Source organism: Parasteatoda tepidariorum, chromosome 1 (assembly GCF_043381705.1).
Source record: "Parasteatoda tepidariorum isolate YZ-2023 chromosome 1, CAS_Ptep_4.0, whole genome shotgun sequence".
NCBI classification, from domain to species: domain Eukaryota; kingdom Metazoa; phylum Arthropoda; class Arachnida; order Araneae; family Theridiidae; genus Parasteatoda; species Parasteatoda tepidariorum.
Genome location: NC_092204.1, coordinates 48,736,502 through 48,808,590, shown reverse-complemented (window position 1 = coordinate 48,808,590; position 72,089 = coordinate 48,736,502).

Sequence of the window (72,089 nt, the reverse complement as noted above, 5' to 3'; positions counted from 1 at the left end):
GGGTGGTCTATTTGCCCGATGGCCAGTACGGTGTGTTCCAATAACCCCAGTTCTCCGGAGACGCCATTTAATGTAGTGCCGGGAACACAACGATTGGACAGATGCACAACGGGGCTTTACGGATGAGAGCAGATTTTGTCTGACCAGTGATTCTGAACGCATACACATCTGGAGAGCGAGGAACACGCAATAACCCCTCTAATATCTTCGAAAGAGACCGATTTGGAGAAGACGGAATTCTTATGTGGGGCTGTACCATGCTTGGTATCCGTGCTGATCTATACATCAATCACTGGTGCCCGCTGTTGTACCGAGGGTCTCTTTCCTCATGTGTATCTTTTTTGAGGTGCTGTGGGTTCTGAGCTCATCTTCATAAATGATATTGCTACACTTCATTGTACAGTGGCTGTCACTGAACAATATATTGAAGGTATTGGAATGGTCGGAGAGGTCTCCGGATTTCAAACAGATTGAACACGTGTTGGACACTCTATGGTGACGCTTGACAGCATATTCCCAGCCTCCAGCAACTATTCCGAAGCAGCTGCAATTCCTCAAGAGCTTCTTAGCAACCTGGTCCTCAACATGAACAGACAAAGTCAATCCTGTGTAGTAGTCCGAGGTGATCATATCTGATATTAAAGGCTGGAATTTCCTTGCCAATCAAGTGTAACATTGACGTTTTGGTCATTTGTATAATTGTGTGTTAATGTTCCAATAAAGTTTCTTATTGTTCCTGTGGATTACATTTTTATCAAATTGTTTACTTTCCCATATTCTTACATTTTGAGGTTCGTATGGTATGATTTGTATCGATTGTCAAGCATCACTGGCTGCGGTCAGTGTGCGGGTGAGTGACCCACTTGGATCAGTCTGCGTAGGGACCGAGGGTGTGCGTTATTGGTCCTCGTTAAACTGTGCTACCGTAAAGTGCTCGACTTCGCACTCAGGTCGTTGGGCTACCGAAGCGGGGGTGCCCCCCTCTGCGGAGGATCAAAATTGCGATGGCGTGTCTTCGGATCATCCTCAGGGATGTTTCCCAGACCGTCGCCAATAGCCCATTGTGCAGCTCTAGTGCGACGTAAATGAACAACAATAACAAATTAAGTTTGTGCTGTTTTGGTTCTGAGGAATAAATTATTTAATTTAGTCGTGAAACATTTTTGATACATACATAGGACATTTTGCAATAAGTCAATCTACAATCTTAAAATTTCATGATTCTCTATTTTTGGGAAAAAATAAAATAAAATGCCGCCTATATTAGAGTTGATCAGACGCATGAAATTGATTAAAGACATGATACAACGTGTAATACATTACGTACCACCTGCCACAAAATTTTTGCTTAATCTTAAGATTTAACGAATCCATATTTTGAAAAAAAAAAGGATTTGAAATGCTTTAATAAAAGTAAGAAAGTTAAAAAAAGCAATTACATGACATAGTATGATAAAAAATATAAAATACCTTGTGTATCAGAGTTGATTAAAAGCATGAAATTGATTAAAAGCACATGATACAACGATGTTTTAAATTTTTATCTTAAAATTTTATTCAAGTTTGGGAAGTTGAATTTAAAACACACAAATTTTTGCTGTGTTGGTTTTTAGAGAATAGACTATGTAAGTTATAAGTTGAAATATTTCGAACACTTTAATAAGATATTTTGTGGCAAGTGATTCGGCAATATTAAGATTTAACGAATCTATATTTTTGAAAAAAATTATTTGTAATGCTTTATTAAAAATCAGAGAAGTTAAAAAAAGCGATTGCATGACATAGTATGATAAAAAATTTAAAATACCACATTATCAAAATAAAAACTAAAACTAATGTTGTTTCACACAGTCTAGGGTCCTTCTCCTCAGGTGATGAATATTTCATGAAACGGAAATGACTAACATAAAAGCAATTTTCAACGTTGAGAGTAATTGAGAAAAACACGAAATTTGTTTGCACGTAATGGGTGGGTTTCGTTCCTTCCTACACAATGTATGACATAATTTAACTTTTCTCAAATAATGGCAACCTTGAAAAGTACAGTCAGAATTACTCAAGTGTCGTTTGAAGTTGAGCCAAATATTATAGTTGTAATGGGTCAAATTCTAAAAATTGTAATGGAATAATATTACAACACTTAAGAATCAATGTTTGGTGAAAAGAGAGTGAAAGAAAACCTTGAACAAATTGTAATCAAATACAACGAAAAAAAATATATAATAGTACCACTTTTTCAAGCGTTATTAATTTTTCAATACTTTAGATTATATAAGTAATTAATGTTACGAAACAAAATAATGCAAATTTAGTTTTATCCAGATTAAGATGGGGTACTTTGTGGTAAGCACACTAAAAGAAAGAGTATGGTCAAAACTATGGTAGAATTAAGCGTGTTTCTGACTCTATGGGAATAACAAAAAGTTCGGTGATTTTTACCGAAACGCTTTTGTAAATATTTTGATAAAATTAACCATGAAATATTGTGTTATTACAAGTGATAAAATTTGGTAATTTCATCGTGATACCTTTGAACATGGTATAAAACTATTTATTTGGTTAAATTTTCATTTCAGTTTTGTATTTTTTACTAAATGTTTGGTAACAAGAACTATAATTCTTAAAACTAGAGTTTTCAGTAAGCTGATACTATATGATCGAAAGATTTACCAAATTAATGGCTCATAAATACCTTACATTTTGCTTTATTACTAGAATTATGGTCTTATTTTTACTAGAAAGGTCATTACCATGCAGTACTAGGATTTTACCGGAATTTTCTTCCTTGTGTATTAAAGCAAAGCAATTCGAATCAAGCACAAATAAAAGTGCAGAAAAGTCTATGTCTCTACTTTTATTTTGGTTTTTATCAGAACTTTTAAGAATAAAATCTAGCGTGGCTGGCAAAAGCAAAGAAAATAATGAAATCAGGAAAGCATGCAACGGCAATATCAAAAAACGTTGCGGGTAAATTTTATTTCTATTTTACATTGTCAGGAAATCAGCTGAGTGGGTATAGGTTTAGACTAGTAGAATCATCAATGATTGAATTAAAAATTTGATTTGGTGCAATCGGGGAAATATAGAGACAACTAAAAATCTAATCATGTATTAAACCACATTAAGTACATTTAAAAATAATTTACCTTATTTTCAAAACAAACGCCAATACTGTTCTGTTCTAAAAAAATGAATAAAATTTACACGTGATGTTTTTCGATATTTTCGATGCATGATTTTCTAATTTTATTATTTTCCTTGATTTCGTCAGCCACGCTAGATTTTATTCTAAAAAAAATTGACAACTTAAAATACTTTACTGTTGTTTGCTTGCGTAGCACAAAATACGTCCTAAACTGTAAAAAACTGTAGTGGGATACCCATTTTAATTACCTAATTAAATAAATTTGGTGTTGAAAAACTTCACTAATCGTCTGAACGAATACTTTATTTCAAATTTATATTTAATCAAGCCTTCACACTCACTTTAAAGGGTATAGTTAAGTAAAAGGCCAGTTATTATTTAGAAAAGCTTACGCCAAGCTCAGATGCATTTACTCCATTCATAAATTATTTTCATCAACTTTGGCGTACGTTTGAAACAGCCGGACGTCAGAAAAGTTATAAGTTTAATTCTAACTCACACGATGCTGAACGTTTCACAGAAAAAGAATTAAATTGTTATAAAAAGGTACGTATGCTTATTGTTTTATTATTAAGATAATTACATTCTCGTAATACTAATATAAATCTGTCAATTGTATTATATGATTTTATAATATTTTATTTCTATTCTCTTCGAATTTGTTAAGCCTAGTTTGAATTCATACAAATGTTCGCTCTGCTGAATATATGATTGAAATTCTAATTAATTTTATTTTAAGAAATATTCTTCATATGCATCCTAAATTAATGATTCTTACTGTAAATTGTATTGTAAAAATTACTTTACCGACTCTTATTTACCTCGTATCTTACTGTAATTATAAATTTTAGTGTTACTGAATAACAAAAATGGTGGGGATGTTTTGTACCAAGTAGCGTAAAAGAACATCTTTGGAGTAGTGAAATATCTAGATCCAAGAGTTAATATGGTGGTATGTAGATGATTACATTCTCTTAAGATTTGCATCAATCTGTCAATTGTATTAAATGATTTTATAATATTTGATTTCTATCCGCTTCGAATTTGTTAAGCCTAGTTTGAATTCATACAAATATTCTTTCTGTGCTGAATGTATGATTAAAAACTAATTAATCTTATTTTAAGAAATATTCCTTAAATGTATCCTACATTAATGACTCTTATTATAAATTGCATTGTAAAAATTACTTTACCGATTCTTACGTATCTCGTATCTTACTGTTACTATAAAAATAAATTTTTGTGCTACTGAGTGACAAAAATTATGGCGGATATTTTGTACCAAGTAATGTAAAAGAGCATCCTTGGGGGAGTGAAATATCTAGGTATAAGAGTTGTGTTTGGTGTTTCACGCATTACACCATTTTGGTGAAAAATAGTTGCCACCATTTTTCGTGTTAAGATAAACTAAAATTTTCAACAGTGAATCTTTAACTGTATGTTCTGCTGCAAACGAGCTTTTTTTGATAGGTTAAATTTTCTTATTTTTGCATCATTTTGATTGTTTTTCTTAACTATGCCTCAAAAGCCTTCTATTTCCATTTTGATTTTTTATCACTTTGTTTTGCTTCACTAAATTTAGTTTTAGTTATGACAAATAAGAAATCTATTCGTGAAATGGATAATTTTTATCATGTAAGAAATCTATGTTGATTATTGTTTAAGAGTTATTTAATTGAAAAATTCGAGTAATGTTTTTGAATTATGCATTCAAAATTTTTTGATAAAACCAAAAATATGTTTTTAGAATCCTTATAAAAAAACTTAGACTTCAGGCAACAAAAAAAATATATATAACTCAGGAAGAAAGATAACACTATCGACATTTGAAGATTAACTTTTGAAGGAAACAGTTTTAAAAACATCAAAGTCCCATTTGGTTAATGCATGAAGCTTAAAGGTTTTACTAATATCGTTAAGCTTCTGTTTCAAAGGGCCTTAAGAGCAAGTTTTGAATGTTCTGCGCCCACCTTCCTCAATAATGATCTGTCAGACTTCGATGGCCTATTTATTTTTCCCTGTTTAAAGATAAATTTGAAATTTCTAATGTGCATATTTTTTGACACGCTGTGATTAAGGTGATTAGAACTTTAAGTAATTGTAATTTTGTATATATGCACGTCAAATTTTGTATGAAATTATCAATTGATAATATTAAATAAATTAATTATTTTTAATCTTTTAAAACTTTTAATCAATATAAAAAATGCTTGACAATTTTTTTCAAAGAATAAATGAAAATATGTTCTCAAAGATTCTTGCTAAAATATTATATTATTTTTTAAATTCATTAACTGGATTTTTCTTTTATCTTTTGGATAGAATGGAGTTTATTTTGAAAAAAAAGGATGAATTTAAGAGAAGTTCAATCAACGAAAGTAGAAATATGATAGCTTTGTAAAGTGCATTTCAATGAAACCCTCATACTTATTGCTTTACGAGTTTTCATTTATGTGTTTTTCTTTTTCGGAGTTCAACCATTTGAGTTGTACTTTTTTCATCAAAGCCTTAGAATATTTGTCGCTATTTCTTTTTTCTTTCCCTTTCTTTTACAACTGTCCACACTACTATGTTTTGAAAAAGCCATTGCTGTTGCCAGTGTCTATGAGAAACCTTTCGAGTTTTTAGTTTTGAAGTCCGACAGCGCGCTAGAAGAGAAGCCCCAAGAGAATTCTTTGAATCGAGTTGGACGATTTTTTTCTCTTATTTTACGAGAAGGAGCTTTCTACTTTAAAAACTTGAATTTTTTTTTCTATTTCTTTCTTGCTTGTCAAAGAGTTTTTTTCTTCCTTCATTCGTTTTCAAAGCCCAGTCGTAAATTCACGAACTTTATACAATTGTTTTACTTTTTCTTTTATTTGTTTAATCTGCAAAGAAAACAGGCGATGAAAATGAATTGAAGTCAATTCCTAGAACTAGTGTAGATTTTATTGTTTTTTCGAATGTTCGTAGAATTTAAATTCAAAATAAATAGCATCTGACAAATAGGTTTGTGTGCAAGGAATACTCTTATTTTTTTTTATTTATTCTTAAAAGTACTTTCATTCTTTTTAAATCTACTGTATTATGTAATCAATTAAAAAATGTTTCGTTTATAATGTCCAACTTACAAAAGTATTAAAAAAGTAAGGATAAATTACTATGAAACATGTTACATATTATTTTACATAAGTCTCGTAGAATTTAAATTCAAAATAAATAGCGTCTGACTTATAAGTTATGTGCGGACTTCAGGTAAGAGTAAAGTAAACACCGGTAACCTTAGGTAAACCTTGATCTAAGACTGCATAATTTTTACGTTAGGTTTGCGCGCAGATTTGAGCACAAAAATTTATGCTTATGTTATGGTATGTTTTCTTTTTTAATAAATTACGCTGAAGAGTATAATTATACCATGCTATTTATTATGTGTGTATATATTATATACAGAGCTATTTTTTACTTAAACCTAATTGATTTTTAAGGCTGCTTTTAGGACAAAGCAGAATATCTCGCAATAAGACCAAATGGGATACGATCCCATATTGCCATAACCTCGTGGAGCCTTTTCTAAGCTTTAAATGTTTTTTTCTCTCCAATGGCAGGCACTGAATTTGAATCTTTGCCTATGAAGATGTCGGAATTGTTACTCATTTAGCGTTACCCAGTAGGCACATGTGAACCAAAGTCACTGAGGCGAGTAGCGTTGCCCACGCCACATTGCCACAAACCCGTTCATAGGATGGGCCACATTCACACACCACACACAACAGAGGACAGCACAAAGAGAGAGAGAAACATCCATGCCCAGAGCGGGATTCGAACCAGCAGCCAATGGCTTCGCAGTCAGGCGTGCCAGCCGCTCGGCCACCTGGACGGCTACGCTTTAAATGTAAATAGTGCAGAAAAAAGGAAATACCAGCTATAAATTAGATAAGCAATGCTTGACGTGTGTGTAAGATGTGAATCAACAGATTGAAAATCACATTTGCTTTGGTCTCACTGACTAAATGACTGAGATTATACAGATATTATAAGCTTGCACAGTAAACATATGAAAGAGAAAAGCAGTTTAATTGGAATGATTGTAACAAATGAACTCATAATTCGTGAGCAGGTGTTGACGTGGAAGATAACACGCGTATATATATATAGTGTGTGTGTGTTTGTTTCCCATTTTCTCATAGCTCATATACAATTGGATAGTTTCAAGCTTTAAAAGTATTCTGATGTAGTCATAAAATACGTAACGCACTTGAAATTCGAAAACTGCACAATAACTGCAAAGTGCAAAAATTTAAATATTTTTTCCTTCAAATTTCTATTTGTAAGGAAAACCTGAGATTCCATTTTAAGTGCCCCACCTCCTTTCTCGATTTAGTATAACTTCTTTAATTTGCTATTCGGATTTTGGAATTTATGGTAAATAGGCTTAAAATTCTGTTCAACTTGGGAATGATTAAGCGAATCAAAATTGAAACAGCATTTCCTTTTATGTGTTTTTTTCTCCAACTGCAATAAATACAAAATCCTCCTCTAGCTATATATATGAAGTAAATCTAAAGAAATAAGAAATAAAAGAAAGGATAGGTTAAATTACAGGATCAATCATTAGGTAAGGTTAAATTACACTGTTGAGATAAAGTAAAAAATGTTTTTAACTTGTTAATAATGAGAGAAATAAAGCTAAGGTAGTGAAACGTGATAAAATATTTTTAACTGTGAAGGTTCGCCTCTCCATGGTACGTGGTACATTTTTCTACACCCTTTTGTGATTTCAAAAACGAGATATAATTATATAGTAACATTATATTATTTACATTTATATTAGAAGTTTACAAAAGACTAAAATATAATATTCAACTTTCTATTTATAGTATTCATGAGAAAAAATTTATTAGAAAAATGTTGATTTAATTCTGAGAAATTTTATGAAAATTAGGAGTCAACATTGTTCAGGACCATAATTGAAACTCCTGCATTAAACGAAAACAAATATTTGCAAATGAAACATTAAATACCCAATTAAGCTAAAGCAGCTTGACTTTATTGCATTTTTAATGAAACAACTTAGCTATCGTAATATTTAACGACTAAGTTGACATAAAAATGAAATAACTTCTAATTAAATTATTAATTATGTTTAATGACAATTAAGATAAAAAAATTTCTTTTTTTTTCCAACTCACTAACTTTAGAATAAATAATGAACCCACTTAACATTTCCAAACTATGTATTAGAAGCGAGGAAAAATTCGGCGGGAAATCACATCAATATCGCAGACGATCACTCATTTAGAACAAAAGCATGCTTTAGGTGTGGCTTTCTAGCTTTGTGTGTTGCCACTTTTAAATTCGAAAAGATTGGAAAAACAATAGCATCAACAATTTCTGAAGGCGATCAAGGAAAAAAAAAGCTGCAGGGGGAAAAAAAAGTCATTTACGATAAGAAGACTCTTTTAATAGAGTTCCCAATAGCCTCGTCCCTAGTAATTAGAAATTCCCACTATGTGCGTGGCATCACATTCTTCATTCGGGTATCTTTCGAAGACAAGTAGCTTAAGTCATTTTCATGTCGTTGCCAGATTCCTGCAAGTTATTGGTCGTTTGGATTCATGAGTACACGCATACCAGGCGCTTTTCATTTTCTTAAAACAAATTTGTTTAATTATGTTTTAACTCTATAGGGAACGAGATGCAGGCTCTTTCTTAAGTAGAAAACTTTTATTGCATTTTACCTGAGAAAGAAAAATAATGCTCTAGAAGTTTATTAAAATTAATGTAAACTCTTTGAAATATGATGAAATGCTTTAATTTTTTTTTATTAAAAAGATTTATGATGTTTTTAGCAACGGTTTGACTAAAGACAGTAAGGGGGATAATTTAAGAGAGCTAAAAGTTAAATAGTATTGTAAAATGAAATGGGTGATATCAAGTTCTTGCTTATTCTGGTTGATCACTCATTTAAATTGTATTCCTATAATTATGTTTGCATTGAACCTTTAGTTAAAGGTTCTTTAACTAAAGGTTTACAATTAATGTCTCTCTTAACTTAAGGTTTACAATTAATGTCTCTTGATGTTATTGATGATGTTACGATTCATGCCTCATGTCTCTCATGTCTTAGTTAAACATGAATATAACTCAAATCTCTGAAAGAAAAGAGGAAACAGTTGATATTTGCAACTTTTGATAATGTGAAAAAAATTACTTTAAATTGATATTTTTTTTTCTTTAACTATCTTTAAAGTCTAAAATGAAGAAAGCACCGAGCAAATTTTAAAATTTTAACAATTTTTGCTCTATTTTGTTCAATTATTGTTACCCCTTATTAGCACTTTAACTGTCTAGTTCTAAAATATTATGAGATTGTATTCTTTCTGTCTTCTTATTAATGAGTGCCTTTCTTTCTTTTTTGGGCTTTTAAATTTTCTAGGGAATTTAAAATTCTACTATATTTTCTAAGATTAGGTACAGTAGAACTCTACTTTGCGAAAAATAGAAAATACCAAAAAACGAGATTTTTTTAATATCCAATAGTATGAAAAATTGATTTTTGAGGAAAAATTAATAAAAATAGACTTAAGTGAGTGCTTTTAGGCCTCATAATTAGCAGGAAAATGTAATTACCATTATATCTTTGAGTTAAACAGCCTAATTTTGTATTAGAAGATTATATTCCTCATATATTCTAATTAAAGAAATATGATGTTATGATGTCTTGTAGTCGTTTTGGAGCGCTCCGTTAAGTTTCGAAAATAATTAGAGGAGTAATTGAAGGGTAAATTTCGATTTTATTTCTATTAGCCATGTTAAAACAAACGATGACCGAGGACTCCTACTCCACATAATCAATTAGTTTACTTAATTATCCACACTATTTCTAAAGATATTAATTTTTTAAATTTGCAATCTATGATTGCTGACACCGAAGCCTAACTAGGATTAGCTGTCAGCCCCAGTACCTACGGGAGAGCAAATTCCAAGATCATAGTCTAATATTTGCGAAATAATTTCAACCTTCTTGTCTGATTCCGTTGACAAACTGATCATGGCTTATTTAATACCAAATTAATTTAATCCTCTTTAATAGTTGATCAAGAATATTGATATTGTCCAATTATTTGCGAAGTAACTTAAACCTTATTGTCGAATTGATTTGCAAACTACTTACTTAAACCGTTATAAAAGGCATGAGTGTTTTAAACTGTATAATAAAGATATTTATGTTCTTAAATAAGATTTACATATATTTGCAAATTGTATTAAATAATTTTGTAATTTTTATTTTCTATTCGCGTCAGTTTTGTTAAGCCTATTTCGAATTCATTGCAATATTCCCTCAGAGCAGAGTATTTATTTAATTAACAAACTAGTTTTACTTTAAGAATTAGCGTATAAGTGCATCCTGAATTAATGATTCTGACTTTATATTCTATCGTAGAAATAAATTTACTGATATTTATGTGTATCATATCTTTGTGTACTTATAAATTTTAGTTATACTGAAGACCAAAAATGCTGTTAGTTACTTTACACCAAGTAATCAGCTTTTTTTATTGCATTTTTCGAATCTTTGTACCCTTCCTAATGTGTGCCTAAAACGATTTCTCGGTACCTAACTTCGTTTGGAAGTTATACAGGAAAATAGAGAGTCGTCGCTAAGCAGGTAGAAAGGCCCGCTCGGCCGGATTAGAAGGGGTGATATTCTTTTTGTGTCTCATCCATTCTGTTGACTGTATATAGAAACTTATTGTAGGCATTTAATTTATCGACCATTATATATATGAAATTAAACGTTTTCCCTTAACATGAGTCAAAACTTTAAACACTTTATTCTCAAAACGCTGTTTTTTGACCTGGCCTAACGTTTTTCTCACGATCAATACAACAAAATAAGCTGTTCTTTATTATGAATTGCGTAGAACTATATTCTTTAGAAAGTAGCATAGGATAATTTTGATATTTTCATATTTCGATTTTAAATTAGTATTTTAATGAATTTTTTTTAATGATTTTTTTTTAATGAAAAACTTAACTTTTTTTTAAGTTGCCGCCATTTTGGTAATTCTGCGAATATCAAAAACCGCTATAATACTTTTTAGATAATATCTTTATGTTTCAGAAAATCTAAGCAAAATCGGTTTCCTATGCTTCAGAACTTCTAAATCCATGAGACCAGTGAGGTGCTACTTTTTGATGACCAGCCACTCACGGAGCTGCCACCAACTTATTTTTTATTATTTTGTAAAAGAAAATTTTTTAAAATAGACTTAAATTGTAGCTAAATAACATAAAAAAAACAAGGAGTCTCTGCATTGTCTCTATTACTTAAAAAAAATTCAAGAAAAACGTTAATATTTTACCATCTCAGGGTGGGGTCCCCCCTTTAATATATCAGTCTGTGTGGTAAGCGAAAATTTTAAATTATCTTAATCTTAATAATCTTAAATCTTAATAATTAAATTATGAATTTGCTTAAGTGATAAGCTTTTAGTCTGAAATGTTATTTTGGAAGAGGATTAAAGAAAATTATTTATGTTTGCTAATAGATCTTAATAGAATCATAGAGGGACGATGAGTCAATTAATCTAATAAGTCTATTAACTACTTAATTTAAAATGTATTATTTCTTTAACAAAGTTAAAAAAAACGTTAAATTTCAGTCTGGACGTAGGAAGCGGAGGCAGAAGTGTAAGCAAACAGAATTCTTCTTGCTACCCATATTTTAAGTGAATGATTAAAAAGAGAAAACTGTTTAATGCCATGAAACAATAATTATTGCAAAACAATCATTGTGGTTGGTAGACAGCAGCAAACCGAGAATTTAACTACCAAATTAAAGTCATTATTTTCACAAAGATTAAATAATTTGGCTCTTGGTGTATGATGAATATTTAATTTTGAAGTATTATTTCTTTAAGAAAGTTCAACAAAAGGCTAAGTTTTAGAAAAACAATGAAGATAACGCTTTCCACTTTCCACTTTTTTCTATGTCTTATTACTTAATGATATTCTATAAAATTTAAAAGTAGAGCTTTGTGTCTAGTGTAAGTCACTTTACCTGTGGCTTTTTTTAATATGACTTGTCGATTTTTTTTAAAAAAAAACACTGTTAATGAACATACATTTATACATACGTAGTAACCAATAGGGCCACATTGTGGGCATCATATTAGGCTTATAATTACTTCCTGTGGTAGGGTACACCAGTACTCGGTAATATAATATGTGGACCAATTTGAATATTTAGTGTCAATATATAGCGCCATGTTGTAATACATAAAGTGTATACCTTAACCACCTTGCTGTTACTCCATTTTTCATCAAGGTTTACATACTTTGTAAAATTGCATCTAAACACAAAAGCGGTTTAGTAAAACACTTGTGTTTCACTAAACCAGTCCTTAGATAGATAGTCCTTGGTGCAGTGAAACAACAATGTTTTTTTATGCTATTTGGGGTAGTAATTTTTCGTATAACTGAAATTAATAATTACAGTAAGATGGGATATATATTTGGGTGGGACAATTAATAAAGTACGATATAATATAAAGTAAAGATTACGCTAGGGAACAATATTTTTCCTCTTGCATGAGATTTCTTAACAAATCTTAGATGCTTTCGTATAGTTGACTTCTGATTTGCAGTCTGTTTCTCTTCCTAAGCTAATTTTTTGTAAAAATAACATTAAGTCTCTGTTTTTTGGTAAAATGAACACGTGCAAAAACGTTATATATAGCAAGGGATCACGTAAATGCTGCGAAAAACTTTTAAAGGAATTAGAGCTCATTATGAGGATTAAAAATGAAGAAGCTCTTCCCTATTATAAAAATGTTCTTCGTATGCATCCGATTTGGTCATAATAAGGAAGCACTACAAGCCGCGTACGATGAAATTTCCGGGAAAGAGTTTCTATGCAATTTTAATTCTGCAATTCTAACTCTTCTTAAGTTTGTCGTAACATTTATACATTATTACATTACTCCTGTTATATGTATCGTATTTAAGCTTATAGATTTTGATAATGTCGTTTAAAAAATTCAAAATAAATGCCATTTAAAAAATTTGTAACTTCAGGAATAAAACTATCCCAAAAGAAGCAAGACTATTTGAAGCCACACATCCGAATGAGGCAAGATAAAGTATTAGTACAAATGCAACAAAACATTTGCTCTCCAGTGTTATTTATTTAGAACGCGCACATACACTAATTGGTTTTTCAATCAAGCACACACACAGGACTGAGAAAGTATTAGGATGAATTCGAACTAGGTTTAGCAAAACATATGCGGTTAGCTACTAGATTGAGAAATTGAAAGTATTGAAATTACTTTATATAATTGATCCATATGTATAATTAAATACCCTTAGAACAACACTATAAAAGTATACATATATTATGTAAAAGAGAACTTTTATTTCTATTGGCGTATAGCAACACATTTACTCCTTCTCGTGCGCGATTGTAAACAATCTAACGTCGAGTGTCTAAGCAAACGCCGAAATTCGTGTTTTCGGAGGCAAAAATCATTCACGAATAGAATGGTATAAATGCATGAGTTAGTGTAAGCATTTCAACTTTGAAAGTTTATTTGGAATATTAGTTTAAGTTTAACTACATCACTTTAAGTATATAAGAACTCCATATTTGGTATTACTTTGAAATAAAGTGCTCGTTTCAAAAAGTTTTTGGGTTGCTCCGAAAGATATTATGCCAAAGTGTAAAATCCCTCTAATGAAAATAATAACGATGCAATTCTTACCGAATACATAACAATACTGAAAATTATAAGTGAAAAATTTCGACATTGTTTTTAGAAACTAAAATGCAATTTATAGCTAGGAAATTTCATTTAATTTTTCGTAAAACTAACTCGTACTGAATTTTTAAAAATTTCCCATTATATCAAAATTTATTTAATAAAACTATACTTAATTGTTAAGTGAATACGCTTTGATACAATCAAGTATAACTGATTTTTAAATTTATCATTCCATAAATGAAACAAATTTTAAAATACTAGAATAATTCAAGCTTATTTATGTTTATTGTGTTAATACGCAACAGCATATTAAGTGGTCACGTATCGTTTTAATAATGTATAATCTCTTTTTAAATTTAGCATTCTCTTGTTCAACTTCTTGTTGATATAGCTGTATAAAAATGACTAACTTTTATTAAAATAAAATTTTACAATTATTCGAAATTTTTATTTAGTGCTGAAATATATATAACTAAAAATTTCTTAACATAAAAATTTACATTTGCATAGCATAAAATCTGAGATATTGGATTGAAATGGGAAATGTATATTTGATTCAAATATAAAACTCACATTTCAGTGGTATTGCTTCAAAGAAGAACTGGTAATATTATATTCATGAGAAAAATCTAAATATAAGCGAAAATATATAATAACGATATTGCAATTTTTTTCAGAATTTGATATTGTTGTTGTCTCTTTGTTAGTTTGGCTTTCTATTGTACGATTCAAAATTTGATATTTTTGATAAAATTAAATTTTTGAATTATTAATCAAATTTTACAGAGCTGAATTATTACATTTATATTTAATTCTATTTTATTTAAAATTTCCAAACTATTGTCGTCTGTACAGCTATAAAATTGATAAGGATTTAAAAAAAAGCTGAATAAGTAGATGAAAATGTGGCCAAAACAATTCACACCATTCACATTTGAGATAATTTTAAATTATTTTCTAAAAATTATTAAAATATTAAGTTACAGAATTAAAATAGCATGCAAATTAAATAAATATTTAAGAAGTATATGATTTTAAACAAGATAGAAAAAAAGAGCTGAAATAACCTGTATTTAGTTGATCAGGGGAAACATGACCAATTAGAAAAAAAAATTGTCTAAAAAACCAGGGTTTAAGAGTGCTTAGCAATGTGTTCGCTTTATGTATATAAGCCAGGAGTATCAAACTCTCAAAGGTAAAGGCTGGAAGCATGATTACTTTAAGGATTTTTAAAATTTTGCTGAGGTAAATTTTTTTTGTAAAATTTTACACTGTAGAGGTAGGTAGGAGCTTTATTTAGGTCGCACTAGAGCTGCTTAATGGGTCATTGGCGACTGTGTGGGAAGCATCCCTGAGGATGATTCGAAGACAGACGATCGCAATTTTGATCCTCATCAAGAGGGGATGGCTCTCTTGCTTTGGCGACCTGAGCGCAAAGTCGAGCACTTTACGGTCGAACAGTTTAACGAAGACCAATGCCGCCCACTCTCGGTCCCTACGCAGGCTGATCAAAGTGCTCCTCCACCCACTTACTGACCACAGTCAGTGATGCTTGACTTCGGTGTTCTACTGGGAACCGTGTCCTTACGATCAGTCTACTGCGGGACTTTTTGCACTATGGAGAATGCTGTTGAATTACAAACTGTTAGCAGTGGTGGCACAGGGGTTAGAGTACTCGGTTCTTAGTGAGGTGACGCAAGTTCCAATTCCAGAGATCCCGTGTCCGATAACAATTCTATTTCCGATTAGAAATGATCATGGTATTGACTCAAAATAACCCCACTTTGACTGATAATGGGTTAGAATATTTTTGCTGCTTGTTACCGTGGATGGTTTTCGTAATTTTCCTTTCCGTGGACGCAAATGGATTTTAGTTCTATCAGAAAAATCTTCCACGATTGCTAGTTTGTCCCAATGCCATATTAAGGAGTTACCTTGCTTTCTTAGTTGGTAACGAAGCTAGAATGCTACGTAATTGAACAATAATAGTTGAAAGCCCAAAACTGAATCAGCAGTGCAACGCCGGTTATAAAATTAAACAAAATATGCAAATTTTAATTTGAAACAAAGATTCAATTATTTTAATATATTAAAGCACTGAATTAAAACAGCCTAAAAAAATAAATTAAGAATTAAGCCAAATTCTATGTGCAGAAAAATTGAGTTTTTTGAAAAAAAATATTAAATGATTTCCATTAAGCAGGTTGTTCCTTAACCTCCACTTTTAATTTAGAATTTGAGTGTCTTTTTGAAAGATGAAATCAAAATCTACACAAATTAATGTTTGAGGAAGCAACAAAACGTCATTAAATGTTGCGAAACACTACTGAGTGTTTAAAATTATAAAAAGCCGCGTGATTGTCCTCCTGGTGCAGGAAGGAGTTAAAAAGTAATTATTCAAAACATTTACTAACTCGCAATTCTAGCGCTTTCGGTTGTGAATTTGTTTCTTCCGAGCTTCATTTAATTTACTACAACAATATAAATGATTTCATCAAGGATTATAAAAATGTATATTTTGGACAGTAATTGCGGAAAATTCTATGCACATGGGATTACACTACAGATACACCTTAGTTAGAATGTAAATGTGTGAAATTGTCCGGTTATATACTCTTTGAAAAATTCAACAAAAATTTACGCGAAGAGCAGGGTAAAAACCGAATTTTTTTTTCGTAATTTACAGGATTGCAGAGGGACAAGCGTAATTTTACTGTAATTGATTCTGTTAAAAATGAAAAGTGAAATTGCGAAATATATTTTTAAAACTGGCTCATATTGTCAACTTATTTACGTTTCTAATTTTGGCACGTGACACGGATACGCATAGCATGTCACATGACATTACTAAACTAAAAAATTTCAAAAATGGTCCACATAAAAACTTAAATGATTTAAAATTTTATTAATGTAAATAATACTAACTCGAGAAAACTTTGAAAACACTAAAGACTTAAAACAAAATTAAAATATTTAAATCTGTAAACGTTTCAAATTAAATAAAAATATTTTATCAAATTGTTTTTTACTATTTGAAAAATAATTTTATAAAATTATCCATACTGCAAAATAATTATGGTCATAAGACTCATTTTATAATATAGTTATTTTAATTTTGAGTGTTAAAAATAGTTGAAAAATATAAAGATTTAAGCCTAAAGATTTAATTCTAAACCTTAATTTCAATATTTTGTCATATTTTGAAGCAAACGAAAAAAAGTATCACGAAAATATATGGTTTTACTCTAACGGATGATAATAGAAACGAAAAGAAATTAAACGTCATTTAAATAAAAGTTAAAAATCATTTGAGACAGTGATATTCAACAGAAAACACTTGAAATTAGAGTAAATATTGCAATACTATAGTGTTTTACTTTGAAGTTTTTGCAGTTTGAAAATGGCCTTATAAAATATTTAATGAATTTAAAATTTAATTTCTTATGATGGATTAATATTAAGTTTGAATTTTACATATTAGTTATTTTGAGCGAATAACACAGTTTTTAGCCTAATTATCAGACAAATGAAACAGCTTCTCAAAAACATTTAAACGATGATACCTACTAATTTATGCTTTAATATATTTTCATATTTTTTAAGAAAATGAAAAAAGAGCTAATTAAAAAATTAGTTCTAGTTAGTTGTAACTGATTACTAATTAAGCAATTATAAGCTAAATCATGATAAAAGGTATAAATAAATTTAAATTAAATTGTTCAAACCTTTCCCTAAAACTCTTTTTAATTATTTGACTACGAATGTTTTTGAATATTTAAAATTCTTCAAGTTTCAATGCTATCCGGAATAGTAATAAAAAAATGAAGGAACGACTAATTAAATTTTTTAACTTAACGAAGTTAAATGTTCTTTTAAAGCTGATAAATTTTAATAAACACAAATAGAACAAGCCAAAAATATGTTTATTTCATCGGAGCTAAAATATGTTTTAAATTTAAGTCCCTAAAATATACAACTGCTTTGTTTACATATTTAATTTTTTTTAGAGTATTTAAAGCTCTTTAGAAACTAATTAATTTCCATTTTTTATTATATCAGTTTCTTAATTTCTTTACGACTTTCAAAATAGAAACAAAGAAGTAATTTTTTAAGTTAAATAGTTGAAAAATTAAATTTAATTTATAATTCTATCAGTTACAATTAGAGTACACGAAGTAGTTAAGTATTTTTATCTTGTCAACATAGAAGATATTAGAAATATTTAAACGGTTATAAATTATTACTTCTTTTACATAACGACACCAAATTTTATAATTAATTTACATCATGATTAAAAAGCATTAATTTATAATTTGAGTTTTTCAATATGTTTAAATGGAAATATGCAAATAATTGTTAACATTTTTGAATAATAAATTATGTTATTAAAAATATACATGTTACTGCTTTGTTGAATTTTATTATATTTATATATTTTAATTTTTATTTAAACTTTATTTATTTGCTATTAAAATATCCACTTCACATAAAAATACTGTCTAGAATGTTTTTTCCCCTTAACTTGAAGAATAAACATTTACTTAAGTCTCCTTTTTAAAGGAATGTTTGCTTTTCATTTAAATGTTTCGCATAAGTTTTTTTTCTTTGAAACGAACCATAATACCCTCTTTTTTGTTTATTTCACGCACACAATTCTTTTTTAAATATTGTATGATTTATTTTTGTTTTTTGGAAAATTTGCTATTTGTTGAATTTTCTTATTTTATGTTAATGTGTATCTTTTCGCGTTAAATTTAATGGTATAGTTAAGCCATTAGCTCAATGTAGGAAGTTTTTGTGTTCAAGATATATAATCGCATGCTTTTTCAAATATAGTATTTGCATGTGTTTATGCTTTTAAATATTTACATTTTAACATGTTTAAACTTCAAATTATTTCAGATTCAAATGCTACCGTGCAGAGAAAAAAAAACAAATGAAAATAGTTCTTAAAGTACAGGATGATATAGTTCTGGCATTTTTATTAGTATCAAGTTATATTCGTGTTATTATCATAATATTATACAAATTATGAAGTGTTTCGTAATCAACACCCTGCAATAAACAAGACGTTTTTTATTTTAAGAATCGTTATTGTAAATGAAGCCAGTAGAGAATACACATTAAGAACCGAATTAATATTTAAGCAAATAAGAAACATAAATGCTATCGGATTCTAAAGAATTTCTAATCACTAAGAGTAAAACTGAGAACATCAAATTTAGTTTAATTGTGTGCTTGCAGCAAATCACATGATTCTGTTTAATCACGTGGTTGTGCATGGCGCATTAACGTTACAGATTTAAGACTTGTGTTTATCATAACGCTGAATTAATTTTCATATCAGATTTAATTGGACACCTACAAGCGACGTCACGCGTGTGTATCGAACCTGATTGGTGCTGAAGAAAACAGACAATTGCAAAAGAAAACAGACATTAAAAGACGATTATTTAAAATAACTCTTCATTTTATCAGGCACTTAAAGTATCTTGGATGCTGGACCAGGTAATTAATTTAGCTTGTAACACTCTTTCCTCAAAAGAAATTCGATAAATTTCACTAGTGTTTCCTTTTCTTTTCCCTTATATATTAATTCGTGATCCCAAATTATTTGTTTGCTGAATTTTTATATTTTTTTGACAAAGATTTTAAGAATATACGAGCATATGAATGACGGATATGAATGAACTATGAATGTTATGCATTAGTATTGCAGCGGCTGCTGCGTTTGAGCCGATTTCAAGCTAAACGCCGAAATGTGGCAAACTTACGTCGCCAGTTGGCGATAAGGACAATCACGATTGCAAACCTAACTGCACCTGTTTTTCTCCTCAGTTCGGTCTGTGACGACGCCTGTGTATGTTACTGGGACAACCTGTCCGCCACGATGTTTAATCTAGAACTTAACTTGTAACCTTAATTGTTATCCTTTTATTAAATTTATTATTATTTAATTATGGCTGGCATTCTGTTAATTGTTTCTATTCTTAATCAACTTAATTATTCATTTTAGATCATCTCTCTATTTGAATATTATGTTTTTATTTTAGGAGTCGCGTTAACTTCCACGTGTCTCCTCAGTATAAATGAATGAACTTTTTTAAACATTTAAATTTTTCAAACTAATACACATATTTCAATACAAATCACAACAATATACTAAATTAAAGAAAAATATACTACTTTTTTTAGTTAGAAATATTAGATGTGTGGTCCTTATGTTAAACGACAGATATCTAATCTTTAATGAAGTTCGGTCCACAAATCTTACAGTTTCACACTCACTGTGAAAATGATAAAATTACGGTAAAAAATACCGACACTCGAAGTGCCGATACTTTTTACCGGAGCCTGTTAGGGAACAAAAATATGATATACCGTAATGTTTACAGAAAAATTACAACAAAATCACTTAATCACTCGAATTAAATAAATATATCTGTAAAAATTACGATATAATATTTTGCAATAAAAATGGCTTTTACGGTAAAATCGATTTTACGGATGATGCACCTAAAGTGTAGGAACCTTATACCGTAATTAGAACCGGAATGTCTTACAGTGCTGTCAATGTCTCCTAATACCACTCTGATACGTTTTTTAAGTTTTTACATTTTTTTCTCTCATTGATTTATAAAATTTGTAGTGTACACTAAAGAGTATAATGGTACACGGGACTTACCTTCAATCACATCCCTGCTAGATTTTACGCCATGTGACTTTTTTCACTAAGTCACATCGAAGACACTGTTTTATGATCTATTTATGTCAAAAACACAGAAAGATCTTAAAAAACGCAAGGATAGCGGGAACTACTAAATGTGGGAAACGAATTCGATGGCATATGAGATATTTTCCATTGTAACAAAATGGCACAATAATCGTTACACATTTGTGACTGGGAAAAATTGTTTGTTGAAGTTTGTTTTATTTTCGCGTGTAATTTATTATAATATGCGCAATAGCTTTGAAAATATAAATGTCTAAGACTCGGTCATTCATTTGTTCTAGCCTTTAATTTTATGGGTGGTCATTATGGAAACCCTTGTATGAGTGACTACAGTTCTGTTGCAGTGGAAATAAATAACTGTCTACCTAACTAAAGAACTCCCTTCTTGGGTTTATCTGGTTTGATAAATGGATACGGGGAAGTGGAATTAGGTTTGCAAAATTAAACTATTTTAATCCCTTCTTTCTCACTCCCGTGATATTGACGGTCTGGAGTATTGAGTAGTAACGCGCCAATAGGAATAAAATTAATTCATTTCTTTTTCCCGGTAAAAATTTTATTTCTAATTTTACACATCTGATGGCAGTACCTGAATATTTTTAAGGTAATTGTAGATAGTTAGTTAATTTTAAACTAGTTGCAACACTAATCAAATACGTAATGCAAACACAAAAGCAATAAAAAATAGGCACCCCATGCAGCAGAGATAAGTATTAATTACGTGAAAATAACGTTAAAATGCCACAAGGTTTAGAGCAAAAAAACGTTTATTTAAAACGTTTTATTTCCGTTTCGAGTGGTAGTCTCGAATTAGGTAAAAAAGCGTTTATATTTGGGCTGTTTTTAACGTAAAAATGACGGATTTTTGCCGTTATTTTGACTAAGGTGAATTTCGAAACCAATTTTTAACGTATTTTTCACCGAACTATTTACGTATATTTTTGGTTCTATAAATTCGTTATTTTCACCATGAATATTTACGTGTTTTTAACGCTTATTTTTATTAAAATAACGTACATTTTACGTTATTTTTACCAAAATACAAACGTATTTTATCCATACTATTTACGTATTATTAACGCTTATTTTGAGCTTTATTTACGCATTATTAACGCTTATATATCAATATTTTTAACGCTTATTTTGAGCTAGGTGAATTGATAAATTTTTCGCGAAAATTTAACTAAATTAATTTCAATTTATCGTAATTTTAACCGAATTGTTAACAATAGCATATTTTAAGTTTTTTTTTTTTNTACAGTTCTGTTGCAGTGGAAATAAATAACTGTCTACCTAACTAAAGAACTCCCTTCTTGGGTTTATCTGGTTTGATAAATGGATACGGGGAAGTGGAATTAGGTTTGCAAAATTAAACTATTTTAATCCCTTCTTTCTCACTCCCGTGATATTGACGGTCTGGAGTATTGAGTAGTAACGCGCCAATAGGAATAAAATTAATTCATTTCTTTTTCCCGGTAAAAATTTTATTTCTAATTTTACACATCTGATGGCAGTACCTGAATATTTTTAAGGTAATTGTAGATAGTTAATTAATTTTAAACTAGTTGCAACACTAATCAAATACGTAATGCAAACACAAAAGCAATAAAAAAATAGGCACTTTTATGACCGTTTTCTTGAAAATTAACCGATCGTTACGGGGTTAAGAAAAGGCGAAAGAGGTAATTAATTAGGACAACTTTTAAATGAGATTGGAAGGGAAATATCGAATGTTCTAATTTTTGAAATGCACTTTTTCCTGTTTCTATTGCAGCACACAGGACTAGGTTCAGTGACAGGAGATCTTTGGTAAAGCAGACGAAAACCTTTTCATATTGTTAAATTAAGAAACAAAATTTGTTGAGCAGGGCGGTAATCAGCTCAGAGAAAGCAAAGAATTCATAGGCTCATAGAAGCATTGTAGGTAATAAATAAATGTGTTCAGGATTCTTAAGTTGTTAATACGTATAATATTTTTCTTGTGAAATGTTGGCTCAGGGGGGAGAGGTGGCTCAGGTTTGAATCCCAGCTGTGACTGGGTTGATACGAGTTTTGCTATCGGCCCTCACCGACCACAAGGCTGATGTAAAATATCCTCAGTGTAAATGAATCATGGGTTAGAGTCCCAGCGCCGTCGGGGTTTTTGTGGTTTTCCTCACCACGTAACGTAAAAGCGGGTTAGTTCCATCAAATTCTTCCTCGAAAGCTGGTTTGCCTCAATGCTTGATTCAGAAGCTTCCTTGTCTTCTGGACTGGGTTAAAAGTTGCAAGGAAGAGGTGTTGAATACAGATAGTCGTAAACTTCAAATTGAATCAGCTATTCAATTCCAGTTATAAAATCAAAATAAGAAATATATATGTTTTTTAGCGAGCCGCGTTGGTTCAGAGGAAAGGGTGTTTTAGGGGTGACCCTGGCTGGCTGTTTCCCAAATGCTGGCTGATACGATTCTGCTCCTGGTTCGTACCAATTATAATGCTGACGTAAATAATCCTAAGTGGGAGATGGATCATGAGTTGGAATCCCCTTGCTGTTGGACTAATCGTGGTAGGATTTTGTGGTTTTCCTTGCCATGTAACGCAAATGCGAGTCAGTTTGATCAAAAAGTCCTCTGGAAAGATTGGTTTTGTCACAATACTTGATTCAATAGTTCAGTTGTCTTCTGGTTTGAGTGCAAAACTACAAGGCTATAGTGAAAAGCAATAAACTCAAAAATGGTAACTGTTCAAACATAAAATAGTAGATAATAAAACGTAATAAAACACATAATAGTAAATAATAAAACGAATTTAAGTATTATTTTACTTAAATAAAATGGGTCATGATTTATTATTAGTAACAACGAATTCAATATTTAAAGATATCCTAGAAATCTATTTTTCATAAATTTCTGAATAAAGTTTAACTTATTAAAGTTCTGAATAAAGTATTTGAACAAGTTATGGAATCAGCCGATAGTTTTTAGGGAAATAATTTCAATGTATATTGTTACACTTCATGAACTATGAAAACTGTAGGAAAATATTTTAATGACTATTTTCGATTTTGACAATCGAAATCCATCGGCAATCATTTCAGAAACTTTGTTGAAGTAGAGTCATTTCGTACTTCGGTAAGCATTTCAATAATTAAAACGAAACATTCTCGGATTCGTGGAGGCGTTATGCATAACAGAGAAATTTAGATTAATTTGAACCGCTACGAATTGCTTTAGTTATTCGAAATTGAAATTGTGATGACCTGGAAGCTAGTCTATGCATTTACCCACTCATTCAGAAATATTTCTGTTGCACGCTTCATAGATATGGGATTTCATCATTAAAAGTTTCACCTTCATTTTAGAGTTGAAAATGAGTAACAAAGCTTCTTATTCTAAGAAAGTTATTCTTTTTTAAAAGCATTTTCGAAAACAAGCATTCATTTTCGAAAATTCTCGCTGAGAATAACAAGTTATTTTGTGCTATTCTAATACCTAATGAGTTTAGTTCAAGAATTAAATTCAAATATATTTGTGAAGAATTAAAGTTAGGATTTGGTTATTAAAATGCGATGTTTCAAGCCTTTAAGCTAGATATTTACTTTAATCATTTTTTCACTGATAATTTTTTTTAAAATAAAAATATCTAAGAAACTATGAAGGTTTATTGCCTTAAATTTTGACTTTGATTTTTATTGTCTTACATATATATATANTATCCATGTTTGACTATTTAATTCGTTACCAATTTATCAAAACTTTTGCAGGAAACGGAACAGTTGTCATCGTTGAATATTTAACTTTTGCTGTACGAGTTAAATCCTAGATTGTAGTTACATTTGATATATTACTTCGAATTTTTGATCAATAGTGGGGGAAACATTTCTTCAAATGAAGAACATTCAATTGAAAATAACTAAAATTTCATTATTACTAGGATATTTTTTTTTTACAAAACTGAGAAAATTGGAATCTCTGCATGAAAGATTTTGTTTCAAATATGAATAATTAGAGATGTAAGTTATAGTGAAAGTTACATTTGAGCATTTAAAGATATTATAAATAAACAAAAATGAATTGAGTTCCTACCACTTCTACATTTTGAACTTATATATATATATATGTATATATATATATTGCATTAATATATCCAAAGCAAAATATATCAATACAATAGTATGAGGGGCCCTCAAAAAATTGAAACGAAGATAGAACACATTAAGTAAAAAATATACGAAATAAAACATATCAAGCGAGAAACAGAAAATAATTACTTAAAAGGTTTACAGGTGTAAAAAAATTCAGCTGAAGTGGAAAATGTGGCTATGCTTTGCACGAAAAATAATGTCTTTAGTATACCTTAATTTCAACCTTATTTACACCTCATAAATAGCTCAGAATAGCTCAGAAATAGTTGAAGCAGAAATCGGGGGATTTTATTGACACATTAAATGTACTTATTTTCTTGAAATATGCAAAAAATTACCTGTTCACCTCAGAAACAACCTCTCTTGTCTGGTTCCTCTAAGGTAGATTTCTATCAAACCCTAAACAACCACAAGTAAAAATAAAGCAACCTCGTATATTTTGATAAAAAATTTTGAAAGGTTTATTTTTCTAGGTAGTTTTTTAGGTCTACGTCAAAATTCTTTAACAAATTAACCTCAACACCCCAAAACAATGTCAAATAAACGTCAAAAACACACATTATATATATAATATAAAGTTCCGAACATTTTAAAAACGTGATGAGAATTAATAATATATTTAGTTAATTTATTCCTTTACATAAAAATATATTTAAAAATTGAAAAAAAAATTATTTATTCGAAATAACATCATATAAATGACTTTTCACAGTCAAATTTGACTAAGGAAGAAATAAAATTCCGAAACTAATTAAGCGAACATATTTTTTATTAATAATATACCATCGAAGTAAAGAGTTGAAAAAAAAACTTTTGAAAAAGTAAGTACTGCTTTATTTTAAGTAGAAGAATGGTTGATAAACAAATATTTCTTAAACTGAAATCTTTTATAAATTATTATAATTGGAATGTGTTTTTCTATTAAAGCGAAATTTATTTCGCTGGAAATGTTTGTTTTGAGACAAACAAAAAGCTATTTGCTTTGAAGTGCTTTTTTCTAGAATTTTTTTATAAGTTAAATTTTGTATTTACAAAGGAAATTATATTTTTTTAAAAAAAAAATAGGCTGTATTGTAAAGAATACATCGTTTTAAATAATTTAAACATTTTTATATTTCTTGAAGACTAAAAAAAAGTAAAAAAAGAAAATTCGTTATCTATTATTTTTGTAATTTGAAATTAAGAACAAAATGAGTAGTTTTTAAAATGAACTATTCAGAAAGGCATTTTTTTAAAATTTATGCAAATATCAGTTTTTTCCATTGTTTGATTTTATATTTTTTTTTGTTTACAATAGACCGCAAAAGTAATCAACACATATAAAATATGCATGTAAACTAAAACACAAAAATTGCTGATTTTGACTTTAACTCTTTTTAAAAATAAGTAATTCGTTACTAAGACTTCAGCTTAAAATTAATTGAATATATCACAAAGATTAAAACACATTGATTTTAGTCAATATGTTTTTAGAAACAGCTAATTACTTTTTGCTACAGTCTCAAAGTAAAAATTATTTATGAGAAAAACAGAGCAAAATCTTTTTAATCCCATTTGAGCTTTTTGTATTATGAGAAAATACGTAGAAATTTATCTTCGTAAAAAAATGCTGAAAGTACAAGAAACTCAAAAATGTAAACAAATTATGAATCTTTTAATATATATATATATATGGAGAGAGAGAGAGAAAGACAGAGAGAGGAGGAAAGAGACCATATTCTGAGGTAGATACCAAATAGCTTATCATTGTGATAATATCGATATCATTATAAAAAGCGATAAATATCGAACACGATAACAATGCGAGTATTAGATACCTATCACGATAATTATCGAATTCGATATAACACGAATGGTTTGACACATTTTATTTGGGTAACAAAATTATTTTCTAATATGATAGACAAAATTATTTAAACTAGGTAATTGTCATGATACATCGAGAAATATTGATATTTCTTGAAAATATATATGAAATTCCTGCCCTGTACTGCAAAGTATATTTTATGCTTTGAAAACTCAATCTTAATTATTTATCTATTATTGTTCACTGAATTGAGCTCCTCACTGAGACGAAGCTCAATAAAGTATGTTGTATGCATAATGTATGTTGACAGTAGTAAAAACTGTTTATACGAGTAATATTTTATTCCTTGAAAATATTTAATTTTATTATATTCATACTAGAAAATTAAGTTCCCTTTTTGTGATTACATGATTTTATCTTGTAGTTTGATTTTTAACCCCTGTATATCCATTAATTTTTGCTACTTATTAGGGGAGAGTGGGGTCAATTGTAACAGGGTACGATTGTAACAGAGCAAATATTTCGAGTGTCGGGTTATAGATTTGGTTCCTAGGTGGTGCACAAGGTGTATTTAACAAATCTACATGTACACCCCTGATGGCAACCATTTTTATGTACTTTTGAAAGAGTTACATCACAAAAGATATTTTCACGCCACGCAAGTACTTTTTTTGGTATTAGAATATTATATTGTAACAAAGTAATTTTGTTTAAACAAATAAAAATTAGTAACCGAATATGTAAGTGGACACCTTAATTAACATTTCAAAAAAAAAAAGATTAGTTTTGCTAATTAACTAGCATTGTTTTTAACAAATGAAGCTGAAATGGCGTCTTGGGGACAATTGTAACAATAAGTAAAGGGACGATTGTAACAGCTGAAAATAAATAATCTTATGTTTACAAACCATTACTTAACTCTTTAAGAACCACCAATAGTTTCCTATATCATTTATATTATGTTGCATGTGCATTATTTTATTTGTCACCTTTCACAGCATAAATTAAAATTTTTAACCCCTTAAAGTTAAAAGTTTAACCCTTTAGGTCTCTGCTCATTATTATTTTTACTCCTAAAATATCACTACTATTTTGATCAATAAAAAAATATATCACAACTATGATAATATGTATAATTAACTATGTTTTAGTTGAATTTATGAACTGTTACAATTGACCCCGTAAGTGGGGACAATTGTAACAAGTGCACGACTGTCAAAAATTGTTAATAACTAATATAATAACATTTAAAATAAGGTATTTTTTTTTCTTGTAGAGGATAGTCTGCTTTACTCGTCTGTCAATTAATGCTAATAATATATTGGATTTTTTGTTAGTTAAAAATAGTTAAGTAAAAAATGTTACAATTGACCCCACTCTCCCCTACTGTCCTGAGTTATCTCCGGCAAATGAAAAAGATTTAAATATTAGTCGTTGTATGATATTTTCTAAAACAAGGGACAACACAAAGTGATGCTTTCCAAACATCAGTGAAGTGATAACCATTTTTTTTTTAATTTCTTTTCTATGTAAATTCCACAACCATGGTACATAAAATCGCACAAAAAACGTATGCAGTCCCATAATCCAACAGCTAAACTTGCAAACAAAACTTGTCAATCTTCTTATCACAGCAAATTTCGACCGAGTAAAAACGTGATAAAACAAAATGTACTGACAAATTCTGCTACGCCCGAATTTTCTCGGGGTCATAAATAATTGCAATGTATAAATACCCGAGTCAACTCGGGATAATCAGGGAATCGGGTTATATCCATAAAGATAGAATATGATTCCTTGTCTATAACCGCAGACAATATTGTTTAAACAAAGGAATACCCGGTAGCGATTTTCTAATCCAGCGACTTTTAACGACCCACTCACCTATATTTTTTTTATATAAACATTTTTTATACGAAAACAACATGATTCTTGTTTTTCCCTGTTACTTGATTATAGTTAATTTTATAGTAATATTGTATAAAATTAAACTTAAATTTAAATAGCATATCGTTTTTATGTATTAGTATCTTTTATTTGCAAATTTTTCTTCTAGTTTGTTAGATTAAGCTGAATTTTTTCAATAATTACTGTCTGACTGCGTTAAGTTCGCAGAAAAATTCGTAGAGTACATCATAATTTAGAGGAGAAGTAGCTTTAAAGTCTTGTTTTTGCAGAGTTTTAGGATTAAAAATACAAAACTGGAATCTCCAGTGTGTCTCTTATAACCGTTTGCCTGCTAGACGTTTAAAATAAAAATATAAATTAAATTAGTGAAGGTTTTAATTCTAAAGTTTAATTCGAATTTTAATAAAATTGAAACAATTATGAGCAAGAGTTTTAGATACATAAATAATCAGTTTTAACATTCAAATCAAATGAGAAATTTACTAGTATTTTAATGATAAGAAATTAATATCTTAAGGGTTTATAATCCCTTTTTGCATTTAATCCAAATTTTAAATTTACTAATACTTAAAGGATTAAGAAGGACAGTATCAAAAGTGTATAATACGATATTCAATTTTTCCAAATCTTGCAAATACTTAAACGATTAGGAAGAAAAGTCTTAATATATAATACGTTATTATACCTTTTACAAATGTTAAATTTACAAATACAAATAGGAAGGAGTATCTATTATTACAAGAATATATAATACAACTGTTAAATTTACCAGTGGTTTAATGATTTGGAAGGAGAGTCTTAAAAATATATAAAACGTTATTATATTTTTTCCAAACGTTAAATTTACCAATAAAAATATGAAAGAGTATCATAATAATATAAAATACGTTTTTATATTTAATCCAAATGTTAAATTTACTTATATTAAATGATTAGGAAGGAAAGTCCTAAAAATATATAATACGTTATAACTTTTATTACAAACACTAAATTTACCAATGCAAATAAGAACGGGTATTCCTAAAAATATATAATACGCTTTTGTATTTAATCCAAATAATAAACTTTTCAATACTTGAAGAGTTTTAGTGTAGAGAGTTTTAAAAGTATATAATGAATTCTTAAGTTTATTTCAAAAATTAACTTTACCTATATGAATAAAAATATATAATTCGTTTTCATATTTAATCCTAGAGTTAAATTTACCAATACAAATGTGAACGAGTGTCTTAGGAATATATAATACTTTTCATATTTAATCCAATTATTAAATTAACTAAAGCTTAAATTATTAAGAAGGAAAGTTTTAAAAATATATATTACATTATTCCAAACGTGAAATTTACTAATGCAAATAGAAAAGCGTATCTTAAGAATATATAATACACCCAAATATTTAATCTAAATGTTAAATTTAACAATAATTAAACGATTAGGAAGGAGATTCTCAAAAATATTATAATATTTTATTACATTTAAACCATTTCTTAAATTTACCAATACTTTAAGGAGAAGGAAGGAGTGTCTAAATAAAATAAAATACGTTTTTATATTCAATTCAAATGTAAAATTTATCAATACTTAAACGATAAGGAAGGAGTGCCTTTAAAATATAGGATATGATTCTAAATTTAATCCGGAAATATTCTAGTATACCCTACCTCGCACTTAGTATCGTTTGGCAAGGAACTTATGCTACTTTGTCTCTAAACAGAGACTTCCCGCAAGAATTCCTAATTGCGACAAAAGCTCAGAAACACATTATTCGCACCGTCCCTTCTCATTAGGACTGTCTCAGTGCCCTGGGGTAAAAGGGCATCGACACGTGGATTAGACTGTGATTAGAAAAAAAAATTACTTCAATAAATTTTTTGTATAGAATAAAAAAAGAAAAAATACAAATCCGTAGTAACCGTTGAACGTATAATGAGTATCACCCGAGCCGCAGGCTAATGTTAATGAATTCGTCGTTACGTCAGATTTATTATACCCTCAACGTGGCGATAAAAAATAAATAAAATTAGTATAAATATGTAGCAGGACACGTTTTCGAATTGCAGTTTCAATCTGAAAAATTTTCAATTAATTTTTTATTCATATTTTAGAATGATTTTCCAAGTAATTATTTCAATCGCCAAATTTTGATTAAAAAAAAGAAGTTTTTTAATAAAAAAATTATTTGGAGCTCGAAGCGATAAAGTAGAAAATATTTTTTAAGACACAGTGAGTAATAGTTGTTTGAATTTTCATAGATACATGTTTAATAATTCATCGAACAAAAATTGGTTTTAAATATTTATTGAAAAAAATATATATTCGAAACTACCAGAATATAGTAAATGTAAAGTCATCTGGTAAGGATTTTTGAAAAATAAACACTCAAATATGGTTTTATAATCTGCGACAGATTTTGATAAATGTGGTAAAATTTGGTTATTTAATTATGATAACTAAGAACATAGCATAAAAACCATTTACTCGGTTAAATTTTACATTTCAGTTTTGTATTTTTTGCTAAATGTGTGGTAGTAAGAACTATAATTTTGAAAACCAGTATTTCTGATGAACCGTTCCCATATGAGAGAAAAAATTATAAAATGAATGGCTTAAATAAGATATATTTTAGTTTTATTAACCAGAATTGTGTTTTTTTTATTAGAAATATCATTGCCATACGGTACTAAAATTTTACCAGAATTTGTTTTTTTGTACATTAATGACACCAATGATGTTTGAGCAATTCTAAGTTATAAGTACTAATTGCAGTAATAAGTTATAGCAATAAGTACTAATTAGTTGTAAGTACTAATTGGATTGAAGTTATAAGTACTAATTGGAAAATATTAAGCAGAATTCTGTTTTTTTCTTCTTTTTTTTACCACAATCTCACTACTATACAGAATTGCAATTTTGACAGAATTTTTTTTCTTGGTGTGGGAAATGTAAGACAAAGAGAGATAGTGCATGTAGTAAAAAGTTTTGTATAATTTAAAATTTTTTGCATTACTTCGTAAAATTCTAAATCTATTTTTGCTAAAAAAAGTCTTAAATATAATTTTAAAGAAACAAACAATTCCACTGAACGTATTCAATGAAGCATTAGGGCAGAGAACACTTTGTATTAATGAGATTTCTATTTATAAAGTAAATAAAAAATATGTTTTTCGCAATTTATATAAAAAAAAAATAGTTCAAACTAGCTTTCAAATTATTTACACTTCGCAATCTTTCGTTACAGTTAATTTCAAGCGTCGTGATGTGCTTTATTTAATTAAAAAGAAAATACTAAATGTTTTCGATAAAGTATTACAGAGGAGCGCATTTCTTGTTTTTTTTTAAAAAAAGAAAGCACTATTTTTTAGTGCAAGAAAAATTTGCCATTACATTTTGCATAGATAATGTGTTAAAATTAGATTTCAAATGATTTGCAACTTACAGCCCATTAAAAAGCATCTTATTGAGTTTTGTATAATTCAAAAATAACTGAATATATTGGATAATGCATTAGAGCAGGATGCATTATTTGTTTTTAAGAGCAATTTACTATTTATGTTAAAGTACAGGAAACCTGACTTTGCATTACGTAAGAAAATCTGTAAGTGTTTTATTTTTACAGTCTACTATTGCAATAGGTAGCAAAATAATTTCATATATTTTATCTAATTCAGAAACAATACAAAAATTGCAATTTTTTAATCACATTTTCAAGACACTTTTGTAGACCCTTGGGTAAAAGTCATATAGTCTCGATAATAAACTTTCTTTTTGTTACTTAACTTGTACTAATTATTGAATCAATTGAATATAATATTATGGTTGTATTAACATAATTTAAACACACAGTATTTTCGTACAAGAAATCTTAGTTCTCAAAGAAGCTAAAAAACTAGGTAATTTTCAAATAATTTTCAAAATTTTGATAATCGATAAATAACAATTTTAGAGACTGTATTCATAATTTCATAAACAAGTGTTTTCTTATTTTTCAGCTCTATGTTTAAATCTCTGTCATCATTTTTTCATTTTAAAAAGTGTAATTTTTTAAAACAAATTCTTTTGGAAACAATAAGTTTATAAATAGCCTTCCACCGTTATAGAATACATAATTGATCACGAGAAAGAGTTTTCTGAATTTAAATGAAATTTTAATAAATCTTGTTCTTATAGTAGCATATCATCAACTGGGGCAAAATGAATATTTTAATAAATAAAAATATAGTTTTATAAAATAAAACCTCACATTTCTTTCCTAATTTGAAATGCATTATAATCAATCATCATTTGATGATGAGATTTATGTTAATATTTACATACGATTTTATTGTCAAGTTTCTGACATATTAGACACACTCAAGCCTTACATTTATAGCATAGTTTTCCTTCCCCAATTGCACGATAGCGTGCCACATGTAAGCATGCGATTTTCTTTTTAATGCTTTATAAAGACACGTTTGGCCATATTTGATCTTTAGAGCTTCCCAGAGAACGTCAAAAATCTCATTTAAACATCAAAATTAGTTTGATAAGCTGCAGCATATGAATCTTTCAGTGTTGTTTCTCTTATCTTAATTTCTCAAACAGTTTCCAAATTAAGACATAAATTTTCATGGCACATACACGATATTCAATAAACATGACAAGAATTTTTATCGAAAGATTGTTTTTACTACTCTTTCAGAGTTAATGTGTGTATTGACAGAGAATAGAAAGATAAAATCGATAGATTTTTTATGCTACTGAAAATTAGTATTTATAATATCGAAACGAAATTGTTGATACTTCATAGCGTTGTTACTGCGTTTTGATTTATGTTTTAACTTATTGTTTTAGATAGTAATATATTATAAGCAGTGTAAAACTTTAATTTTAAGTCACATAATTATCTTGCTGAAAAAGATCTATAAGACTTTAAAACGGATAAATATTAAATTATTTTCGAAGGCATTATTTATAAAAATCGTTAGTTTGTCAAGGTTATCACCTTGATACCAATCCCTTAAAAATTTCAATTTTTGGACATTTTTATGATATATGCTCAAAAAATGCAGGGTTGGAAAAATGTTCGAACCTATTAAAAACGCTTTTAATTTGCTAATTTGCAAAAATTCTGTGGTTTTCTTTCATTTTGATATTTTGCGTCATTTTCATTAACAACATAGATAGTTCTGACTGCAGATAAACAAAAGAGAACCTAACAGCCACGAATAACAGTTATTGAAAATAACATATTATTCGCTGAAAAGCATTATTTAGTGAAAAGAAAGAGTTTTGCAGATCCATCCGTTGCTGATGCGCCACACAAAACTCAGAAGTATTCGTTAATAATTAATTTGAGATTTTCCGATCGGAAGTATTTTGTAAACCACCAACTAAGGTTGTTTTGCCCATTTCTCAAAGGATAAGTTTGGTTGGCAATTACCAGTTTTTTAATTCTGATTTATTCAACCCCTAGAAGAGAGAAGGCCTTCGCTGTTACTACCCTTGCCAAGAAATTTGATTGAGTAGTCCGAACGTAAAGACATCTCATGTCACCATCACTGCCCAGTTAATGTTCTTTTCTTCGGACTTCTGAAGTAATCCGTGCAAAGACATTCTCTTTTTGGATGTATTGATTGAGTGCTCTGAAACTAATCAGAACTGTTGGCAATGGTAAGGTTACAGTTTTTCCCTTTGGCAATAGCTTATCGTCTTGAAATAAATTAATTCGTATCGTTCCCGTGAGCAATCAGCTTAAGACCTCAGCAATTTTGAAGTGAGAAGCGCTCAGGGATATATCAAGTAAGTGTTTAGAGAGATATTTAACATACATATTTTAAATTCTCAATTATTTACTTCAATTTTCCTGTAATTGACTTGTTGGACATGATCCTTAGGAAATTTAAGTTTACTTTTCCCATCTCGCATTAACTGTTACAGAGTTTTCAAGCATCAGTCAGTATGTGATACAGACTCGAAACTGTAAGGAAAACACTTTTATTCCTGCTCATGACTAAAGTTAGTTCTGGGGAAAAACGATGGAAATGGAGGAAAATTGATTGATGAAAGATCCCTGAATTTGAAAACAAGAGATTTTGTGGTTGAAAAATGTTTCGGAAAAAATCTTTGAAGCATTTCCTGGCAAAAATTTTACTTGCCTGGTAATGATTGGCTGGGAATTTTAAGATGGCAAAGAACCAAGCAGCAACAGAAGTAATTAATAAAAAGTTCACTCTTTCTAAAAAATGAGTGAATTTAGCATTTCTCTTACAATTATTGTTTCTGAAACTTAGTCTCCAAGAAAATGGCTCTGCAATTTTTTTGAAGAAGAATTTTTAAAGGATTACAAGCTGAGTGTGTTATATTACGTACAAACATATCATCTTTCATATTTTTTTCATTATTTCTACTACTAATAGTAAACTATTATAAATTTTCCATATTTATATATTATATATTTATAATGTATTAGGAACTCCTAATACATTAGGAGTGCCTAACATAAATATAATTTGTAAGGGTATTAAAAAAAATTTTCAGACTGTTTTCTAGTTTATTATTGCTTATTTTAACACAGGCAAAAGTAACATTTCCCAAAAATTGACTATAGAGGTAGTTTTTAACACAAAAAAACCCTCTGCTTTTTCAGAGGTCAGAGCAACTTTATCCACCATGGTTTTGAATTTTTACAGGAAATATAATGAAATATATAATTATAGTGTTTTAAAATATATTTAAACACTGTAATCTTCAACTCTGAAGAAATACTCTCAAGAATTGCAAATCCTCCCACGGATTTTTTGAAGTTTAAAACTAAAAGTCCTAGTTGACCTTGACAAGCAAACAAAACAAGCAGACCTATCACAATCGGTAAATAACGGTATAAGATCATTTCTCTAAAATTCTGCAAACCTATTGAAAGCTGTTGCTGCAGAAACAGAACATTCTAAAAATATATTTTTCGAAAATTTGAAGTAGTAATGTCAATTAAACTCGTTTCAAATCTGTAAAAGATCACTGCAAAAAAATGAAGGTGTATAATATATTGAACATTGAATAATTTGAACTTGAAGAATTTATTAATTTTTTTAGAGTAGATGATATCATCAATAGTGTTCGTCCTTTTTACCTTCAATGGTGATAATGCCACTAATAAAAAAAAGTAAATTTAACTTTTTAAAATTTTTTATTTGAATAAATGAAAAATAAAATAAATTGAAAAAATAAATAAATAAATAAATAAAATACCTGAGTTTATTTTTTCCGTAAAAGTAGATAAGTAGGGGAGAGTGGGGTCAATTGTAACAGGGTACGATTGTAACAGAGCAAAAATTTCGAGTGTCGGGTTCTAGATTTGGTTCCTAGGTGGTGCATAAGGTGTATTTAACAAATCTACATGTACACCCCAGATGGCAACCATTTTTATGTACTTTTGAAAGAGTTACATCACAAAAGATATTTTCACGTCACGCAAGTACTTTTTTTGGTATTAGAATATTATATTGTAACAAAGTAATTTTGTTTAAACAAATAAAAATTAGTAACCGAATATGTAAGTGGACACTTTAATTAACATTTCAATAAAAAAAAGATTAGTTTTGCTAATTAACTAGCATTGTTTTTAACAAATGAAGCTGAAATGGCGTCTTGGGGACAATTGTAACAATAAGTAAAGGGACGATTGTAACAGCTGAAAATAAATAATCTTATGTTTACAAACCATTACTTAACTCTTTAAGAACCACCAATAGTTTCCTATATCATTTATATTATGTTGCATGTGCATTATTTTATTTGTCACCTTTCACAGCATAAATTAAAATTTTTAACCCCTTAAAGTTAAAAGTTTAACCCTTTAGGTCTCTGCTCATTATTATTTTTACTCCTAAAATATCACTACTATTTTGATCAATAAAAAATATATCACAACTATGATAATATGTATAATTAACTATGTTTTAGTTGAATTTATGAACTGTTACAATTGACCCCGTAAGTGGGGACAATTGTAACAAGTGCACGACTGTCAAAAATTGTTAATAACTAATATAATAATATTTAAAATCAGGTATTTAATTTTTTTTCTAGTAGAGGATAGTCTACTTTACTCGTCTGTCAATTAATACTAATAATATATTGGATTTTTTGTTAGTTAAAAATAGTTAAGTAAAAAATTTTACAATTGACACCACTCTCCCCTACTAATAGTTTTGTTTTATTGTATTAGTTCAATGATTATTCGAATTGATATTTTGATTTTGTTAAAAAAGTACTAATAAAAGTGAGACCGATGTGTTGCCGTGCAAATAAAACACCAACGTAAGTGCTTCACGATAGATTTTGAGAAAATTATTTGAGCCAATTATTTCATTTCTATTGCTAATTCCGTGAATTCTAAAATAAAATTTCAAAAAACTGATCAAGCTAAATTTATTTCTGATTTTTTTTAAAATTTGTAATTTATCATTAACAATTGCCAAATATAGAATAATTTCAATTTTGAATTTTTTTAATCACTATGCGCAGAATAAAATTCACCTTGACTAACTTTTGATCTAGTGGTAGGATGCTCTCGTATTGGAATTCAATCTTAATAATTTGAGGGGGTAAACTCAAGTATGCTAATTAACGTTCTAATAATTAAAATAATTTTAAATGTATGGCTTTTCGACCAATTTCGTTCAAATTTTGTATTTTGCTATATAATACGGTCAAACCCCGCTATAATGAACCTTCCAGGGACCGAAATTTTGGTTCACTATAACAGTCTGTTCACTATATCCGTTACGCAGGCAATTTAACTAATGGTTCCCAAACTCCTTCCTCTTATTGCACATTATTCAAATAAATGACTGAAAAATATTATGTAGTAGCAAAAAATGTGTTATTTTTCATTACTCTTCGTCTTGCGTACGAAAAAAATTAGTAATCTTAAGATGATGAGCAATCCTCAACATCAGATATGGCAACACTTCCCGAATCTCAGCTAATTTTTCCTGAATTTCTGCCGTTTTACAAACCCGTCTAACCTGCCATTCGAGCACATGCAAGTAGTCTCATAAAATCATTTAGCAAATTCATCGACATTTGTCCAGATACTGGAAGATTGCGGCTTCTTCGAATGGTGTACCACTTCAGTAATGCTTCCTCAATATCCTTGTGATCTGCTTTTCTCTATTTTTTTCTGCCATCTAATTTTTTTCATGAGCAGATATTATTAATTGTCTACTTTTCCATATGTTACAAACTGCAGATTTGGATAGTTTACATTCCCTGAAAATATTAGCTTGATCGCATCCATTTTCAATTTTTCTGATTATGCCCATTTTATCATCAAAGGAGGACGTTTACTGCTCTCTGTAGTTAAATTTGAGACACTTGTTTGCAGGCTTTTTTCAACTAAACTGAGAGCAAAAAGGAGTTGAAATGAGGGCCTTAACACATATTAGTGTCCAACCCTTTAATCAATAATGAATAACTACTACTCATTCCATCTGACAGAAAATGCATGTTGATCCCACTGACACCTTACAGATGCATCGTCTGCCTGAGTTGGAAACATCTGCTTGGTTTGCTTAAGGATGGGAAAGTATGATAAAGGAAGTAAACAAGAAAAAATGTTTATCACTACCTTTGGCCAAGATCACTGCATTCCCCTCTATAGATGGTTTTCAAAATCGGTATATGTATTTATTTTGAAGTAGAAATTTCAATATTATTGCAAAAAAAATGAAGAAAAAAATCAGTTGAAGACAGAAAAAAGTTCATTATATCCAACTTCCTCACTTTTTCAGTTCACTATATCCACAAAAAATAACATTATGCGTGTATAGCAAGGCACGGGACTGAACATTTAGTTCACTATATCCGTGAGTTCACTATAAACCGTGTTCACTATAGCGGGGTTTGACTGTATTACATTCTTTAAAATGCCAAAATTTGCAGACCTTACTATTACTAATAATTATTTTTTGCATGGAATTATCATTAGGTAAGCGAATTTTATAATTGTGTGCAACACATTTTAGATTCAATTAAAAAATTCCCTAGATAAAACGAAAAACGCAGAAATAAAAAATAACATCAAAAAGATCCAAACTGTAGACCGCTCTCCCAAACGAACAATTAGGACCCTATTTCCCTGATAGCAGCCACTCTTTATATTTTAAATGCCAGAAACCCAAATTTATCAACAAAAAAAAGGCATGTTAAGTCAGAGAAAGTACGTTTTTGTTATCTGATTTGGTAACATAAAATATTGCCTGCACTAATTATTTAACCTATTTATTTATTTATTTTTGTGCACTATACATTTATTGTGTTTAATTTGCTTTGCAAAAGGGGAGTGAAAAAATTCCTGTTTTCATAAAATTGTTTTTAAATTTTAATCCAAAATTTTATTTAAGGAAAAGAAATCATCATGCGTCGCCTCTGAAAGCCTCGGAAGCGTGATTTATCACACTTCCGCGCGCAGACGATAATGAAAAGAAGTAGAAAAAAATCGTCAGTTGTGAATTTCGTTCTTCGCGATTTCGTTCTAAATTATTCGTACGTAACCGTGATTTATCACCTGCGGATGAAAGTGTGAGAGAAAAAAACAAAATAAAAAAAAATAATAATTTCACTCCAGCACGCTTACTGACATTCTCTAGGGCTCACCTTCATTTTTCACTTACTCTCTTTTTTCTTTCTTCACTGCAATCGTAACCGGTGCAAAGACTGAGTGGGTTAGCTTTCCGTTTACTGGAAGCATAGTCACGGATTCAGTGACACATCCATCCGTCACATGCTCTGCAACTCGATTCTTGGTCACGTTTTGAGAAGGAAAAGACAATTTCAAAGCGGCCCATTAGTTTAATTTATAGTCATTATTTATATGAGTTGAAGTGGCAACGTTCCTTTTTTTTCATAATGAGGGANGAAACTAAATTTATTTTTGATTTTTTTTTTAAATTTGTAATTTATCATTAAAAATTGCCAAATATAGAGTAATTTCAATTTTGAATTTTTCTAATCACTATGAGCAGAAAAAAATTCACCTTGACTCACTTCTGATCTAGTGGTAGGATGTTCTCGTACTGGAATTCAATCTTAATAATTCGAGAGGGGGACCTCAAATATGCTAATTAACGTACTAATAATTATAATAATTTTAAATGTATGACTTTTTAAATTTCGATTTCTCGGCAACTATTCGACCAATTTTGTTCAAATTTTGTATTTTGCTATATAAAATTACATTCTTTAAAATGATGCCAAAATTTGCAGACCTTACAATTACTAATAATTATTTTTTGCATGGAATTATCATTAGGTAAACGAATTTTATAATTGTGTGCAACACATTTTCGATTCAATTAAAAAATTCCCCAGATAGAACGAAAAACGCACAAATAAGAAATAACATTTAATGGATCCAAACTGTAGACCGCTCTTCTAACCAAACAATTAGCACCCTACTTAACTGATTGCGGCCACTCTTTATATTTGAATGCTAGAAATCCAAATTTATCGAAAAAAAGGTATGTTTATTCAAAAAAAGTACGTTTTTGTGTCTGATTTGGTAATTTAAAATATCGCCTGCACTAATTATTTAACCTATTTTCTTTTTTTTTGTGCACTATACATTTATTGTGTTAAATTTGCTTTGCGAAAGAGGAGTGAAAAAATTCCTGTTTTCATAAAATTGTTTTTAAATTTTAATCCAAAATTTTATTTAAGGAAAAGAAATCATCATGCGTCGCCTCTGAAAGCCTCGGAAGCGTGATTTATCACACTTCCGCGCGCAGACGATAATGAAAAGAAGTAGAAAAAAATCGTCAGTTGTGAATTTCGTTCTTCGCGATTTCGTTCTAAATTATTCGTACGTAACCGTGATTTATCACCTGCGGATGAAAGTGTGAGAGAAAAAAACAAAATAAAAAAAAATAATAATTTCACTCCAGCACGCTTACTGACATTCTCTAGGGCTCACCTTCATTTTTCACTTACTCTCTTTTTTCTTTCTTCACTGCAATCGTAACCGGTGCAAAGACTGAGTGGGTTAGCTTTCCGTTTACTGGAAGCATAGTCACGGATTCAGTGACACATCCATCCGTCACATGCTCTGCAACTCGATTCTTGGTCACGTTTTGAGAAGGAAAAGACAATTTCAAAGCGGCCCATTAGTTTAATTTATAGTCATTATTTATATGAGTTGAAGTGGCAACGTTCCTTTTTTTTCATAATGAGGGATATTTCCCCTTCTTCCCCTAAATTGATTAAAGAACGAAATAGAAAGGTATGAAATTTTTTATCATCATTTGTGGTAAAATAAATATTTTAGGAAGTAAAAATATTTTTAAGATTTTTTTTCCTTGAGAAGTTTATTAATTTATAGCATATGACGCATATAAAAGTAGAAGTGAAGCATATGAAAGTTTATTGATTTATTTGAGCAACCTAATGTTTAAAGAAAACGCTAGTAGTTGAAATTCCAACAAATGAATCTTAAAAGTAAAATAAATTAGCAATTAAATTACAAAAGGGGAAAGTGTACTTTGGGGAAAAAAACTTCTAATTGTCTTGTGCAATACAATAATAATAATGTCGAGATACAAAACACACTAATTAATAAGTGCTACTTATTTAATATGTAAGCCTCTTCATATTTTATATTTGAATTATTTAAATAATAATAATAAAGTATAGCAAATAATTAAAGAAAAACGACATTTTTGAATTCCAATATTCTGATTAAACGAGTTTCATAAGCCTTATTTTAATTGTAATAAAAGTAAGTATGAAAAAATATTATTAACGAACCAAACTGTCACTTATTACAAAAAGTATGTATGTGGAATGTTTGTTTGATTATAGAACATAATTAATTAATAAATTTAATTAAATTGGTTATACTTTCACAGCTCCTGTAATTTCATCAGATGTGATTTCAGCATGATCTGAAATAGAAAATTCGATTTATCTGACAATGGATACCCTTGAATCCATAAACTATTACAAATATTTTTTATTGATAGTAATGATTTGAGATTATAAGGCAAATCAAATCTTTACTTCTGTTATTTATTCTTTTTGTGTGGATTAATAAGTTAGAAGTTTTAATAATTCAATACTAGGAGATTTCTTCTGTGATGTGCGACAAAAGGGATTTTTTTATTCACTAGAACAGGGGTTTCCAACTTACATGACGCCGGAAGAAACAATTAAAAACACCAGTCAAATGGCGGGCTGCAACTTAGTCAAAATTTTATATAAGATTCTTTTATGTTTGAAGTAACATTAAATATTACTGTCAGATTTTTATCAAATTGTTCAAAACAAAAGTATTGAATTACAAATAATAGTAAATATTTTCTGGAATAAATATTTTCTTGGATTGAAAACCTGAGAAATTTTTTTTCCTGCACCGTTGGTATGTAAAGTTCACAGAACCAGAGAAATGAGGTTTTTTTTTTTAACGAAAGAAAAGTATTTTAAGCCTATATAGATTTTTACGAAAATTGTCCGAAAAAAATGTCAACTAATATATTTTAGCTTGCGGGCCACAAAAAAAAGCTTCGCGGGCCGGATGCGGCCAGCCAGTTGGTAACCACTGCACTGGATGGTTCCTGATCACTCCGCTCAACAACCCCGTGGTTGCTTCCCATTCATCATTGTTTTTTTCTCTTTCAAGTCGATAAAAAATCATTTTATTTGTAAAATAAATAAATATCATAACTATATGTAAGCACATTTTGTTAATACAGTGAAACCTCTCGCGAGCGAAAACTCTCTGTTACTGTAAAACTCTCTGTTCCTGTAAACTCTCTGTAAAATGGTTGTTAACGAAGGTTGGTCGTTCTTACTGGTAACCTCCATTGACNCCCCGCCGCATGTCTTTGTAAACTTTGTTTACAAATTGATTATAATTATTATGTAATATTAATTGAAAAGTAAGTATTATGTGATATTTTTAATTACTAATTTAACTTTTGCAAACAACAGAATAAACAATATTTGTTACAATGTTTTTCCCCTACTTTGCATGTCTGAAACTGTCCTAGCTTCTTACCACATCCCCTCCCGAAAAAATATCCTGGCTACAGCCTTGGCTCCGTCCCCTGATCACTCCGCTCAACAACCCCGTGGTTGCTTCCCATTCATCATTGTTTTTTTTTCTCCTTCAAGTCGATAAAAAAATCATTTTATTTATAAAAGAAATAAATATTATAACTTTATGCAAGCACATTTTGTTAATACAGTGAAACCTCTCGCGAGCGAAAACTCTCTGTTACTGTAAAACTCTCTGTTCCTGTAAACTCTCTGTAAAATGGTTGTTAACGAAGGTTGGTCGTTCTTACTGGTAACCTCCATTGACTTCAAAATGTAATCGAAGATACATGGCTTTTCGTTAATGATTTTAATTTTAGCCAGTGTCATTTTTTTGTTGCGGGAATGCCACTTGTGTGTGCATCATGAAAACCAAATTGATGAATAAAATTCAGAGTCAATAAAACTAATCCCTACTGATATAATTGTGTATAAAAGCAAATTTACCAATTATGAATGATGGAACTATTTTAAATAAATAAACGATCAGGTTTGTTGTTTAAATTTGCATTTAGTTTTATATCATAAAAATTAACTAATCTTTAAAAGGTGAGAAAAGATTTGTTTGCTTGAGTTGCTTTTCCAAAGTAACTTTTTTTTCCAATTTAACTTTTAACTCTAAAATTAAATCATCGTCTTCAGTCGTCATCGACTTTTTGCAGAGATTCATGCGATCACTGAGAGAGGTTTTGATGGTCTTTTTTAAAAGTTTTCTTCAACGCGAAGTCAATGGAAAAAATTCCGTACGTCAAAGTGGTCTTTCCAAGAGGTTTCACTGAATGTTAACCTTAAAGACATCAAATGCTATCTGGATTTGAAAAATGATCAACTGCACTTGAAAAAATAATATTTAAACTTAGGAATTCAGAATATGTGACTTAATAAAATTAGTGAAGGAGAAGTAATTTTACTTACTAACAAAATTTTAAAGATAACCTTATATCACGCAGCAGCTCGAATTAGAAATAGTTTCTATCACCCTTGAGCCTTTTAAATAATTAAAAGTTTCGTTACCTATATTAGGATTGATAACTGGCAACATCTTGACTTTCACGCTCTTACTTGTTTTTACTACACCTATTCATTTTTTTATTGCAACAATGGATAAATTGTTATTATTAAAAGCAGAAAAAGGTAAATAAAAAAATAGCAGAAAAGCATTTAAGACTGCAATAATTTGGAATTTCAAATAATAATAATAATAATAATAAAATAAATAAATAAATAAAAATGACAAATAAATAAATAAAATAACTCAGCGGTAGGTTTATTAAGGAAAATAGGCTACAACAACAACAGCAGCAGCCCACCTGAATGCCAGAAATAGCAACAAACATTTTTAGCATTGACGGATAAATAATGAAATAATAAATAAAGTACAGGTGAAAATTATAAAGATGTTACTATAAATAAGAAAAACCATTCTGATCTTTAAAATTATTTCCACGAATTTTATTGACGTCAGATTTCAAGTTAAATTTTGCGAACGGAACGGAATAAATTATTTCAATATTTATTTCCAATGTTTCTCAAAATATTAGAAATAAAAGTCGAATTGAATTCATCTGCTCCAGGACAGAAAATGCTAATTAAAAGAATTCAAATTGAAGTATCCTAATCTTTACTACTACTCTAGAGATTGACCAAACACATGGTACCCACTACCTGGAAAAATTAAATGAGTGGTAGCGAAGATTTTTCAAGCCACTGAAAAATGCTTAAATTTATCTTTCATTTGTAAATTACGAAATTATTCACGAAATATATTTTTTGCACCCATATATATTTCTTTTAAATTCAATATTTATTGATAGCTTAAAACATCTAGCTATATTTCACTTTTGATATCACTTTAAAAAATTTCCAGACTGATTGATTGAATGTAAGGTTTAATGGCACAAAGTCCAAATAAGGACATGCTGAGTCAAACAATACGGTATAACAGTTTAAAAGCTAAGGTCAAAGTGCATACAGCATTGCACAATTTTTATTGATATAATGGTACAAGTTTATAAAATGAGATAAAAGGTTAAAATAAAGTCAGATATAAGGTAAATACAATATTAAATGCAATGAGTAAAATGATACGATGTTTGCAAACTGAATAAAATTGTAGAAAAACATTCAAGTATTGTTAAAAATATTAGGATTTTGAATGTCATTCAATAAATCCTCTATACGTAAAATTGAACTCCCAAAAAAGGTAAAACGTAGTCGGTTAAGACATGGGCAAAATATTAAAATGTAGTGAATTGTGAGTGGAACATTACAAGTATGAGATTGAGGAGAAGGTTCTCCAAATAGCAAGTTAAGTTGTGTGCACCGGATGTGACCTATTCGCAGACTAGTTAGTTTAACGCCTGCTCCACGCAAGCGCAGCACAGGCCAACTGCAGCACAGGCAACTGATCCAAATCTGTTTTAATAGTATGTAGTTTATTCAACCTTTGTTGCCATAAAGATGTAATAAATCGTCGAACATGCAGCTTAAGATCCGAGAAAGGTAGCAGATCGTTTCAGCAGACTCAGCAGAGTCAGCTAGATTGTTTCCTGGTATGCCAACGAGGCTGTGGGAACCAGGGCGGGAACCCTGTAGTTCTAAAAGGACTCGGAGCCTTTCTCAGGGCAGTACTCCTTTCTTCATGATTCAGGGCTTTAGACTTCCAATTCTCGACTCTTATCTTTTACAAGTCGTTTTATATATTCTCCATCCGTTTTCTCCCTGGTCTTTCACAATTCTTAGTCAGCGATTTAAAACCTGGTGGATATAGACCACCAGGATTACAGCGATCAGGATTTAAATCGAGGAACTTTTTTCGCAGTTTTGTTGGTATTCATCCACTGAATATATGACACAACCAGTTCAGAATTGTTGTATTAGTAGCAATACCAGTGCCCCCAAACTTTTTCATAATTTTCGAATTATTTTTAATTCTTCCCATCCTATTGTATTGACAAAACCAAACATTTTCCTCATTACTTAAACACTGTTGACAATACGTAGAAATATTTAAACGAAAAATAAAATAACATAAAATGAAAATTCAATCCGAATTTATAAGTGCAAAATAAAAACTATACATTAAAATAATTTGAGTATTGATGTTCAAATTCATTAAAAACAATTCAATCTACAGAAATATACATAATTAGAGCGATTTCCTTCTATAAATTTCTTACGGAAATCTGCATTTTATTGATATCAGATTGCAAATGATATTTTGCCTTTCGAACGCAATAAATTTCGATTCTTATTGCGAAAGTTTTGCAAAGTTTAAGGTTGATTATGCAAATTGAAAAAAAAGGTACATTGGCGTATCCAGTGTTCAGGCGGCATGCTGAATAGCTTGAAAATTCATTTGCTCACAATACATGGATTTATTGAAAATGAAATTGGAAAAATTTAAATTCGAAATTGTCGATATGTATAAGGAAATAAAGTTTGATACACATTGTACAAAGAGATAAAATGTCTGTAAATTGTATAACTTGAATCGGGTAACATTTATAAACTAAAGCTCTTCCTCAAAGGTATTTGCATGTTTCAATAAATTTCGAGTTGTCTCTAATTTCGCTACGGAAAGTTTATTTAATTTAAAACTTCGAAATTTTTCGAAGCCTTACAAAAGTTTCATTACATCTTACGTAAAAATCTAAATAATATCTTTCGAAGAATTACGAAACTGTTTCAAATACCCAACAGCGTTGAAAGCATTGCGTGCTTCCTTGCTCTGCGAAGATGCAAATTTTGCTACATTCTGTGATTCAGAGGTACCGAGGATAACAAAATAACCTTTTTTTTCCTTCGCATTTCTTGTTTTTAAGAAATTCTCTGAAGAGTAGAACGTTAAGAAAAAAGGATTCCCGAATCAAATGTGCTTCTCTAAGTAAAAGCCCAGATTGCGTGTTAGGAAGAATAAGAAGAAAAAAAATGGGAACATTTTGTTCTAAAAGAATAGAATAGGTGAAATGGAAACACATTCTCTTTCTCTGATACTGCTGGAAGCAAAAAAAAAAGTAAGAGCTTTAAAATCGCGACATGGTACAAATTAAATAAAAATCCTTTATATCCTAGAGCAGATATATTCGTTGGCGAATTTTATTGCATTGTTCTTTTTTTTCCTTGTAACCAAGTTTGTCTCCCTCACAGCCAATAAGAATTTTTGGCGACAACGAAGATCCCTGGTGTCGTTAAAGATGGTGTTCTGAGAATATATGTGAGCTGAGAAGTTTTAGTGCAAGAAGGGAAAAAGAAAATAGGATGGGACACATTGTTTCTTCTAGATGTTAAAAGGAGTAAATACTGCAGTATGAGATTATGTACTTAGTTATCAATAGTTCAATTTCTCGCAGCCAGGTTCCATAANCACTCTTTTTTCTTTCATTTCATAGAAATTTCCAGATGTTTCATCTTTAGTGTAGTTAGCGAGTTCGCTAGTTGGTAAATATAATGAAGTTAATATGTCTGAACTGCTGAACATATTACAAGAACAAAAAAGAATGAAGTGTGTTGTTTTTAGAGAACTTTACAAAGTTAGTAATACAAGATTATTTTTTATTACTAATATCTTGAAACGAATAGTAAAAATTCTCGAAGTAAATTCTCATCAAGATTATACTAGCTTTTTGTTTTCAAAATTGGCAACAGCAAAAAAAAAAGGACTGAAAAGAAACACCTGTTTCGCTAGAAGTTTTTGTTCCGAGAATATGTCTGAGCTGCTGAAAAATTATATTACAAGAACAAAAAGGAATGAAGTGTGTTGTTTTTAGAGAACTTTATGAAGTTAGCAATACAAAATTATCTTGTATTACTAACTAATGTATCTTGTTGATAATAGAAAAATTTCCAGATACAAATTTCTATCAAGTTTAGTTTTGTTTTCTGTTCTTAAAAATTGAGAAAAAAAAAACTACGAAAAAAAGTGTAAGACCACCGATATTATTAAAAAATCGTTCTAAGAATAGGTCTTAGCTGAAAAATTATATTACAAGAAGAAAAAAAGAGTGGAGTGTGCTATTTTTTGAGGGCTTTATAAAGACAATAATACAAGATTAGATTATGTATGAACAGCGAAATTTCCCGAGGCAAATTTTCATCAAGTTTAGTTTTGTTTCATATTTAAGAAAATGGACTTTAAAAAAAGATCTCTTGTCGTTAAATAAGTTGTTGTTCTGAGAATATATTTGAGCTGAAGCATTTTATTATAAGAGCAGCAGATAATGAAACTCATTGTTTTTAGAGACGTTATATACTAGTTAGTAATGCAAGATTGGATTATGTATCTTGCTTTCATTAGCAAAATTTCTCACAGCAAATATCCATCAAGTTTAGTTCTGTTTTTTTTAAAAAGAAAAAAATTAAAGGAAAGATCACATGTACTGTTACATAAGTCATTTCCCTGAGAATGCGTCTGAGGTGACAAATTATAGCACGAGAACAAAACAGAATTGAACGCTTTGTTTTTAGAGATGTGGTGAAGTTATAATATCATGTTCCTAGTTGTTAACAGCAGAATTTCTTAAATCAGAATTCCGCTCAATTTAGTTTTGTTTGAAAAAAATTATAAGGATTAAAAAAAGGAAATTAAGGATTTAAAAAAAAGGTTGGTTGGTTGGTGGTTTGTTCTAATGCCATTTGTCACACGGGCAAGCCTGCTTAGTGAAATTGAGCAAATTTAAGGCAGAGTGTGTGATTCTTGCTTTTCAGTGGCGCCATCTATGGCCAAGAATTCGACTTCTGCCACACCATACGTCACACCTGTTTATAAGGCAGACCCATTCATACATCCATTCATTCATCCACAGATCGTAATTTTGACCTGAATCAGAGAATGATCGATCTCCAATCCAGTACCCCCAAGTGGTATTGATTTGTTAAGGGAACATGGAGGACTTTGTGACTCGACAGAGTCTTAAGGTGCATCAGTCACCAACTACATCGGGAGTCTTCGGCAGGCGGGGTTCGGACCCACGAACTCTCGGACATGGGCCCAGCGCCCTACCGACTAGGCTATCCCGGCCTTAAAAAAAGGAAAGAACCTGATATAAAGAAAGTATTATGTTGGTGCTCCAAGGATACATAAGAGATAAGGCATTTGTAGAGAAATTTCTGTAAAGACATTAATGTTTTTCTTCTTTTTTTCCCAATTAATTATTCTGATGGTTTCCGACGCTCGACAATGTATTTAACACGTAACCAATGGGCATATAAATGCTGTAGTTAACCTGTAGCAATCACTGTGCATATACGGTGCTCATACGGTAGAATTTTGATTATAATTATTAGAGCCGCTATATTTAACGTAGTTATAGAGTTACATACGTTAGAGTTACATAGTTATTATAGAGTTACATTACATAATATGAGATTGACTGAGAGACTAAGAAATCGATTTTAATATTTTTTCGTAGACATGAAGTGATCGATAATAATTATAGGTATATGTATTATTATTATTTTCTCTTTATTTTATAATTTTTCTCAACAATTCAATTTATTTTTTGTAGGCAAAAATAACATTAATTAACCATATATTTTGCGAAATCAAAAGTTGTTTTAAACTATGCTAGCTATACTTGGCTCTTTTATCTTGTTAATTATCTAATTATATGTCATATAATCAGTTAGAGTTTTTTTACTATGAAATTATTGCTGATAGAAAAATTTGCATATTAACAAAATATAAAGTAATTTATTTTTGTTTAAAAAGAAGAATTGGAGCATCAATAATTTACCAACTTTAGTGTAGTTAGCGAGTTCGCTAGTTGGTAAATATAATGAAGTTAGCGTAGTTAGCGAGTTCGTTGTTGGTAAATATAACGAACGAAGCGAGACATAACTCTCTAAGATGAACATTTATTAACATGAATTAAGAAAACGAGAATGGAGGAAAATTTCTCAAAGGATGGTAATCAACTCTGATTTTTCTTCTTTTCGAACAGATTTTTCGTCTTTTTTAGCTTTCTATCTACGTTAGACTCCAATAATTATAAAACATAATTTCTGTAATGAAATAAAACGCATGATTTTCGGAGATATTACAGGAAAGAATTACTGCAACATGATGAGCCCAGTTGTGAATAGCGAAATTTTCACAGCAAATTTCAAACTGGTTTATTATTTTTTTCTTAAAGAAATTTTTTTTAAACTGTTAACCACAATATTTTACGAACGAAAATTAATCCTCGGTAATACCTTAAACTTTTTCATTTTATTGGCAATTCTTTTCTGATTGTGATCTTAAGCAATAGATCTGAAGGAAAAAAAAAAATTAGTGGAGCAGCTCCGAGTGTTGGTGAGTGACAATAAAGAACGAGGAAAACTCCTAAGAATTTTTCGAATTTTGAAAAAATTAATATTACATGGGGAATAAAAATTATAATAACGCAGGGTGCGTAGCCAAATTATTCAACAAAAATAAGCACGTTTTAAGCCATTTTTCAAGCACTCAAATAATATATTTAAGCACTTTAAAAAAATATCATAATTAGGTATGGCTGGAAAGCTTTTGACAATTGACGGTTTAATCTGGTTTTAATCGTCATGTCAAAAAAAGAAACCTTTTAACATTGCTTTAGACAATTGTCAAAATTTTTGAATCATATAAATCGAATGGCGTTTTCCCACGCTACGGACTGACGATGCACCAAAATAGATTGGGGTTGAATTAATTGTGAAAACGTTGAATTGAACAATGGGAACAGCGTCTTTCTGCATAATTCGTAGCGGAAATCAACATGGTAAAGGAAAAATTTCATTTCAGAAAAGGGAAAATTAAGCACTTTTTAAGAACTCCAAAAGAAAAAAAGCATCTTTAAGGGCTTTTAAAAAGCGAAAATCCAAAATAAGCACCTTTAAGCACTTTTTAAAAATTCTATGCACCCTGTAACGGTTTACTAGAAATTCTGGTTTTCAAAATTATAGTTATTATTACCACAAATTTAGTAAAAATTACAAAACTGAAAGGCAAATTTAACCGAATAAATAGTTATGCCATGCTCTAAAGTATCATGGTAAAATTACTAAATTTTATCTCACATTATAAATCCATATCTTATTGTAAGTTTTTCCAAAATCATTGCCAAAGAGCTTCGGTACAAATTACGTTAAAAATTTAGTTTTTTGGTGCTTCCGTACAGCCAGTCTTTCCATAGAATTTTAATATAATGTGGTAAAGTTTTGAATTTAATTTTTTTTCTAAGTGTATGGGTTTAACTGAAAATTCCTTCTTTATCTAAATTTACATAGTTAATCAAACAAAAGATTCAAAATATCAATGAACTGGTGCCATTAAGAATACATATATTCTTATTCCATTTTGTCCATCGATACTGTTTGAAAACTTGAAACATTTCGCAGCCATTTCCGTGTTTAATCTTATATCCAGGTCTTAAAAAAGTCTTCAAGTACACAAGAATGCCATTTTCCATACCTCACGACTCACTTCAACCCCCATTCATTGCTCTATTTGGTAGTTAAAGGGTCTCATTCACGTCAGCGTCTTTGAATAAATCCGACAGTTTGTGTTTTATTTATCCCTCCATTTCTCCTCTAATGTCCCACCAAAATGTGAGTGAATTAAAACTACTTACTCGAATTGAAATTCTTTGCTTTTTCCCTTTTCTTTTTCCCTTCGGTGGGTAACCAGTGTTGAAAAGTCCCCAAAATATTTCCCAATCCCATTCCGGATTTTCGTGCTGAACGACCCATAACCCCCCTATTCTTAGTAGTACTCTGTTTATTTGGAAAAGGCATCTTTTCGATTCGGGATCCGATGGTTAAGGGAAAAAGTGGGGGTCTTTTCCGGGGGGTGCTCCAGGAAAGTTGGAAATGGGGCATAAAAGTTCACCCGCTCCTATTCCCTTTTCTAGAGGGAGAGGAATTGCCACCATTGTGGCCCAGCTAATGCTGCGTCATAAAAGAACGTCGAAGAGGCCGAATATTTGAACAACTCTGGTTGCTCCTACACCAGAAAAGTGAGGAAGTAATCTTATTTTGGAGGGCTTAAAGGGGTTATTTAAAAATTGCGAATTAAATAATTAAAGTATTTTAATTATTTACCAATTTAAGTAAGAAATAATTATTGCAATCTTAATGAAAATAATTTACTGTAATCGAAAATAAAATAACTAATTTATATATAAAGCTATTAAAATTATTTAATTAATGTGGATTATTAAATACTTTTGGCAGCTAAATATTTTTACTATAAATAGATGCTAACATTTAAATATTGAAACATAGAAACTTCCCCAAAATCGAAAATAAGTTTGATATACTTATTGGTTTTAAATGATTTAATGACTAAATAGATCAGAAAATAGTTTATATTACACAGGGTCAAAAATGTACATACACTTATCCTCAGATTTAAAAAAAAAAGGTAATTTTATATTGCAGTTTACACTGCTAGATGTTTAAAGCATTGATATTCCATATTTATCTATCATTTTACAAAAGTAAGAGAAAAAAAAATATTTGTATGCGCAATAGTTATGGATGACTCATTTAAATCTCTAAGCAATATTTATATATATATAAAAAATTTCGAAAGTGAGAGAAAACAAAATTTGTACGCATTCGTTAACATATTTAAAAAGAAAATAGTTTCTACAGTCGACGCTCAATATAACGACCCATGTGGTCCAAACAAATATGAACGGTATAACGAGAACTTTCTATAACGTGAGTACTTAAAACGAAAGCAAGTACTGGACTTATTTAGGCAAAATCCACTACTAATCTGATCAATCCACTTCATGATTTTTAAGGTCTGTTCATAGGGCGTTATGATGGTTTGAGTTGCCATTTTCGCTAAATAATATACGCCTAAGGAACGAAAAAGTTTAATTAAAAATAAAATAAAGTAGGGCACAAATACCACGTGTTTTACCTCTGAAATGAATTGCATATTACAGCATTTCAAGAAAAGAGTAAAGATGGACAAAAAAAAAAGTTTAGTGAGACTATTGAAAGCTTTAAAAAGAAATTTACGAAGTTCATGATTGAAAGAATTTTTAGAATGCTTTCAAGAGACTCCAATTCCCAGGCTGTGATTCAATGTACACTTTTAATTCTTAATAAAAAAAAAATCGATATTTCACTATCTTTTTGACTATAGATAATACCAAAAAGATCAGCTAGGATGAAATTAGGTGATCCAGTCACTCTTTTTTCTTTCATTTCATAGAAATTTCCAGAAGTTTCATCTGTGTTAATTGTTAACATCAAAAGAACTAGTAGTTATACTCTTTTGCAAGTTAAGAAAGAACCAATGTCCCTACGGATGGAGCCTATTTACATCTAAGTGCTCGCCAAATGGATGCCAAGCTCCCAGCGCGAACGTATATCAATATCACCAACTCTTGAAACGATGTTGCACAGCCTTATTTCTGCTTGCTCTCTTAAATCGTGTGAAACGAGGAAAAGAAAACTTATTGAATAATTACTTTTGGTTTTTGTTTCCCGAAAAATTAGAGAGTTGCATCATATTTAATTTTTATTGATATTATTTTTCTCAAAATGAATCAGAAAGTGCATTTGAAGAAGCTGGGAACAAATTCTTAGGTGAAGCAGACATTCCAAAAGCAGTAATTAAATAACGCGATTTATAACAAATTCGAAACAAAAATTGTAATTGAGAACGAACAAATAACAGTTATTAATAATAATAATCACTTAACAAGTGATAAGAATAAACAAAAATGATACCAAAAATCGTAATAAATATACGTAATTTTGTTCGGATTTAAAAAAAACTGATAGAAGAATTGACATTGTTTCTTTCAGACGATTTTCTTCTACAGCAGAAAAAGTAAAAATTCTTTATCTCGTATTTGATTTGCTGAAGGGCATCTCAGCAAAAGACGAGCGATTCTCAGTTGTCCAATCAAATCCAATGTTCTCGCTTTCAACGTATATGATGTTTTACAACGTCATATAGTTGTTTCTTTTTCAAGAATGAATGTTTTCCTTATTTAACGAAACATGTCGCCAAGTAAGACTACGAAGCTATAATCTTTTTCAAATAATTCTATGATATATATCGTAAAAGATAGCTCGAATTAAATTTTTTGTCAAACGCGTTTAACATAAAAGCTTTTTTATAGTTTTGAAAGCAGATTTGTATAATTTGATAACGGAATAAAACGGAAGTCGTACCAGTATAATATATTACACTATTTTTTGCTTATTAGAATGTAATTTAAAAGCAGAAATTTAAATTTTTGGTATTTTATTAAAACATCCAAAACTCTGAAAGTTAACTTAGGTTTCGTTGTATTTTTTAATAATCTATCAAAGAGTTTTCATGAAAAAATGTAATACTAAAATAGTAATGCACTGGTCGTGAACTTTTCAAAAATTCATATAGGTTGAGAGATTAGTAAAACATATTCTGTTTTTCGATATTTCACTTTTTATGTCATAATTTATAACCACAATAACAACATTTAGTATGTGATTAAAAATATCTGAAACTGAAAAATTTCACTTTCTAAACATCCCCCTATGATGGGTTATTGGGTGGCAAGGTTAGAAAAATGTCATTCCTTCCATTAGAACAGCAGTGGGCCATATTTGAGAAAAGTTCCAAATAGTCCCACATCTCACAGCCGATAAGAGTAAATCCAAAGAGTGGCCTGCTCAGAGTCCAGCTAAAGTCACCAGAATGTATTCCTTGGGTCGCAATTAATCTCGACCCACGGTATTCCCTCGGACGTAACGTCGCGCTCTAATGGAGAAATACGACCCGAGAAACGTCGCCAAAGTCTTCTTTTCCTAAAGGGAATAGATGCGTTATGGAAAGGAGAATTTTCTATCAAAGAATTCTTATATCAAGATCGTTTTAATTATGGGTCGTCCAACGTCCGAGAGGAGTGATTTTAAGGGAGTTTTGAGGGGAGTTGTTCCGGCCAGAGAAGTAGAATAAGTGGAGAAGGTTTGCCCATAATTGAAGAGGGTTATGTTCTAAATTTGGTCGTAGAGAGTGGAGGAACTGCTCGTGTAATAGGAGGTTTATGTTACGGAGCTTGTTGGCAAAAGTCGTAACTGACAGACATTTTTCGTCGTTAGGTTCGGAAGCGAAAAAAAATTTTTTCCACACTTCACTTTTCTCTTATTTTTGAATTTTTTGATTCTTGGTGGAGTGGTAATAAACTTGAATTTCTTGGAAAAGGGATGGAAAATATTTTTCTATTTTGTTAAAATTATTTGACAATTTTGTTCTCTGAAGTTACATTATTACAGACCGTTACATATATATATATATATATATAAATAAAAATGTTCATATATAAAATATATAAAATATATANAGAAAGGCAAGAGCCTTGAAGCTATCATAAAAATGAGAGCGATGCTTCTCTCTCACGGTGGCCTCCTCGACTGCCGCCAAGAAGGCACCCGGAAAAGCGAAAAAAACGATATACGGTTAAAGTTAGGGTAGGGTTAATCGATACGAAAAAAGAGTCAAACAAGTTAAATGAAGTAAAAGGCTATTGCGGTTAAAAAGAACGAAAACTGAAAAAACTATTGAGGAGTAGAAAAACAACGCACGTGTGATGTAGCAACATCACAGACAGTGATGATACAAAAGGCCGACACACTTACCAATATATCCTAAAAGTCAGCAATCGAAAAATCTACTCCAACTTCTATATCAATCAATTTCTAACTAACCATGGAGCTCAAGGTAGTTATCAGTCAAAATTGTTCGGGAAAGACCCGAACTGCAAAGTTTGTAAAACGTAGCAAGATATCGAACACATACTTACTGTCTGTCCTGTTTATGATGATTTAAGAATTAAATTTTTCCCGAGAAATTTCAACTTTGATACCATTAAAAGAAAGTGGAACCAAAAGAAACTAAACAAAGGAATTGAAGAGATTTTTAAAAAACTTTTTGAAAACAGAGTGGAGGATCTGGCCTAAACCGATCCTTCAACAGTATTCCCTGGATGCCCCGAAATGGGGGCGGGACAGGGTAAAGCCAAGCTACCCAATGAAAAACCTAATATTACCTAGTGTCAATTAAATTTCATTTTTGCATTTATTATACCATGCTAGTAGTAAATAATTACTAAACCGTTTGGTTTTGTATTCACGGTTTTTTAACCATACCAGCTATAAAGGGCTTCAAACTCGTAAAGAAAAAAAAAAAAGTTCCTAACTGTAAACTTTACTGTTATTTGAACGGACAGACTACTACTGGTTATTTTACCGTAATTTTAGATTGGAAATTATAAGAATATAGTGTCCAAAGCATTTTTACAATTTATTCCACCTTGATGTTTGATGAGTTATATGTTAAGTAACAGACTGTATGAATTGTATTTCGATTTATATATAATAGCTGATTAAGAGTATAAAATAAGGATTAAATATTTAAAAAAAATTCAAGCTATTGAACGTGTTGATGAAATGTTAATTATAACTAATATATTACAAATTCTTTTAAAATGTTGAAACTGTGATAAAATTTATTTATTTCTTATATTCTTCCTAGGATAAATGAAGATTTTAATGTTAAATTTTTCCCGAACAACCGATTTTTCCCGATGAAGAAAATTCGTTGAATTTTAAGTTTGATAAATTATTACTAATTTAAAGTTTTAGTAATTGTCAGCGCTATTTTATAGTCTTATCCCCAGGGTAAACCACTTTCAAAGAAAATAAAAACTTAAGTATTATGTAATTTAATTAAGTACCTTAACCAATTATAAATATTTTTATCCTCTTTTTCGCTTAAATTAAATTAAACCAAACTAAAGAAATTTTCAACTTGATCTTTTAAAGCATTTTTAAAACAAAATAATCTGCTATAGACGAGCTTACACTTTCACCAGAAAATAAATTTTGTTAAAGTATTATTCATCGTATAATGAATGAGCTGGAATTAATTTTTTTCCCTTCTCTAAACCGTATTCCAATTACGCAAATAGATGTTAAGCCCTTCAACAAAAGAAGATGTTTTATCCCTTAAAGAAAGACAACAACAATGTAAGGCTCTTGTAATTCTACCCATGTTGTTATACAACAAGAAGATTAAAACTACCATTTAACGAGAGGACACTTAAAAGATTTTATTTCAACATTAGTGATTTTTCTAATTTTGTGATCAGGAGTTTTAAAGAGTGAAATTCTCTGGATAACTTAAATAGAAAAGGCTTTCAAGTCTAATGAAGCCGGCGGGGTGGCTTGTTTGAGATTATTTCGCCTAAAACTTTTAAGGAGAAACTTAAATAAAAATTTTATGTTTTTGTAACACTTTACTTCAAGCATGGATCCTAAGTATGGTTATAAAAATTGCAATGATTCAAAGTCCTTTTGTTTTACTAGCAATAACTTTTTTACCCGAATTATTCTACGCTTAAAAATTTATGTATGTTGACTCGCTAAAAGGAGAAGAGGATTAGATTGGGTACTATAAACTTGAGCCTCTCACGAAAAAAAAAATATATATATATATATTTTCATAGAATCATATTAAACTCGCGGCTTAATTCAATGAACTTCTAATAAATATTACGGTTTCTTTTCAAGCTGAAAGGAGCCAATGTAAAAGACATTTTTCCAATTTACTGCCTTGCCATTATGCCTTTTTATACCAGTCCTCCATTGCTTTGAAAGTGTTGAATGGATTTTCCAATACACTCAAAGAAAAAGTACTAAATTGTACGTACTAAAATGAAATTTAGTAAACTCGAGAGATGGGTTATATATTTTGGCTGGAATTTGCTCCGTTCATTTTAACATTTTTAAAGTATTAGTTTATGGGTATAAAAAAGAAGATATGATAAGGAAAAAGTTTAGTAATCGAAACACTTTCCTTCTTTCAATCGTAAAAGTTTGTGGGATATTTTCGAGTCCATTGGCTTGAATTTATATTTTTGTAATGACTAAAAGCTAAGGATAATATTGGTTTAATTAAATTGTCTCTGATTAAAACGAAACTGAAATCTACTAAAATTTTTTTCTTTTGGTAATCATAAAAAATATAATCTTTTTGAATGAAAGAAGGTTAAAGATTACTTCCAGTCTTAAATTTGAACGCCTTGCTTTATTATTGCGATATTGGTACTTTAGGCCAATTTTAATATTTTTAAAATTATTATGCGGAAAGTAATAGTTTGAAAATAATAAGATATTGGGTGAAATACATTATACGTTACAATAATGTATCTTAATACAATTTTTACGGGTAAACTCTAATATACACCTCAGATATTTTTAGTAACATTTGCAAAACGTTTGACATGATATTGTACCATATCTCATCACTTCCAGGACTCTATTTTCAAAGGTCATGGTAGGAAAGCCACGTAATTTGGAACCCAGTCCAATGACAAGGACAGCGTCTGAGCAGATACCCCTCACTACAAACTGACACATTACAACCAAAGAGAGGAATTTAAGCCTTGAAAGATTTAACATACAATTTATTATGCATATATGATCTGCTACTACCCAGATAGCACCGCTACCGGATTGCAACAAAAAAGTGACAGACACTCATTTGTGAAATCACTTGTGACCTCTGCGATGCGTGAGTTTTTGAAGGTTTACTATGTCCGCTTTTGGGGAGCTCGCTTTTTGACGCCACCCAGACATCACACGAGACCACAATTAGGCATATAATTGTCGCAGTGACTTCACCGTGAGACAAAGATGTGACATATTCACCTCGCAACTTAGTCACATGGAAACCCAGTTCAGACGTAAATGTCAAATTTTGTTCCACTGTGATCCTGTTGAGACATGAATATGTCATATCTTTGTCACACTAGTTGAGAGGTGAATATGTCACATCTTCGTCACATGGTGACCCAGTTGAGACGTAAATACATCACAATTTCGTCCAACCGTGACCCTGTAGAATAGTGATTTTTTTATAAACGTCGTTGAACAGCCAACCCAATTTTTTTGGGGTTTACGACTACGAATGTTCAACGCCGTAACTTTGTAATTTTGAACCCAATCCAGAAGACAAGGGAACTTCTGGATCAAGTAGTGGGAGAAATTTGACTTCGTGGAGGACTTTTTTTAATGGATCTAACCCGAATCTGTGTTACACGGAGAGTTGACGACCACGAGAACCTCCCAGGGTTAGCCTAATGGCAAAGGGACTCTAGCCCATGATCTGTCTACCACCGAGGATATTTCATATCAGCATTGTGGCCGGTGCAAGCCGGATGTAGATTCGTATCGACCAGCCATCGGTGGGATTCGATCCCGGTTCACCTCATTGGAAGGCGAACGCTCTATCCCCTGAGCCATCATGGCTCTGAATAGTGAATTTGTCACACGGTAACGAATATGACTATAAAACGTCCTATTGTGGTCTCAAGTTGACGTCTGGGTGACGTCAAAATACTACGCCACCAAAGGCGGACTTTTTGGACCCATACATCACGCACTAACGTAGCCGAAGTCACATGTGACTAATCGAGTTACATTTTTGATGCAATCTAGTAATGGTGTTATTGGGGTGGTTACTGAATATTCATTGTATAACTAATTTTTAAATTTTATTTTTAAAGCATTCCAACTTAAACTCATTATAAGAGTTATTACATAGAGTTTGAACTCTAGAATTTGTTTTTTTTAATTTTCAGTAATTTTAATTATTGCTACACATAATTACTGCTGAAATATACTACGTAGCTTACCAGAGCATCACTAAACATAATGGCTCTGAATAAAAATAAGAAATGAATAAATATAAATTAATTTTAACGAGAAATCAGTATTAATAAAATGCTACCACATCTTACCTTCTAAAAACCAGTCTTAAAAATATGCGAATTTCTAATAGTAATTTGTTTTTACTAGGATAAATAGGTTTGCAATATTTAAAAGTTATGTCTATAAGGTATAGCTTTCAATAACTATATACTAATTAGCCTAGTTTTTTTTTGAAAAATCAGTAATGATAATGCTAAAAAATTATTTATTTTATTTATTATGCATAACTGTAAATTGAACCATTGAAATAATTTTTGAAGGACCAAGCTACACTTGCTTTTATAGAAACTCGATTTTGAATTAAAATGAAATCTAAAATATTTTAAATACTTAACTTTTTAAAAATTTACGCACTTAGAGAAAAAAAGCCCGAAATATTAAAAAAAATTTGCGAAAAAATTAATTACCTCTCAAAACCAATCAATCTAAATTAAAAAATAAAGACCATAAAAATATTGTCGATTTAGGTGCATTATAAAAATGAAAAGAAAACTAAAAAAAAAATGTAATCAAAATGAAAGAACATTGACTTAGCAATCGAAAACAAACACCCAAAAAATATTAGAAAACGAAGGAAGTCTTAAACAAAAAAATTAAATAGACTTAAAAAAATAGAAAGTGTATTCAAAACGCGTCAGTTTTCTTTAATCATCAATCTCAAAACACTAACTTATTCTAATTAATCTTTTATCACAAATTTCATTTTCTCCAATATAAGAACATTTACGCAGTAGGACTAACCTCTTTTATATAGTTTTTCTCTTTTTGTTGCGTGATCGAACAAATTGGAACTTACCAAGTTGAAAAATCACTTTCTGTTTTTGAAACAACCAATACAAAGGCTCGAAACTTCTTAAAATCACCAGCTTGGAATACAATGATTATTAGTCAAACCATAAAAGGATCAAAACTTTAAATACAACATTCCAGAGAAATACAAAATTCAACAAAAGTGAATGCATTTTTGAAATATTCAATTTTTGGTAACATCATCGTTGCTAAAATTATCATATGAGTTCATCGTTTGTTTCATATGAGTTCTTCGTTCGTCAAAAGGGGCTACCATTTTTAAAGATCTGACATAGAGTATTCAGTTGTTCGTCCATCCTCCCCAAATAATACATTACAACTAAGAAACTAAATATCATCAAAAGTAAAAAGAAAACAAATAACATTTAATGTAAGTAGAAAAAAGCTTTTGTAAAGCAGAAGCATATATAATCGTTTTCAACGGATTCAACACAAATCAAGGAATTTTAATCTTATGACATATTTTTACGAACGAATATAGGTTCAATTTTAAATGATAGCATCAAAGCTTTCACCTCCTTAATTTGAGCCACTCATTAGAAAAAAAAATGCTGACAATTAAAAAATGACGGCAGCTGTAATTCACGTTTGATTTAAAATCTATTGCTTTTCTCGAACAAAAATCAATTAGATATTTATTTTTTTGAATGATTTTTAAATATTGACAAATTCTCCATTTACATTTTTATAAGTTGTAAAATTAAATTTAAGATTTTACACTAATTATTATTTGCATTTTAAATTACCGATTATTTAAGAAACCCAAGTGTCTGACAAAGGAAACTAGGGAAGTGTGACTCGCCAATTTTGAAATAAACTAGTGGGATGTATGCCTTATGAGGAATAATTTTCGGGGGCAACATTCGTTTCGGCCCATAGAAGGTCCTGTGAGAGATAAAAAATAATTCCATATATAGAAAAATCGATATTTTATTACTTCAATGCAGACTATTAGTTATTGTAATTGTCTCATTCTCCAATTAATTTGTATGGTTAATTAATTAATTTTCTAATTAATAAATCAATTAGCAAATTAATTAATTATTAATTAAATATTAATTAAATATTAATTAATCAATTATTAATTAGTTGATTGATTTGCAATTACATACTCCAATTAATTTGGAAAATTTTTGGAAAAAAAAAGTAAAAAAATTTGATGTCAATTTTTTTTTTAATTAACCTAACAGGTTTTTCTGAAAAACTACAGATATATAAAATTTTCAAAATCCATTTTGAGAATAAATATGCATTATATAGTACGTGAAAGTTAGTACCACAAAATTAATTGGAGTATGAGATAATTACAATAACTAATAGTCTGCATTGAAGTAATAAAATATCGATTTTTCTATATATGGAATTATTTTTTTTCTCTCACAGGACCTTCTATGGGCCGAAACGAATGCTGCCCCCGAAAATTATTCCTCATAAGGCATACATCCCACTAATTTATTTTAAGATTGGCGAGTCACACTTCCCTAGTTTCCCTTGTAAGCACAATATACGTATACATCAATGCAAAGCATTTTATATTCTATTGAGCTTTTGTCTTCATTTTTTTTCCTGAAAGTAAATCTTTGTAATGCAAACATTATCAATATTAATCCAAATGTGCGCAAATTAGAATAAAGCACTTTATTCGAAATTAAAAGATTACAAAAATGCGTAGTTTATGTCTTTGTTTGCTCAAAAACTTCGCTCTGCAATAATATTTCTATTAATTTAAATACATCTTATCAGCGTTTGTGGCTATAACACTTGTGTAAAATGTGAAATTTTTTTACGTAAATCTTAAGGGAAATGTATGTGTATTCATCTATTTTAAAAACGGAAGGAAAAGATAATATCAAAATAGGTTCATTTAAATATTGTTTGGTAATTTGTGTAAGGAGTATATTAACATTTAAAATAATTTTTTTTTCTGACACTGTGAGCGTTAGTGTATGTTATTTTTTAACAAACACGTTTAAGTTTTTTTTTCTTTTTCAAAATAATATTGAGAGGTCTTTGGAGAAATTTCAGAAAAGATCACGCATGAGTGTAATTTTTGTGACCATTCATAATTCTATTATGATTCACATATTTAGTTTTAAAAGGTTGCAAAAAATTGCTTACAAAACTTTCAAGTCTAACTTTAGTGAAAAAAGTAGCAAAAAATACCCCAACTTTAGAAAGACAAGTCGTAAAATGGTTCTCGTGTTACTTTCAAGGGATCAAAGTTGCTGCAAAGTTTCTCAGAGACTTTAGTCCCAGTAAAGTATATTTGCGACTACCAAGTGACATAAGTCACAATAAATAGTCACGGTGACTTTTATGAGATCTCAAAACAGAATAACATTCAAGTCACATTAAGACCTCACTTGGGACAATTCAAAACGGTCACGCCTGTGACTGTGACTGTAATGACTATTATTGCATTTTTAATGACGTCGCTGCAACATCCTGGGTAGGATTGAAGCTTACAATGATTCGCGTTGCCGAGATCAGAATATTTTTAAGGGGTTTAGCAACAAAATTTTGATACAGACTGTTTCGTGCTATAACTACTATTTAAAGAGCTGATTCGTTTGGTATGAATATAATATAACTCCAGAAAACTCATGGAAATTTTTGACGAAATTTCAATGCTATTTTAGGAATGATTTCTTCTAAGTATTATAATTAAAAAAAGTATAAGTACAGTGGAAAATAATATCACAACTTTTGAAAGAAATAATCTCAGTCATGTTAGCGAATTTTGAAGCATTTTAGTTTAAGTCTACAGTAACAAAGCTTTCTAAATAGAAAAATTATAATTCATTAAAAAAAAAGCTAGGTAACTAACTCTGCGACAATTTTAAGTCTGCATAACAATACTCAAACAAAATATAAAAAGAAAAGAAAAAAAGAAAAAAACTAGCTTAATGCACAAAAGCTTTAGCCGAGAAAGTTGAAAGGGTGCATTTGCATTTATCACAAAAAACGGTTCTAATAAAAAATAAACAATTTGTTCGTATATTTTAGTTTATAATGCGAGTTGTTATAATAGTTTGCTTGCTAGAATTATTCAAATTTTAAAGTATTCTTAGATTGTTTTTTAAAATTTGAACAAAAACTCAAATTACAAAGTTTCAACAGCAAAGGAAATATAACGAAAAATACTAGAATATAAGCATACATATATAGTCATGTTGTTAGTTTCCTTAATAATTATTAGTATGCATAAAATACGCTAAAAGCATTTCAAGTTGGAATAAAGTTTACGCTTTATTTTAATCCTACAACATACATTTTTTCGTTGGAAGTCTTTTTCCATTCTACAAAAAAGCATCATTTATTTCGAAATTGAAACTGAAAGTTATAAGAACCCCGGGTGGTTTAAAGAATAAGAGCAGGGCAAATTCAAGGAATATGAATCGTTTGATCGTATTTCGACACTTTCTCATTTTACGATCCTTTTTACTAGCCATTAAAAGGTGCAAACGGGCAAATTAAAACATAAAATTTTTAACGACACAGAAATCTATACGAGAAAAATGGACATAAGTTCTCTAAAAATTATACAGTTAGTGATTAAACCCTGAGACCGAAGCGTGTGGCTCAACGATAATGAAAGAAACGATCATTATATGTTAGGAGTCTTAAAACTAGCTGTTAAACAAGATTTTTGATCGAATAGGGTATGATAAGAAAGTTTCACACTTTATTATTCTTTAGTAGATTAGTGTCTGAAAATAATTTGGACTATAAAATATTTATTATTAACTTTTGTATAATCATTATGGAGCGATAATTAGAGAGTAACTGGAAATAAATGAAACATTATGTTTTAAAAATAAATTTTTGTCCTTTTTACTTTGCTATGTTTATTTAACCTAATATCATAAAAGTTGTATAGGTCTTAATAATAGTTTTTAATGCTATAGAGTTTCTCTTTTTTACACTATCTATGCATATAAAAAGACATACCTTAACTGACAGATTCGCTTACTCGCCGATTCATCATCCCACAGCCTAAACTACTGTAGCTGAAAACATGACATTTTGGACAATGAGACTATTTTTTGACGTAAGCACTCACTGACTCGCCGATTCATCATCTCACAGCCTAAACTACTGTAGCTGAAGAAATGACATTTTGGACAATGTGACTATTTCTTGACGTAAGCACTCACTGATTCGCCGATTCATCATCCCACAGTCACTACTGTAGCTGAAAACATGACATTTTGGACAATGAGATTCTTTTTTGGCGTAAGCACTCACTAATTAGAGATTTTTTGATATTCCATCCCTATGAGGAAGTTTGATTTCAACTTACTATTTGGTGATAATGTTTAGTGTCAAGCATCATTTCATGCGAACCTTAATTCTTTTTCAGATTGAATCATTACTAGCCTATAATCTCTCTCATTTATTTGTGCATAATTGCACTAACTCCCTGTAATCACATACTTTATTCAAATAAAAAGTATATCACTCATGGGCTGCAATAGTGGCACAACTCAAAAAACAAGGTGTTTTGGAATAAGAACAGGTGTAAATATGTAAATACGCATTCTTTTTAGCAGCAATACTAGCACAACTCATAGTCAATTTGAAGGTAATCTACGTTTAAGCAAACTAAAGCATTTCTTATGTATTTACCTTAGCAATGAAAACTTTAAACCCCCTTATCTCAAAACATAATTTTTTGAGTTGTGCCGCGCTATTGCAGCCCATAAGCGATACAGTGAATTAGTGTACTCGTAAGCAAATAAATGACATCAACCATATACTAGTGGTGATTCAATCAGAATAGTAATTAAAAGGGTTACATGAAATGGTGCTTGGCACTAAACAATATCGTCAAATAGTAAGTTGGCAATAAACAGAGAGTTAAATAGTAGTTGAACGGTTGTTATCTTTAAAAAAATTAAGAGCTTGTATATGCATCTGTATGTCTCTCTTGTTACTCCAGAAGCGGTTGTGCTAGTGTCCTGAAAGTTGAACAGTGGATATAAAAGGTAATTTTAGCTCTCAATCTTAAACCCTATTCAAAAACTTCAATTAAATCGTTCGGGAGAGATATTAAAAAAAAAAAGGAATTTTCTGATTGGTTTAGCATTAGCGATTGTTTTAAATTAAACTCTAGTAGACGATTCTATTCTTTATTCAAATATTTTAAAGATTACTTCATTGATATTTGCAAGCTTATAGCTTTCATTATTTTTCCTAAAAAGAGTTTATTGCCCGTTCTTTAATGATTAATTTTTTATTAGTCTTTACTTCAAATAAGCTAAATGATCAATGTGAACGTGGAAGCATGCGTGGACTACATCATCAAATTAGTATTCCTAAGGTAATCTGAAACCACATGCTTATTTTGTTAACAGTTATGCTTTTAAAATGTTTTTCTATAAAACTAAATAATTCAAAATCAATGGTATTTGGATCAAAAAGCAAGTTATGCTCTGAAAAAATAATGAATAAATGATACCGATTTGCTTAAGAGAAACGTGAGTAATCACCATACTACAATAAACGCCAATGATGCGTAATTAAACCTTGTAATAGGTACTAAACGATTTTTTTAAAAAAAAACTATGTACTAAAATTAAAAAAATGGTGAAATGGTAGAAGCTCGTTGAGGAGAAACACAAATAAAATTGCCATACTATTATTGAGGCCAATTATAGCCTAATTAATTCTGATATTTGGCACTACTGATGTTATGGTAATTGGTGCAAAGATATAAAGCTATAAGTATTCAATATAAGTTAAAAACAATATAGGTACATAGAAAAACATGTTAGCACATTTGGTACATATTAAAACTGCATCAATACTGGGCAGTTTTATATTAGATACTGTTAATAGAGAGTTTTTGCTGATCCTTGAAATTGATAAGTACAGGAGAAAACCACTTGATTGTGATGAAGTTTAACAATAATGAAGTTTAACAATAATGAGTTGGTCGTGAGTAACACCATCATATCAAATGATAGTGATTACAGTTAATCTTTATTTTCAGGAGATGGAATGAACTTTATTTTGATGGGATGAACGACTACGTATTTTGCTAAATCTAAGAGCATAAGGACAGTGAATCATAATAAAAAAAATGGGATTATTCAAACTTTATTATGTATGTTGCTATATGTTTTTCAGTTTTGTGCGGAATTTTAGTGTTATTTAATACAGATTCTGATTCATTGATTATTTACTTATTTTTTTCCCGTATGAGGAACAAAAATTCAGCTTGTTGAGAACAATTTTCTCTTCATTCTTCACAAGTTGAGCTGATGGTAAGGTTTTCCAAGCTTTTATAAATTTCAGTAAAAACGACCATACCTATTGGTCAGCTTGTTGAACTCAATTATTGTGATCCATTTCACTATAGAACTCAACAAATTAGGAATTTTCAAAACACAAAGCTCCCAGTTTATCTTCAACAAGAACGCAAGGTGTGCTGGATTTATTGAGAAACTTGCGAGCTACTTTGTGAACAGATAAAAATTTCAAGGCATATTTAGAATCTAACAAGTTTTTGAAACAAGTCAGAGTTGATCCTTTTGAGTTTTAACAGTAAGTGTTGTTGAAGATAGTATGTTTTCAAATTACATCAATAGCTGGACCTAGTTGTATATTTAAAGTGAACTTTTTAATACTTTTCATTTTAACAATTACAAATTTTCATGATTTTAAATACTATGTTTCATTGTATTCCAACTTTTCTAAAATACGGTGTTTAGAAATGTATTATTAATTGGTTATTTAAAGAAAATTCTTATTTTTGAAATGAACAAAAATAATGGTAAAAATTAATCTAAAATAAGTTACACAGTAACAATAAGCCATTATATTTTACTGATTATTAAAATTTTTTTCAAGAAAATTAATCATCTGGTTATCAAACTTATTTTATAATTTTTCCAATGATTTTTAAATCTGTTTAGACAAAGGAATTTTGAAAGAACTTTTTTTTAAACATATAATGGTGCTAAACACTTCCTTTTTTTAACCAAAAAAGCTGGTATTTCCTCTTATTAAATTCCCTTTCTCGTGTAAGAGAATAACTTAACTAGAAATTTGCATATTTTTATGACACCCAATTTATCACATTATTTCTAAAAAAAAAGGGGGGGGGGACTTTTTTGTTGCATATATTACGTTCTTTATAGTTATGCATTGTATCATTTTCCTTTTTTTTATGTTGTTTATATACTATGTAGTACATGTGTACTTTTTAAAAGTCTCTGCAATGGATGATGCGATCACGTGTAGCAAAATTATATTATTTTTTTATGATTTTAACAATTATAAAATAAAATAAATAAAACTTGCAATCAAGTTACATCGTCTTTTATTGTATAACAAAGCATTTTTATTGATTTTGGTTGGAATACAAAAATCTACTGTAGAATTGAAACTTAAAAAAAGTTACTAGCACTTTTCCTATCGGAAAAGGAGAACTTTTTACCAGCAAGAGGCAAGATTTTGTTCTTCAATTCTCAAATATACTATGGTACACCGCCTTTCAATCATACAACTCAACAACCCCCTACTTCTCAATAATCTTTATTTTTTTTCTTAAAAGTCAATTATTTTTGACAAATATATAGATATAAAATAGAATTATTAAAACTTTATGTAACGTCCTTTGTTAATATATTAATTATCAAATGAAATGAATCTGAAATATAATCAATCGTACACGAAAAAAATGGCAAAGAAATACATATTGTGTGACTCAATGTAAAAAAAAAAAATTGAGAACAAGTTTTTCTCGTTTACGAGACTTTTATCATTATAACAGTTTAAATGCGAGACAGGTTTTAATCTCGCTTGAAATAAGCATTTTATATTTTAAAAAATTTTAGTCGAAATATTGAGATGATTGGTAATATTATGATGTCAATACATAGTCTCATACCTAAACTAATACCTGGCAATATCTAATCTCTCTTAATTACTTTTGACATTGACTGAAGTTCGATCTTAAAAAATGAAGTTTTTGAATTTAGAGAGAAATATGTATGATTTTTTTTGTCGATTCAGGAAAATATTCTGATCAATAAATTGTTTTGGGTAACAGGATTAGTATATGTTTTTTATTGAATATTTACTAATATTTTAGTGCTTACAATAGAGCATGCTGCTTTTATTAGATGATCCTGCTTTTGTTAGATGATCCTTAGAAGACATGGTAGCTATTCAGTAAATACAGTATTTTTCAAAGTGTGAAAACGTCAGATGGTACTCAGAAGACATGGTTGCTATTCAGTAAGAACCGTAATTTTCAAAGTGTGAATTTATCAGATGGTGATCAGAAGACATGGTTGCTATTCAGTAAGAACCGTAATTTTCAAAGTGCGAATTTATCAGATGGTGATCAGAAGACATGGTTGTTATTCAGTAAGAACCGTAATTTTCAAAGTGTGAATTTATCAAATGATGATCAGAAGACATGGTTGCTATTCAGTAAGAACCGTAATTTTCAAAGTGTGAATTTATCAGATGGTGCTCAGAAGACATGGTTGTTATTCAGTAAGAACCGTAATTTTCAAAGTGTGAATTTATCAAATGATGATCAGAAGACATGGTTGCTATTCAGTAAGAACCGTAATTTTCAAAGTGTGAATTTATCAAATGGTGATCAGAAGACATGGTTGCTATTCAGTAAAAACCGTAATTTTCAAAGTGTGAATTTATCAGATGGTGCTCAGAAGACATGGTTGCTATTCAGTAAGAACCGTAATTTTCAAAGTGTGAATTTATCAAATGGTGATCAGAAGACATGGTGGCTATTCAGTAAGAACCGTAATTTTCAAAGTGTGAATTTATCAAATGGTGATCAGAAGACTTGGTTGCTATTCAGTAAGAACGGTAATTTTCAATGTGTGAATTTATCAGATGGTGCTCAGAAGACACTGTAGTTTTTCAGTAAGATTAGTATTTTTCAAAATGCGAAATTATCGAAAGGTGCTCATGGTTGCCTATCAATAAGAACTCAGTATGTTTTAAAGTGGGAAACTGTTTGGTGAAATACAATTTCATAACCATATGAATTTATTTTTTAAGTTTTTCAGTTGTTGTGGGTTATTTGTTTATTTTATTTAATTTATTTTTTCAACGATTTCGCGCATCCTTTCTTTTACTCAATTATTAAGTAGTATGATAGCATAAAATAACATCAAAGTGACTCGTCCTCTTAACAGTTAACTAAAAGCATTCTAGTAAAATAACTTATCATAAAAATTATAGAACAATAGAAAGTCATTGATACACTATTCAAATAACTTCTTACTAATTTATCCCCCATAAAATCAAATATGGAGATTTTATTGCTATATAATTTTTATTAATTAAATTTTATTTTTGAAAGCCTGTTCTCGAAAGAGAAAATAGTTTAATAATTCCTCATTCAATTTCAACGTAGGATAATCAGATTATTGAAGATTCAGTTGGCGAGAAAATATTTGCTTCCAACTAACAATCCCAGAATGCATTTGGCAATTACGTGGCTCAGCGAGCCGATTATAATTTGAAGCTTCATTTTAAACAGTGGAGTACAAAACGTTACGCTCATAGTAATAGGGTAATCCAGTTCGGGCAGCGATTTCATTGAGAAAATTGTAAAGGACAATTGAAGCGTAATTAAAATGTTCGCCAAATACGGGTAGAAATGGAAATATTTTCCTTTTTGGCGTTGGAAAAGGTACGTTGTTGGATCAATAAAATACGAACAATTCTATATCTTTTTTTTTAAAGCCAAAAGAGCTTAATCTATTGTTCTCAATTGACTCGCTAAAATTGTAATTTTTGGTTATTGCGCTTGATAGTCTGAAAAATCATATTAAAATGAGAAAATATGAAGATAAAACTGAGGAAAGATGAAGGAAAATTGATTATTTTGATACTGAAGTGTAATTTTGGAACGATAAATAAAGCGTATATTGTTTTAAGCAATTAAATAAAATTTAAACCGTTGTGAGAAAAAGTTAGTAAATTTGTTATGTTCTAAGGAATATGATTCAATTTAAAATTAATAAATTTATTGCAAAACTCGGAAAATAATGCTTTTTAAGCATAAATTTTAATGAAGTTTTCTTTTGCAACCTTTCCTTAGCCTAAATTCATTTTAGAAATCAATGTTATATCATTACTTCAGATGGAGTGGGATCACTTCTTCTTGTTAAAAAATGATGAACAGCTAGCAGGGAAGAATAGTTCTGGAATATTTTTCATTAAAAGGCATAGTATCACACCTTTTTTTTAAAGAATGTTGAACAGTGAACGGGAGAGAACAATTCTGGATTGTTTTTCATTTGACGGGGTAGGATAACTCATTCCTGTTAAAGAATGAAGAACAGTGAACAGGAAGGAATAGTTCTGTAGTGTTTTTCATTCGATGGCGTAGGGCGTTGTATCACTCCTTCTTGTTAAAGAATGTTGAACAGTGAACAGTTAAGAATAATTCTGGAGTATTTTCCATTAGACGGCGTGATCATTCCTTCTTGTTGAAGAATGATGAACAGCGAGCATTAAAGAATAGTTCTAAAGTGTTTTACATTAGACGGTGCAGTATCATTTCTTCTTGTTAAAGAATGTTGAACAGTTAACAGTAAAGAATAATGCTGGAGTATTTTCCATTAGACAGCGTAGGATCATTCCTTCTTGTTGAAAAATTATGAACAGAAAGCAGTACAGGAAAATAATGTATAATAAGTATGAGTCCAGAGGTTAAAAATAGATATCCATCCAAAAATAGACTTCTTCAGCAAGATTGGGCTCTTTGCAATCATTCCAATAAAGTGAAGAAAAATTTCGACGAAATCAAAGTGACCGAGAAACACAATGAATCACAATACTATAGAGAATTTATAGATATCTGCATGCAAAAATTTGAAAAATAGAATTGCAGAACCGAAAATTACTTCTTTTGATAATTGCTTTAATATTATAGTGTTGGTGGAAAAAATGTCCAAGGTTTCAAACATGTAAAGAAACGTATGCCTAAACGAGTTAAATTGTTTATGAAATAGGAAGGAGCGGATATTAAATAATAATTCAAAAGCAAACGAGCTAACATTCCCAATAAAATATTTTTTTTATAATATGTGTTTGATTTAGTAAAAAAGCTCGGTAAAGATATAAACCTATCCCCTGGGCACACAAAAATCGTCATTCTGTTATAAAATTAAGGGAAAAAAATTATGTATAACGTAAACAACTACAGTAATACACAACTCGAAAAATTAAGCAAATCGTATTAAAAACTAAAAGAGTTGTCGAATTCTTCGTTTACAGATTGTCCGAAAGAGTGGTGTTACTATTCGCACGCTTAATTTCACAACACTTATTTTATTTATTGTCTTAAATTTACTTAAAATCATGATGGATAATGTAAAAAAAAGTTTTTTTAATGTAAGTTTTGGAATTGAGATTGATTTATAAAAAGAAATACATTTAGCTCATAAAATAATTTGATTTTTAAAGCCATTTTTTTCTGGTGGAAAGGTGGATGAGATTTTTAAAATTTTCCTCACACTAAAGAGTGGGCTATAAATTTCAGCCTCTGTAATTATGAAAGTTATAAATTTTGTGCTCATAGCCATAAATAGTTTCGATAAGAAATGATCAAAGGAATCAATATGCAACGCTCTATTGAAAAGAGTTTTCTAGCATATGCTTCTATTTTCTAAACAAAACCCTTCATGTTTTTGTTTATTTTTATTTTTTAATCTTATATTCTTAATTTATTAGCAGATGGCTACACAAATAAAAGGTGTGAAAATTGTTTTTCATCAGCGTTTAAAAATGTGGCGGGAAGTATTCTTCCCAACACCTTATAAAGGGTTAAATTGTACAGCTTAATTCTACTAAAAATCGAGTTTTCTTACTCTCCATTGAGTTCACATTGCGTCCACTTAACAGCTAGTCATTCGTAAAAATGTAGTGAAACAATAGTTTTTCAGTAATTATGAACTGCACTCAACTAAAAAATGAATCCTTTAATTAAGTCTCTAAAATCTACACTGTAA